The 72089-nt window shown below is 35.3% G+C and overlaps 1 protein-coding gene across 1 annotated transcript; it reads left to right on the top strand.

The window, feature by feature from the left end:
* Positions 1-42374: 42374 nt before the first annotated feature.
* LOC145662153 (uncharacterized) lies at positions 42375-46398 on the top strand. Its single transcript, XM_081727490.1, has 2 exons — positions 42375-43663; positions 43998-46398. The coding sequence occupies exon 2, from the start codon at positions 44122-44124 to the stop codon at positions 44908-44910; it is 789 nt and encodes a 262-aa protein (XP_081583616.1). The 5' UTR covers positions 42375-43663; positions 43998-44121; the 3' UTR covers positions 44911-46398.
* The last annotated feature ends 25691 nt before the right edge of the window (positions 46399-72089 follow it).

The raw sequence follows: 72089 nt of genomic DNA, 5'->3' as shown, positions 1-72089 counted from the left end.
ATTATTTTATTAAAATTGTGTTATGTATAATTGGGATGTGTATTGTTAGAGTGACATTTATTATATTTTTATCTTGTAACCTGGTTGTCTCATAAACTATTGTAGGTGCTTATGTCATCATCTGTGAGAGTTCAAACTAAGTAACCTCCTCTCCTGCCTGATACCTTCACTTCTACTGTACTGTTTTTGAGACTTGACTTCCCTTTTTTGGTTGGTGTATATTGCTTTTTCATGGTAGGCGATTTGTGGCTGCTTTATTTTTTCTGCGTATGTCGGCTTTGTGATATGGATTTTCGCTGTTGTCGTGGTCAATACAGTGACTGTTTTGGAAAACATTTTTCTATTGCTAATTGTATGGCTTCCCATAATCGGTTACGACAAGTCTCCGGCATGGAAATGGTGAGTATTGTATTGATCCAGGTTATTATCTGGCTTGTAGGTGCTTCTATTGCATTTTTATTAGTGTTTCTGTTGTTTAATTTTCCTCTGATTGGTTTCTGCTATTGGTTTTATTTATGTGATTTCGTGATCCTTGAAAGGACTGGTTTCTCCTGGTGTGATAGTATGGTCTTCTATTAATATGCCGGAGATTCTCTTTTGTGTATTTGTCTTCGATATTTTTGGACAAATGCTGCTACCTGTTCTGCGTGTGTTGTCTTTAAAGGTGCTTTTATTGATTCGATTTTGGCAGGGTCGTATGCATATCACCACAGCGGAAACAAGCATTATGCTGTTCACTGGTTACGTCGATGCCCGTACTGGTAACAATCCCGATAGGGCATCAGCAGTAGTGGCGATACCTGACCCCCGGTAGCTGAAAAATCGCCTTTTTTCCAGGGTCTCCTGAGATCAAGGACTCAATTTTCCAGTGTCTCACGATACGCTATGACCCACGCACCGTCCCCCCATGATCTTTTACGACCTCCATTTTAGGGGTGTATTTGTTCCCTTTTATGAGCACATTTTAGGGGGTGTATTCGTTCTCTTTTATGAGCACATGTTAGGGGTGTACTCGTTCCCTTTTATGAGCATATTTTCCAACCCCTATTTTAACAGCAGAAATTACATAAGACTACGAACACATAGCAGAGCAGATAATACAAAAGACTACGTAACATAGCAGGGATGTATTCGTTTCCTTTTATGAGCATATTTTCCAACCCCTATTTGAACATAGCAGAGAATACGAACACATAGCAGAGCAGATAATACATAAGACTACGTAACATAGTAGGGGTTTATTCGTTCTCTTTTATGATCATTTTTTCAACCCCAGACAATGAATACCTATGTAACATAGCAAAGGGGGTGTGAACACACAACTATTTAACATAGCAGGGGTGTACTCGTTTCCTTTTATGAGCATTTTTAGGGGTGGACTCGTTCCCTTTTATGATCACTTTTTCAACCCCTATTTGAACATAGCAGATAATACATAATACTAGCAGGGATGTATTCATTCTCTTTTATGAGCACTTTTTAGGGGGTGTACTCGTTCTCTTTTATGAGCATATTTTCCAACCCCTATTTTAACATAGCAGAAATTACATAAGACTACGAACACATAGCAGAGCAGATAATACATAAGACTACGTAACACAGCAAGGATGTATTCGTTTCCTTCTATGAGCATATTTTCCAACCCCTATTTGAATATAGCAGAGAATACGAACACATAGTAGAGCAGATAATACATAAGACTACGTAACACAGCAGGGGTGTATTAATTCCCTTTTATCAGCATTTTTTTCAACATAGCAGACAATGAATACCTATGTAACATAGCAAAGGGGGTGTACATAAGACTACGAACACACAACTGTATTCGTTCCACCCCTATTTAAACATAGCAGAACTAGTAAAAGAGTATGGCTTATTTTCCAACCCCTATTTTAACATAGCAGAGCAGAGAATACATAAGACTACGAAACATAGCAGGGGTGTATTCATTCCCTTTTATGATCACTTTTTCAACCCCTATTTTTAACTATAAACATAGCAGACAATGAATACCTATGTCACATAGCAAAGGGGGTATGAACACACAACTATTTAACATAGCACTGATTACATAAAAACATTCGTTCCAAACCCCTAATTTACCATAGCGGAAATGACACAAGCATGTCCCTAAACTACTGACCATCGAGAACAGAGGTCAAACTCAAAAACGGGGCCACATTTAGTAATAGGTCATCAAAGACCACATGTCCAAAAGTGTTGACCATCGAGGTCAAAGGTCAAACTCGTAAACGAAGCCACATATTGAGATGCTGTTTCCACATTTAGTAATTGGTCATCAACTACTTCAAGTTCCAAAAATAATGACCATCGAGGTCAAAGGTCAAAATACTTAAAACCTAATAACTCGAAAACGGAGCTACATATTGAGATGCTGTTTCCACATTTAGTAATTGGTCATCAATTACTACAAGTTCCAAAATAATGACCATCGAGGTCAAAGGTCAAAATACTTAAAACCTAATAACTCAAAAACGGAGCCACATATTGAGATGGTTTCCACATTTAGTAATTGGTCATCAACTACAAGTTCCAAAAATAATGACCATCGAGGTCAAAGGTCAAAATACTTAAAACCTAATAACTCAGAAACGGATCCACATATTGAGATGGTGTTTCCACATTTAGTAATTGGTCATCAACTACTACAAGTTCCAAAATAATGATCATCGACGTCAAAGGTCAAAATACTTAAAACCTAATAACTCGAAAATGGATCCACATATTGAGGTGGTGTTTCCACATTTAGTAATTGGTCATCAACTAGTACAAGTTCCAAAATAATGACCATCGAGGTCAAAGGTCAAAATACTTAAAACCTAATAACTCGAAAATGGATCCACATATTGAGGTGCTGTTTCCAAATCTAGTAATTGGTCATCAACTACTACAAGTTCCAAAATAATGACCATCAAGGTCAAAGGTCAAAATACTTAAAACCTAATAACTCGAAAATGGGTCCACATATTGAGGTGCTGTTTCCAAATCTAGTAATAGGTCATCAACTAGTACATGTTAAAAAATACTCACTATCTAGGTCAAAGGTCAAATATTTAAGCCTTAACTTGTAAACAGCGCGTCGGATAAATTTGTGTGACCTATTCAGTTTTGTACCAAGCAGAAAAAAGTGAAGAATGAATAAATTTGAGTGGCTTATTTGCTATTGTGCTAACGAGAAAGAAACCAGATATAAAATTCTCAGCTAGTTAAAATGGCATATAATCTTGTACGATTTAAACAAAAGAGATAAATTTGAGTGACCTATTCAAAATTGTACCAACGAGGAATGCCATTTTAACTAACTTAGATTTTGTACTACTCAAATAAACGAAGGAATAAATTTGTACTAACCTAAGAAAAGCGAAAAAGGACCATTTTAACTAACTCAGACTTTTATACCATTTTGTACTACTCCAATAAACGAAGGAATAAATTTGAATGAAGTATTCAGTTTTGTACCAACTAGAAAGAAAGACCGAAGGAGGACCATGTTAACCATTTAAATAAACATAGGAATAAATTTGTACACCGAAGAAAAGCAAAGAAATAACATTTTAATGCCATTCAAATGAACGAAGGAATACATTTGGATAGAGTATTTAGTTTTGTACCAACCAGAAAAAAGAAGTGAAGAATAAATAAAATTTGGGAGGTCTTTTCTTTTGTACCAACTGGAAAAGTGAAGAAGAGCCACTTCAACTATCTTAGAATTTTATATCATTATGTACTGTTTAAACAAACGAAAATGACAATTTTAACTAGCTCAGAATTTATGTGCCTTTTCTACTACTCAAATAAACAAAAAAACAAATTTGAATGTTCTGTTTTTGTATCAAACCAGAAAAAAACCTAAGAAGGACCATTTTAACAAGTTCATAATTTCTGTACTTTTTCGTGCTATTCAAGTGAAGGAAAGAAATAATTTGTGTCCTCAAAAATGAAAGTTCAATTTAACTAGCTGAGTATTTAAATATACGAAGAAATAAATTTGAGTGACCTATTCAATTTTGTACCAACGAGAAGTGCCATATTTAACTGGCTCAGAATTATATAACTTTTTGTACTATTTAAACAAAAAAGGAATAAATTTGTACTAACCAGAAAAAGCGAAGAACTCAAAATTTTATATCATTTTGTAATACTCAAATAAACGATGGAGTATTCACTTTTAGCAAGCAGATAAAAGAAAGAACTAACATTTTGTACTAATCAAATAAGCGAAGGAATAAATTTGGGTGGCCTATTTAGTTTTGTACCAACCAGAGAAAAACAGAAGAAGGTCCATTCTTTAACTAGCTGAAACAAACGAAAGAATAAATTTGAATTGCTTAAGCAAAGAAGGTCAACGGTAACTAGCTCAGCAATTTGTACCTTTTTGTGCTATTAAAATAAACGAAGGGTTAAATTTGAGTGACCTATTCAATTTTGTACCAAGTAGAAAAAATTGAAGAATGAATAAATTTTGTTTGCCTCTTTACTAAATAAACAAAGGAATAAATTTCTAGTAACCAGAAAGGACCATATTAACTGGCTCAGAAGTTCCAATACCATTTTGTATTATTTAAACAAACGAAGGGATAACTTTTTAATTTTGTAGCAAGAAAAAAGCGAAGGGCCATATTTTATATCATTTTGTACGAACCAGAAAAAAGTGAAGAATGAATAAAATTTGAGTGAACTATTTCCTTATGTACCAACTGGAAAAAGTGAAGGGTCATTATAGCTTTTGTATTATTCAAATAAACGAAGGATTGAAGGTCTATTTTAACTAACTCAGCATTTTATACCTTTTTGTGCTATTCAAATAATCAAGGGAATAAATTTGAATCAGAAGAAAAGGAAAGAAGGGCCATTTTAACTAGCTCAGCATTTTAAACCTTTTTATGCCATTTAAATACGGGTGTCCTATTTCCTTTTGTACCAGCGTGAAGGATCATTTTTAACTCTCTTAGAATTTTATATCTTTTTTTGTAATCTTTAATCAAACGAGAGGTTAAATTTGTACCAAACAGAAAAAAGCTACACAAGTAAACAAAGGAATCAATTTGTACTAACCAGAAAAAGCGAAGAAATGCCATTTTTAACTAGCTCAGAATTTCTAGACCATGTTGTACTATTTAAACAAACGAAGGGATAAATTTGAGTGGTTATTCAATTTTTGTAGCAACAAGGACCATTTTAACTAACTCAGAGTTTTATATAAACTTTGTAATACTCAAATAAACGAAGAAATATATTTGGATGGAGTATTAAGTTTTGTGCCAAGCAGAAAAAAGGAAAGAATTAACCAAGTAAACAAAGGAATAAATTTGTACTGACCAGAAAAGGCGAAGAAGGATCATTTTAACTAAATAAGCATTTTATACCTTTTTGTGCTATTCAAATAATCGAAGGAATAAATTTGAGTGGTCTATTATACTTTTGTACCAATCAGAAGAAAAACAAAGAAGGTTCATTTTAACTAGCTCAGCATTTTATACCCTTTTGTGCCATTTAAAATCCTAAGGTGCTCACGGAACAATTTTTATAGAGGGGCGACTCTAAAGTCCAAAGTTTCCCGATCACTAACAACATATTTGAATGTAAGATTTAACCAACCAGAACTGCCATTGGTTACAGACGAGAGTTGCGTCATAATTCAATGTTAACTTAATTGTGTAGAACAGACTCCGTAGCAATTAGCGTTCTAAAGAAAACTGATGAATGACAACGAATCATTGCAATTAATAAAAAAAGAAGACACAGCATGCTTGGCCATTTTGGTGATAGAGGAAAAGGCAGAAGAGATCAAATCAAAGTAAAAATCAGCTCACCAAGGAAAAGAACAGTTTTCAAAGTTCAATGTTGCACACCATCTATAGAAAAGTGCTGAATTATTCAACTCAGAAACTATAATTCTTTCTGTTCCTGCAGATGTTTAAGCTTCTCAATATTGATGCACTTTAAATAAAATAAAAAAGGAACGTTATGAAAAAGTTACCTAACATTTGTACTGTTAATGTAGTGAGGGTCCTGAGGTACAGTGTATTGAGCGCAAATCTGTTTCTTATATAGCATAGGGCACCGTGGATGGCAAACGGCTATTGACATTATTTTTAGTGTAATTTCAAAGCTCCTTATATAGTGCATTTTTTACGTGATGGCGAAGACAATCTACTTTAAAGTTACCCTTTCTCTGTGTGACAAAAATATACAAAAGAGTACAAAATCTAGTAGCACAAAAAATAGAACACTCAAATGTATTCCTTCGTTTAATTTACAAAAATATATTTCTGACCACTTTATAATGATTATACCTGAAATGTTAATTAGGTTGTCACCGCGAGCAGGTGCTGTCTTTGACTATTAACAAGCGTCATTGTATCAGTAACCAACAATTTCAATAAGATTACAAGTTACGTCCTTGTGATTACAAAAATAAAACTATGCATGCCCTGCTTTATAATAAAATTAAGGTATTTCAGCTTCATTTACATAATTGACAGTTTGATTTTTATGAATAAAATGAATGATTTTTAATTCATAGTTCGTGATTTGATCACAGTAGTTTCCACGCAAAACTTCAGATTTTTTAAATCATTTCCTTGCCCAACCTTAAGGAAGTCAGTTTTTTTATGGCCAAAGGTAGGCAACGAGCACGCCACAAGCTGCATTTTAGTCTAGGCATCGGGGTTTAAAAATTGAGTTCTAAGGGCAAATCATGTAACAATTTGGTATCCGATATTTTTTGAGTATATACCCATCTCTGATCACAAAAATGCCGGATGCCAGAAAAAACACCTCATGGGAGGGGAGGCGGAGGGGGGGAAAGTCGAAATTTTAGCCGTTTCTATTATTCACCATATCTCCGTAACCATTTGAGCTAGAGCATCCAAACTTTATTCATTTTGTTTGTCTATCTTCTACAATTTAATTCTAGTGCATTTTTGAGCTAAATATAATGGTTATCTTGTTATTTTCATTTTTACTTAGTATTGCTTCCGCGTGACGTCAGTTTTTTAGCCACAGATTCTTTACAAGATCGAATTCGGAAAAATGTTTCCTCTAAAAGTTTTTTTTTTAAATTTTATGCTTTTTCAAAAAATGTATACTTATATTAGTGTAGGACTACTAGTGCCTGAGTTATACGCGACTTGATTCAGTCGTGTGCGAAAGTGATCACGGCACGATCCAAGCAATACCTTCCCACAAACGGTAGATATAGCAGCTGATGATTAATATATATATAATCTTTCTTGTCTGCCTGCCCTTAATCTTTGTGATTAAGTCTGTCTACTAAAAATATCCATTTTTAATATTAATTGAAGGGCTTTCCGGAAAATAGCCCTTGTCAAAACACAAAATTTCTCCGAAGAATGAAAAAGGGAACTTTCTCTAGTACGCAGTATGAGAAACTCTGCAAATCTATTTCTTTATACGTGTCTCTGATACCTTCTAAAACATGCAGAAACATACAGCTTTTTATACATTTTTCTGAAATAATCTTGTTTCGACAAAGGCTGTTTTTGCTACAGGTCCTTCGATTTATGTACTACAATGGTACTGAGCGAAATAGAGCAGGAACCAGATTTCAAAATTGCCTTTAAGCCCACTGTTCCCAAATGGGAACAATTTATTTTTTTATCCCATTTTGTTAGTGGATTAGTTGTTATGGATTTATTTCGTATTTTACAATAAGGACATGGTACCCGTCCAACTGCTACCACTAAAATCTTCAAAATATATTAAATGAGGTCAGAATCAATAAATTTAAAAACAATTACGAAAATCTGAAACAAAAATAAGTTGGACTTAAATGGGTTAAGAAAGAATCATGACCAATTTGCCATCCACGTTTTTTAATATTACCACATTTCCTTCTTAATACTTACTGTAACGGTAAGAAAAAAAGATATGCCTAACACATTTTATAAATGATCAGTTTTTAAACTGTTAAATTTTATTTACAGACGAAACATTTGCCTATTAAGATTGTATACAGTTGCTATAACACAATAAATCTATAATATGAAACGTAATAGAAGGAAAGCATACTTAAGAAATCTATTACAAGATAACAAATTATTTGATTTCTAGAATTAGTTCTCAATAATGATATATCACTCTTATATAAAGGTACCCATGAAAGTTCTGTTGCCTTTTCACCCATCACTTTCGAACATCGGTATGTCACCTAAGACGTACATGAAGGATCAAAAATAGCCCCCATCAACATCGACGACCTAGCAACGTTCAAGAAGGCTATGGATTCCATCCCGGTAGAACTTGGTAGGCCGTGAAGCGAAGAGGGTATCAAGTGCATTTTGCAAGGCCGTGAAACGAAGAAGGTATCAAGTACATTTTGCATCTGTACTAGGGATTTGAACTGACGTCCTCTAAGGTGATTGTCCAATGAATGGAACAGGTAAATAAGCGGACGGCGCAATGTCCGGGGAGTAGGCGGATGCAATAGTGTTTCCCATCCAGATCGTAGAATGGTGTCCCGGGTCATCCTAGCCATGTGGTTCTTAGCGTTGTCCTGTAACAGTAGGACCCTTTTGTGATTCAGAGTGCTGGCTCCAGAGTTCTGAATTTTTCTTGAACATGGCTCAACTGCTGACAGTATACAGTCGCATTGATGCTGTGACCAGCTGGTAGCAGTTTCCGATGCACGATGCCGAGAGAAGTCCACGAAACACACAGGAGGACTTTCTTCTGGTGCAGTTAGTCTAGCAGCTAGGAGAGTCCTGTTGGGAGTTTGAGAGCCAGAAGGTTTGTTTGTTTTACCGAGTTCTACTATCTTTAGTGTTCTAAAAAAAATTGGTCACATGTTCTGAATCATGGTCATTATTGCGCAATGGCCGCCATCTTGAATATTCCTTTCGTATTCACTACATTTTTCTTAAATACATCTAGCTCAAGCTGTAATTGTCACAAAGTTATCAGTTATACCTCGTTCGATTTGCAATAGTATAGGCTTTTAGGTGACGTTATTCACTTGTCAGTAATACACACAAGAGGGAAGTAAATGAGGGAAATTTTGAAAATTTCCCTCAAAATTTTCCCTTTTACCGATTTTTTGCTATTGTTATATGGCAACGCTGGGTTCTAGGCGAGAAAGAAAAATTACATACATTTCCTGTAATGTGATAAATATATGCCGAAAGTTTTGTCTTGATTGATTCACTAGCAGAGGAGCAATAAAATATTTTCTATTTTATGATTTTGGTCGCTCTAACAATCTTTGGATTTAATGAAAGTACTTTTGTCACATAGAAAGACCTCCAGCTCAGACTGTAATTGCCGCAGAGGTACAAATAATATTTCGTTTTATAATTTGTCTGATTAGAGTAATAAATGGTGTGGATTAATCTAACATATGTACCATTATAACTTATGACAAGGAAGTATAAGGGAAATAAATATAAAATTCACACGAAATATTTTCCTTTAATGATGTGGAAACACTAAAAGATAGAAGTGGAACTACTAGAAATTCACTAAACATTAATACCCAATATTTAATTCACAAGTGAAGACATAGATTTTTTAAAAATCGTAAGATTTCATGTTTCGTAATTAAGAAATGTGTTCCAAATTTGATAACAAGTGATATTTTCAAACAGCAATTTATTATTCTTCTTACATAACAATCCACAAATGTCTGATAAACTGACACTTTCATCCCACATTTACACATATATTCTTCACTTTACATTTACAGAATGGACAAAACGGTACTTGTTTCACTCTGGAAGGACAAACATTAACTTTTGCACATGTCTTGCACATACAAGGAGAGACAAATTCAGGAGGTCTGAAATATCCAGTCGTTATTATTGGCTTAGGATATCCTGCTTCTTCTATGTAACCATACTCTAGTGGATTCAGTGGTTGGGCTTCATCCAGCACAGTCATCCATATGTAGCACCGAAGATATGCACGTTGTACATGAAAGACTATCGTTGATGATGGTGGACATAGTTGAGAAAAGTTGATAGCTTTTGCTTTGTGGTATTGTTCAAATCGTACCATATCACAGTTTGTTTTTGATGAACCAAGTACTTTTGCGATAAAAAGTTCGGCATTTTGTATCATTCCTTCATCCAAGGGAGCAACCCCAAAATTGTTCAACAGGATTCCTGATGTCATTGCTGTTTTAAGTGCCATAAGTTTTGTCCCAACCTTACTTGTTGTATCGCAACCACTTAAACTGTGAACAGCAGGAAGAACATATAAAAGTGTGTCGTCCATGTTCTCCGTCATTTTGTGAAGTGGTATGTACCTCATAGATGGTCGTGTGTCTTTGACAACCCACAGTTCTTTCAGTCCATATTTTGCATAACTCTGTTTGAAATGATATAGTGCGGAAATCATAACATCTGTATCTACTGAGGCAATCATAACTCTTTCAATGGAATCAGTTTCGACCACGTGTTGGATGTGTTTCATAATTCTATTATCAGCTTCCTCACATTCACAGTAAAGATCTGGAACCAAACTAACAGATCCTTCGGTTAATTTCAGGCATAGCTTTGGGTTATGTTTGTGACCTCCTCCCAAATACAAAGATTTTATAGAATTTCCTTGATCGACAATCCACTCAATGAAGAGTTCTTGCAAACGTGCTTTGTTCTGGCTTGAAGCCCAAAAAGAATCCATGTTGACAGGAAGGGGTGCATTTGGGTTACTAGGAATCACATCAATAGGATCAACATTTTTTTGTCGCCTCAGTCGCTCCCAGTTTTTGATACTTTTATCTTGATACAAGTCAAACACTATGTTAGTGCGCAAACAACCTTCGGAGAGTTTTAAAAATATTTTCCACAAATAGTCAAAGTAGTCTCCAAACGTATTACACATAAGTCGTTTGACATAGACTTTTCGCGCGTACACCATAAAGTCAATCACCATTGCTGCTCTCGTTTCCTGCGTTGGTAGATGACTAACTACATCATTCTTATTTTAAAATGTTTTTCAAGTTCTTTGCTGAGTTGTGCTTTATCTGCTTTCTTTAAGAACCCATCATCTGTTAGATAATACGATGTAGATGTAAACTCGTATTTTAGTACTGTCTCAATATCGAAATTTCTTGAACATGCTATTTCTATGAACCAAATAACATTATTTGTTTCTTAAAGTGCCGTCTCGGTTGCAGACATGTGTTTCTTTGCCTTTGGAAATTGTTTATGTATGGGATCTAGAATACCTTTGGATTTGTCAATAAGCCTTTCTTGAACGAAGTTTTTGTAGCTAGTATCTCCTTTACCTTGTATAGAGAGTAAGTACGCAGCTATTACTTGATCAATTTTTGTTCCACTTATAATGTTAGAAATTTCACAACTATCAACTTTCGAAAATGGATTTCCTCTCTCAAGCACAAGAGTTATCATCTCTGAAATATTTTGCTGCTCTTGAATTGTTAAAAACTTCGAAAACTCATGATGAAGAGCATATTCATCGTCTTCATTAAGGCCACAAAACCGTCTCAAAAAGTATGTTATATTTTCTTTCTCATGTTTGATAAGATCGTGTTTTGTCACGGCTTCTTTTCGTCTGGTTACTCCGATTATGCGTCCAGATCCCTTGGCTGGCTTATTGTAGTGTTGCTCTAGTGCTTGATCCAATGCAACGCTGCTAAGTCTATTGTTACTATGTTGAACTGTGAAATGACCGTTCTTAAACTCATTATAGATCAGAGGATGTTCTTGTTCTAGTTTTAGCAATCGTGGTAATATAGAGTACACCACCGTGCATAATTTGTTCTGTCAAATGAGAAGAAAAGTGGCAAACACTCTCTCAGGCTCAACACATGCAAGTCCCAGTTATTTTCTCTGTCTGCTCGAATTAAGTCTCGGAGAAGAGGAGCAAGTGTGGAGACAAACTGATCCCAATAAGCAAACATTTCACTTTTTTGTACTCCACTTTCTCTAAATTTCTCAAAAAGTCCAGGTTTTCGATAGCACATTTAGTTTCTTTAGATAAACTTTGTTCTTCATACACTGATAACTGTATGTGTTTTACTATTGAGAACAATTTGGAGTATTTAGTTATGTTAATCTGTTCCATGAACGCCTTCCACTCCAGTTTTTCCATTACTTCACAAAGCATTCCTATTCCTCTAACTCCCCTGCTATAGTGGTTTCCTTTTAAAGCGCTTTCAGCAGTGTGTGGACCCATGGTTTCAGTCTGAACAATAATTTCCAAAGCTCCACTGCTCTTGAGGTATAGACCAATACATGCAAGCACGACTTTATGAAGATGAAATCCTCCAATGCCAAGAAATATGTTGGAAAACTTTTCGGATAGAAGAAGCTGAATTTCTTAAGCTATATGATATACGCCTTTGTCACACCACAGTGAACTCTCTTCGACATTTAACTGGTGCAAGATATCTTGGAAATTACACATTGTTGTATAAATAGAGTCATACTGAGTTGCAGGATAGGTAGTATTGGAGTATATCCCGTAATGGTCCTGTGAGATGGATGTTCAGACAGTGCACTCATAAAAGCGTTTCTAGAGGGAATCTCAACTTCCTGAGGGAAATCAAATTGAGGTACGTTGAATTTTTTAAGAAATCTTGAAAGAAACCATATGAGATCTAAATTTCTGCCTGGCTGTTTTATTTCATTTGCTGTAATTATGTCATTGCTAGGAACGAAAGTACTGATGATACTGCACCTTGTTTTTGGCTTTGTGTAGTACAATAGTTTTTGGGCATCTATATCTTTAGTTCGAGTTCGTGAAGTGATATCAATGCCAAATATTCCCAGATATCTCTCTGGACTATCAGGTTCTTATAACGAGACGTTAAGCTTATCACTCAGATGATGGTCTTGAAACAAGACAAGTACTGTGTCGTGTGTTCCATGCATTCCTGAAAATGTAGTTTCTTCTCTGTCGAAATTGTCCATAGCACCTCGAACAGGAATGTTGGGTTTTATTGATGGAGGTATGGGAACACGGTGTCCTTTAGCCCTAATAATAGTCCTGTTTGCTAGCATTTGATCTTGACGTAGTACATCATCATAACTGCGTAGTACATCACTTTGAGATATAAACCGTATTTAAGCTATCTTTCGTAAATTTTGGACTTCGGTCAATGTGTTATATTCTATAGATTAAGGGTAACAACCAGTACTTTATAAGGAAGAAAATCTGGAATCACTTACCTTTAAATCATTAATCTTCGCTTTACTGAAGGCTTTGACGTTAACCTCGACTTTTGGTCATAGTCAAGACTCCAACAATGCTGCCAATCTACGCACCAAGAAATTTCCTCTTGTATTTACTGTGCTACAGAGAAAAATAGAAACTTTTAAGCGTATTTTCCACTTTTTTGATCCTTCCCATACACACTTCTGGCAAGCCACCTAAAGGCCTATATCATTAAAAGTAGACCTTGATATTATTTGTATCTCTGCGGCAATTACAGTCTGAGCTGGAGGTGTGACAAAAGTACTTTCATTAAATCCAAAGATTGTTAGAGCGACCAAAATCATAAAATAGAAAATATTTTATTGCTCCTCTGTTAGTGAATCAATCAAGACAAAACTTTCGGCATATATTTATCACATTACAGGAAATGTATGTAATTTTTCTTTCTCGCCTAGAACCCAGCGTTGCCATATAACAATAGCAAAAAATCGGTAAAAGGGAAAATTTTGAGGGAAATTTTCAAAATTTCCCTCATTTACTTCCCTCTTGTGTATATTACTGACAAGTGAATAACGTCACCTAAAAGCCTATACTATTGCGAATCGAACGAGGTATAACTGATAACTTTGTGACAATTACAGCTTGAGCTAGATGTATTTAAGAAAAATGTAGTGAATACGAAAGGAATATTCAAGATGGCGGCCATTGCGCAATAATGACCATGATTCAGAACATGTGACCAATTTTTTTTAGAACACTAAAGATAGTAGAACTCGGTAAAACAAACAAACCTTCTGGCTCTCAAACTCCCAACAGGACTTTCCTAGCTGCTGGATTAAGTGCTTGTTTCGTCTGTTTTGGAACCGGTTCTTGGGATGCTAACCAATGATGACGGCACCGTGGAGCTTCGTACGGGACACACTTCTCATCACATGTCAATAACCTGTACAGAAATGGCTCCTTCCTCCGAGACACAGCAAAGAAACATAGGTTTCTGCTCGCGTTGCCTTCTGACGCGGAGTCAAATCATGTGGGACATATCGATCCAACTTGTAGTGCTTCCCAAGTTGTTGGAGGTGCTGCCGAATGGTTTCTCAACTCACACTGAATTGTAGTCCCAGTTCCCCAATGTCTGGCTACTGTTCGCCTCAATTGCTGCCTGAAGATCTTCATTTTGTACATGTATTGATCTTCCGCCAAGTATGCGTCTTCGAGTGTTTCGTCACCGTCTTTAAACTTGTTATATCACCGCTGCACTGTCTGCGTAGTCATGACACCCTCACCAAAGTCCTGGCATATCTTCGGCCCACTGCAGCGGCGTTTGATCCCAGTTTGAACTTGTACAGCATACACACCCTTATGACGCTCTGTGGAGATCTCATGTTCACTCTGTCCTTACGCAAGTTCACGGTGTAACTGAACTGCCACAACCAGATAGTATGTTGGATATACCCACACCAACAACTGACCTTCGCCCTATTTCTATTCGCATTCAACTGACGGTGTGAGGGCCAATTGAACACAGACATCCACGAAAAACGACAGAACTTTCTTGGTTACCTTTATATTTCAAAAAAAGATAAAGAAATTTGTGATGTCTTTAATGCGACATTCAACCTTCTTCATCATTCTGTTCATTAAGTGATGTTGAATTTTTATACTCGCTCGGACAACTACACATTGGAGTGCACAAGAAACCGCGATTCTTACATTTTCATTTCAAACTTACACACTCAAGTTTCTGACAGTTACACATGGTAATCTTTAAACAAGCTTTGGGAATATCTTTGAGTTTTTTGAAAACTGGCTTCAGAATTTGGTCATCCAAGTACCATCCGGAATCTTCTGGCCTTGGTAGATCAAACTCACACCAATCAGCATTTCCCAAATTGCTGTTTGGTAATGGTATCTCTTTATACGTAGTTTCAAAGCATCACTAGTTGGAGGTAATTTCTCCAGGCTGCATTTTCCCAAAAGTAGGAGCCTAGCTTCATCACAGATCTACGCATTAATCTTGAGGCGCTTTGTGAAAAACAGTTTTGCTGATTCAATAGCACTTGCTGATAAAGGAATCTGTCCTAAGGAAAATAAAAGGTCACAGTTTTCTGACATGAGTAAGTAGAAGTTCTTGATCTTTGATGTTCCAACTGGATATGACGGTATATTGCATCCAAGTGGAGCGTGATAAGCCATTACTTCTTTTCTCATTCTCAGATAACGGGTGACAAAGGTGGTGGACTGGAATAAACCTTCTTGTTTTTGAAATCCGCCATCATGTGCAATTCTTTACAAGAAATTCTGTCATAATGGTGTATCAACAGCAGGAATACATAGGTCTCTCTACTCATCACAACAATTCTTTTTGAATTGTAATTCACAGCACGAAGTATCATTCTAGAATCTGATTCTTCATGCTTCACTTCAAGATTTTGAACATCGATCTCGAAGTTTGACTTAACAGTCTTCTGATCTTTAAGACTACCGGAAACAACAACAAAGAGTTCTGAAGGTGATAATTCCAGCAATGCATCATCTACTTACGGTCTACTTACTCAGAGAACTGTGAGCTTTTATTTTCCCTAGGACAGATTAGTTTATCAGTAAACGCTATTGAATCTGCAGAACTGTTTTTCACAAAGCTCCTCAAGGTTAATGTGAAGATCTGTGATAGAGCTAGGCTCCCACTTTTAGGAAAATGCAGCCCGGAGAGATTACCTCCAACTAGTGATGCTCTGAAACAACATATAAGGAGATCCCATTACCAAACAGCAATTTGGGAAAACGCTGATAGGTGTGAGATCGATCTACCAAGGCTAGAAGATTCTGAATGGTACTTGGAGGACCAAATTCTGAGACCAGTTCTGAAAACACTTGAAGATATTTCCAAACCTTGTTTAGAGGTTACCATGTGTAACTGTCAGAAACTTGAGTGTCTAAATTTGAAACGCAAATGTAAGAATCGCGGATTCTTGTGAACTCCGATGTCTAGTTGTGCGAGCGAGTATAAAAATTCAATATCAGTTAATGGACCGAGAGATGAAGACTGAATGATGCATTAAAGACATCACAATTTTTTTTTATCTTTTTAGGATATAAGAGTGGCATTATTCAGAACTAATTCTAGAAATAAAATAATTTGTTATCTTGAGTTGAGGTTTCTCAAGCATATGGTTTCCTTCTATTACGTTTCTTATTATAGATTTATTGTATTATAGCAACTGTACATAATCTTAATAATAGGCAAGTGCTTCTTCTGTAAATAAAATTTAACAGTTTAAAAACTGATCATTTATAAAACGTGTAAGGCATTTTAGTTTTTGCTTTTTTCTTACCGTTACAGTAAGTATTGAGAGGGAAAAGTATCAGAGACACTATAAAGAAACAGATTTGCAGAGTTTCTCATTCTGTATACTAGAGAAAGCTATCTTTTCATTCTTCGGAGAAATTTTGTTTTGGCAAGGGCTATTTTTCGAAAAGCCCTTCAATTGATATTAAAAATTGATATTTTTAGTTAGATTATAGACATACTTAATCACCAGGATTATATACTTGCAAGCAGACAAGATTTTATATATATAAATCATCAGCTGCCAATATCTACGGTTTGTGGAAAGGTAACGCTTGGGCTATTCCGTGTCAGGTTCGCACACGACTGAATCAAGTCGCGTATAACTCAGGCACTAGTAGTCCTACACTAATATAAGTATACATTTTTTGAAAGAGCATAAAATGACAAAAAAAAAACTCTTAGAGAAAACATTTTTCCGAATTCGATCTTGTAAAGAATCTGTGGCTAAAAACTGACGTCACGTGCAACCAACACTAAGTAAAAATAAAAATAACAAGAAACCCATTATATTTAGCTCAAAATGCACTAGAGTTACATTGTAAAAGATAATTAGACATACAAAATGAAAAAAAAAAAAACGTTTGGATGCTTTAGCTCCAATGGTTACGGAAATATGAATAATAGAAACGGCTAAAATTTCGGCGTTCTCCCCTCCTCCTCCCCTCCCGTGAGTTTTTTTTTCTGGCATTCGGCATTTTTGTGATCAGTGATAGGTATATATTCAAGAAAATATCGGATACCAAGTTGTTACATGATTTGCCGTTAAACTCGAAAAGGAGAGCACTTTTGTCAAGTTGATGCCTAGACTATTTTATTAAACATCGATAATAAATTCATTTTAAGGTAGAATGCATTGTTTTTAATGGATATTTGAAGTAAAAGGTATGCTTTTTAAAGTATTGCTTGCTGTTGTTAGTCAGTCAATATTCTAATCAAAAGTCATATTTAAAAACACGAATCAATCGTTTTATCTTTATCGAACTTTTTTAAAGTCCATATATTTGCTGCTTTTATTGTTGATTTGTACTGCGTTTAAAAGTTTCCAAGAGTGTAAAGCAACAAACGAATGTAATACAATATGTGATAGACCCAATATTGTTAACAACGCGAATGAAATGAGGCAAAAAAGTGAATCAATTAATACTATTGAATCCGAATTAAAAGCTGGACCTGGAGACAAAAATAAGTGTTCTTCACAAGTTTTCCTGTTACTACCTGACAAATCTGCTGCTGCTTTTCGAACAGAGATCTCAGACAGGTCAGCACCTATGATAGCGGCTGCAGCTTTTCAGGATGCCAGCCAGCGTTGTCATTTCGATAGACGTCACTTACATAGTAGATAAATCGAAAATTTGTCGGGAGAAGGAAAACACTAGCGTGTGATTTAATGAAAGACTGTGGTATGAAATACGGACTTCGTGGCCTTTATTTCGGTATTCGAAAAGGAGAAAAATGGATACAAATTCTACAGAAGAGAGATACAAGAAGAGACTATACGTTAGAGGAAATACCCGGCTCAAAATATCTTGGACATGTTCCGCTTTCAGGACATAAAGACAAAATAGCGAAAGCGACTCTCCATTTTCTTGAACAAAGTGGAACAAACACTTTACAACTATTTTCATTGGGACGCGATGGAACTAATAAGAATACGGGTAGATTTAGCGAAGTAATATCAAACATGGAGAAAAAGTTAGGAAAGAAGTTACTGTGTACTGTGTGCTATTTGATATAAATAACTAACTTCTTCGCCATCTAGTTAAACACTTCAATGAGGCATCTACCTGTTCAAGGACATTATATAGTATGATTGGAGGAGAATTGACTGTCTGTGAAGAATTACATGTAGTTTCTTCCCAACAGATTGAAGTCCAATGGGTCGAAACAATAACTGATTTCAACGACTTAAACATTGACCAGCAATACTTACTAGACATTTGTCCAGCTGTTTCTAGTGGCATATGTTCGCCGCACCTACCAAAGAAAATCTCTGGACTAATTGTACACTCTCTTTGATTAATAATTTCGTCAAGATAAATATATCTTTTCTTAAGTGCTTTTGCACTAAAAGAAGCGTTACGTTGGCAGGTTCAGTACATGGTTCAAATCTACACCCTTGTACGCTTCGAAACGAAGTTACACCATCGTGCTTCGACGGATCACGTTATTTATGGAAAATCGTTGATTTGACCCAATTTCTCCCAGAAGACATGAAATAAGTTTTCCATTCGGCGGTACATGTTAATTGGTATTTCTCTCATCCTAAAAACCTATTTTTGTCCACGATAACGGACAAAAGCAGTGACATTAAGACATCGGGATAAAGGTGTATCAAGAAATACCGAGAATAGACAAGAGGAATACGGGAGTTCATCATCCCCGAAATCAACTCTATATCATTCAATTACTACGACAAGCTTTTTGGCAGTTGATAAAGCACAAACTCAACTATTCATATAGTGAAGAACTTGTTCTGATATAATTCTCATTAGCCCAATAACATCTCTGCCCTTTCCTTTCTTTAATCGAAGTTGATCTTCCTCCAAGATCTCTTTTATCTTTCTTTCCAGCCGCCTATTTAGTATGCACACAGTAATCTTTCCAGTGTGGGGAATAAGACTAATGATTCTGTATTCGCTGCACTTCTTTGCTTGCTTTTTCTTGGGTAATGCAACCATTGTAACATAAAAAATTTCTGGCCATTCTCACACAGGTAGATCTTGCTAATAAATGATGTCAGTACTTGTATTCCATTGTTTCCTAATACCTTGTGCAAATCTGCTTGTATGTTGTCTCCAATGGCCATTCCTCCTTCGTATGTCTTTGATGACTTGTAAAACTTCATTTTTCAATATAGGCTGGGTCCCTTTTCTTCATCATTCATTTCTTCCTCTGCTTCGATCGCAATATCTTTGGGCGTTTCTTCTTCTGATCATACAGATTTCTTATGTATTCCTCCCATGTTCAAAGGATTTTTTGAAGGTCAACGATTACGACTTTGTTGACCTTTGAATCCAAATGTGCGTATACTTTTGTTAACTTTCCCTCCTAATTTTTGTGCTGTCTGATATATTATATCATATCTGCCGCACTGTTGAAGTTCCAATATTTCTTCTCATATCTGTGCCATGTGCTTTCCTTTGGCTTTATCCGTCTCTCTTCTTAATTCATTATTTAGCCTTCCCTGTTCTTTGATGTCCGTGGTTTTGACCCTTCTGTGTTCTTCCATCTTCTTAAGCATCACTTCAGTTTCCGTGTTTTTCTCGATGCTCTTTCCATCCTGCCAATGTTATTGTAGAGTGTATGTAGCAGAATTTATTTAACTTTTTCTCAACTATTTTCTACATTGCCTACCATATCGCCCATTGCACTGAATATTTCTTCAATATCTTCTTTCACATCACTGTCTATACTTCTTAGTTGTTCTAACTTCCATTTTCAGTTTCTCCTCCCATTTTTTGATTGACTTTACCCAGGTTCACACTTTCGCTACTAGGAGATTGTGATTCGAATCAATGTCCGCTCCCGGTAGTGTCTTAACGTCTCGTTTACTATTCCTGTAACGTTGCTTGACAAGAACATAATCGATTTGGTAGCGTTTCTTATTTTCTGGACTTTCCTACTTGTACAGCTTGGTTTTTCTTTTCTTAAACCATATATTCTCACAACCATATCATGTTGCCTACAGTTGATACACATTTGGCCCCATGTGTTTCTTCTACCTCGTCCAAATCGTCCCCCCACCTTATTTGCAACTCTTTCTCTACTATGGGGTTGATGTATTGCATTACTATGGCGTTGATTTACCTTTTTGCTCCTGATGCAACATATCACAAATCTCATCATATATTACTTTTACTTCATTGTCATCATGGTGGCTGTTGGCATATACACTTGTGTTGTCACAAGATCCACTGGAATTGCACTTAGCTTTACAAACATCAAGCGGTCACTGTAGCATTCTACTTCGGTTACACTTCTTGCAGCTTCATTCTTCAATGCTATCACGATACAATTCTCAGTCTTAACGCCACCCAAATAGAATATTATGTGATTTCCCGATATTATCTCCCCTTTGACCATCTCACTTAACTCAGGCCTACAAACATTTACTTACCAAATATAAATTCCCGTTAAAGACTAGAATGAAACACGTATTGTAATGCTATTTGTTTAATTACGAATTTAAAATATGTGGATATATGAGTACTTAAAGGCGGAAGGATTAACAGTGAAATGGGGACATCAGCACGCGTATCTACCTGTAGCCCAGTCAAAATAGGTTTTGTGTCGGAATAAATTCCCGGAGAGCTGATTTTTTTCCTGTTGATAGACTATGATGACACATGTAATTTCCCAAAAGTCCCCGGTTCTCCCCCTTGTGCTTTCCCCCCAGACCACCTTAAAGGTGAATTTGCCGTCTCTCAGAAAATTAGCCATAACTCCGAAACCAGTGGAGCAAATGCTTTGCAATTTTTTAATTTTCTTTGTTTAATGTTAAGCTACAAAAAAGATGTCTAATTTTTCTCGAGAAATGTATAGTTTCGTGGCAATTGTGTCTTAAAGAGAAAACAACAGATTTTTGGCGGGAAAAGTTCCCTTTAATTTTTTTCTACGAGGTAAAGTTAAAAAAATGTTTCAAATGAAAGTTTTAGATCGAAGTCTAAGCTTTAAAACGAGGTATATATTGTCACGGTACGTAAAGCCAGAGCTGAGTAATGTAGCTTTGAACGTCATAAGAATATGCTTTAAGCCTCATAGGAATAAGATCAGAAAATGCGTTTTGGTTCGGGGGGACTATTCCCTACCCTCATATTGGGCTTTCCATTATCCACCACCTATGAACCCGCCGTGTACCAGACTGGCAACAACCGGCAGATTTCTTATATTATGAGTTTATTTTAATTTCTATACTTTTAAATAAATTCATAACAAGAACAGCATCACGGACCACCCACCCACCACTATAACCTAAGAATACTATGTGCAATGTTTTCTAATATTCATTTTAAAATGAAGCCAGATTATTCGTGTAATTGATCTTCAAAATCTTCATTGTATTGATGTACATTATTGCATGATAACCAATTACAGTGCTCACACATAGCTGAACAGGTAAAGTTAGATATTCTGCAGCGACAATAATCTCCACACGCTGCCTTGCAAGAGCATGAAATTATTGCTAGGAGGTCATCAGGAGCAAAAGGTTTCATACTTAGTATTGGTCTTAAGACTCTTCTTTTTCCATCACTTTCTTTGATATATTCATGTTTCCAACCCCAATCAGTAGGGTTAAGTTTGTTCCCTAACCACAATTGCACCTGTAAGTACACTCTGAAGAGGTGCTGACGACACGCTTCTGAGGTTGGTGGTAATTTAGCTAAATCAAAGTTTGACTTTAAAGAAATCTTTGCAGTTAGTCTTGTAAATCTTAAAAAAAAAAAAAAAAAAAAAAAAAACGAGCTTTGTTTAAAGTTGAATATTTACTTAGCCCGTACATTGAAAGAACAAACTTTTCTCCATTCTCGACAAGAGTATCTTTTGATGCATCTTGTTGCAGGAAACATTCTGCCTCACATTTTACCTCTGTTTTTTTTTTAATTAATTCAACTGCATGCCCAATTCCAAAAAATGACGAAGTTGTATCACAGCCAGAAATAGCATGGACAAAAAGGAGAAGTTTGTCTATATTTTTGTTGGATCTTTTCAATTTATCGATATCAAAAGAAGCCCTTGACGGGTTCTTTCCTCCAACATCTTTTCGAAAGAAAATGGGTCTCTTCTCTGGTGCTAATGCAACTAGCAATATTAAAATGTCCGTGTCATTTCTAACAACAATCACTCTGGAAAAGGTATCAAGTTTGTTAATTCCAGTCCTTCTCTGGTGCTAATGCAACTAGCAATATTAAAATGTCCGTGTCATTTCTAACAACAATCACTCTGGAAAAGGTATCAAGTTTGTCAATTCCAGTCCTTACAATTTCAGTATCAGCATCTTCTTCAGCTATAACTGCTGCTAATCCAACCTTTTCCAACTCTTTACATGTGCGTTCAATCAATTTCTTTTTGTTCTTTCTGTTAGAAAGTTTTTTTTTTTTTGCGACACATTTATTATTTTCGTCGAACTGTATTTCGCATGAGGAATATTTCAGTGTCCTCCTTTGGTGTTCTTCATCTTTCGTAGTCGCCTCTTCTGGATAACCATCGAACACCACCGTACAATTATTTCCATACTTGGACAGTACAAATGAGCAATAGTTCCTAACAATATCTCCATATGTAGCATCCTTAGGCCATGAAACATAATGAAGAAGGCCATGAAACATAACAACTCCATCGATAACTATCCCAGCATCTTCTAAGCATGGTTGCTCAACGATTCCTTCTGAAAATGTTTAACTATAGACGATTTAGTTCCTTTCCGAAGATAAGTATAATCAAAAATCGATGGAGGTACAGAAGACAATTCATTTTCCAAATACATTTTCAGTTTATTGGGGCTGTCACATATACATAAAATTCTACTAAAAAGCTATTGTGGGTTTATGTTCACTTTTAATGATCGAACCGATACAGACTTATGACGCTTGAGTAATCACTAGGGTTAGGATTTTATTGCACTATAAATGTGGGGAAAATGCAAAATAAAAAATGCAGTTATGCACTAAAAATCTTTAAAAATGCACTATAATTTGAAAAAAATGCTTTCACAGAGAAACATCCGTTACCATTTATTATTGTATTACCTATATATATATATATACGTGGTTCTACTCTGTTGTGTTTTTCTCAAAAGAGGCACGTAACACTGAGTTGCAATAAACAACAAAAATCATATGAAGTTTTTCGAACTGGAATGCATGGCGCTTGTCTGCAAATAACGATTTGTACATTGAAAAGGTTCTCTCAGTTTCTACAGAAACCACCGGAGCATATTCGAAATAGACCATATCACTTATTCCTAGATCACTTTCTAATTTGGACAGTACAAATTTTGTGCCTGAAAGAATGTCCACTATCGCACACAAAACATGGTAACCTGAGTTTTTTTTTCAATACATCTGTCATTTTTCTTGACACTACCAGTCCTACTTCCTCAGGAACATAATGCGCTCACAGCATTTTTGATTGAGTCAGTTGAAGTTGCCAACTTGTTTCCAGATTTCTCTAAAGAAGTAATCACACCTGGTAGAAATCCAAAATTAGATTGAATGTACACAGCTTACCTTGAATTTCAGGATTGGCCAGTATCTCTTGTGCAGTTCGAATCGCGGAAGCTTCGGAGGGGTCGAAAGAGTCTATCGTTTTCTTCGCAGCTTCGAAGTTTAGTATTTACAGGCTTCTAGCCACGTTCCCCACCTGGTAAAAACAGGGCTAGGTGGTAGAGGGAGTTCAGGATGCTCAAACTTAAGAGCAGCTACACGTGATGGGGCCTTACTGAACACTTTCTTTACATTTCCTATGAGTTTATCACCATCAGGAAACTGCACACGTATCTCTTCAGCCACTCTGTGGCAACCATGCTCGAGGCACGTAATGTGAATCATTTTCGAATATAGCGCCTGCAGTGACTTCGCTGCTTTTACCATATACCGTGCAGCATCGGTTACAAAGAGCAGCACGTTTTCGTAAAGGACGCCATTAGGCCATAAGAGATGCATTGATTTATCAAATAACTTACTGATCGTGGAATAATTGACCTTTTCCAGAACTTCGCAATTCAAAAGAAATGTTTTACCCGGCTTATCTTCCTGCATCACTCCAACAACAACATTCAACATTTCGTTCCTCTGAATCACACGTTTCATCCATGGACACCCATATTTTCTTTCCGTCCACTTCTTGTCTAATACACTGCATTGTTTTCTCGTAAAGTTTGTTCACGTAATTCTTCCTTAATGTCGAAGAATCGGGGAGGGGTTTACAAGTGTATTTTTCCAAAAAGGCACGCAATCACGTTGTCCACTTTGTTCAACGGAATGTCAGCACAAATAAATGCTTCGCACAGATCTTCGAAAAAAACAGAATGATTTTGGATGTACCATATTGCGGGAGAAGTTGTTGCGCGGCGTTTGACTCTCGTTTCGCACGTAACTTAAGTCCCCGTGTGTGGTTGTCCCTTGAAACATGCTGTTCAACGGTAAATTTTCTTTCGACTGAAAGTGCCGTATCACACACCTTGCAGTAGAGAACACTTCCATCTGTTTTAAATATTTTTTCACCTCCAAATTCACTCACAAATCGTTTAAGTTTGGTAGCAGTACTCTCTTTTATCTTCGGCATTTTAACCAGATAAACTGCAAAATTAGGCGTCTACCAACAGCTCACCAAAACAGTGAATGCCAAGGTCACTGAACTCTCGCTCCTTCGCTTCATGTGACTAATTGCCAGAGATTGCAGTCTGCGGACATTGGCCACGCCTACTCTAACAAATCTTCGAACTAGAATCGTGTAGAGCAATTTTTCTTGCATTTTATTTTGTGTAGGTGGAAGCATTCTGCTTCAATTTATTGTTTTTATAAGAAAAATGAGAATTAAAAGTAAGAATAAATACTAAATATGCATGTAAAATGCCAAAAAAAACTGTAAAAATGCACTTATATACAGAAATGGGCAAAAAATGCAAAAAAATGCACAAACAAGTTTGTCTTAAATTACTTCTTTTTCATAAAACAGGATTTATAACATAACGAGCAATGTTTATACTAATCCAGAAAAAAGTTGCAAAATCATCAAGATCCTAACCCTAGTAATCACCATGTCTTTTATTTTCAATTTTAGCTCTCCAAAACTCTTACCTTTCATTTTTTCCATAGCTGCCAAACCCACTTCATAAGCTTTATCACTGTTAACACTATCATTTGACACAAAGCCGGAATGTAAAAACACGAGATGCCCTGAAAACTTGGTAAAAGGGTTGTGCTGTCTCAGCCAAAATGTAAATTTTTCAATATCCTTATTATCTCTTTCTTTCCTTGATTCTCGCAGTCCAACATGCTGTTCAGTAAAATTTAAGGCTGTTCCTGCAAATTTATCTAAGGCTTCTTGTATCTTTAAACAGTACGGTGTTCCATGAATCCATTTTGTCAAAGTACTATCTGTTATTCCTCTTCCATGCGTCCGACCTCCCACCGCTTTCATTGGACGCATTAGGCATGTTCTATTATCATGTCTGTCCAAGTTCCTGACCAATATTTCCCATTCCTGCGAATGGTAAAATAACCTTGTTTAGTAAATAAATCGTATTCTTCTTTTGATAGTTTAGATTCGAGTTCCAACATTTGCTGAGCATATAAATGCACCGATGTAGCATAGGGCAAGTGGCCTGCAGCATGGAAGTATGGAACCATGTCTACTACTGTACTCAAGTGCATGTTCCAGCTGCCAGTTCTTTCTGCAAATATAAATTTCAACATAAGATCTATGCACTTAATTAGATTTAGCCAAAGCTTTGCTGTCCTGCTAGATTTTTTATCTCTTCAAAATTTGTTTCAATGTTTAAAACAGTTTCTGTAACTTCATCATCCAGGTTAATTGGCTCAAAATCCAGTTCCTTGTCAATAAGCTGCTGACATATGTCTTCTATTTCTTGCAGTCCTCTTCAATCTTTGGATATTCTTCTCTCATTACCGTAATGAGAGACGCTTCAGTTAAACAATAAGCTTTTATTCCTCTAGAATATGCATGCCCACTTAACATGTGATTAACAGTTGCCGAACCATAAACAGTTTCCCATAGATTTTGTAAGCTACTTCCTTCCATTATGCGGCCCACTGATCCCATATAAGACATTAAAAGGTGAAATCCACCTAACCTAAGAATAACCTTTGATAAGTCACTATTAGGATCTGACCTTTCTATGATTTCTGTTGCTTTCAGATACAATGGTTGGTCAAAAGTAGCAATGCAAGATTGATTTCTTTTTCTACATCGATCTGCAGCAAAAGATAAAGCAGAATAGATGGTAGACATATTATTTAGGTCTAAGTTTATAAATGGTACTGCCATAACACATGTAGATTCAGAAGAATGCTTGGTGCTGCAAATAATATTCATAAGCCCATTCCAGCCAGGTTGCTTCTTTATACCTCCCATCCAAATTAAGTTTATCGGGTAAAAAATTGTACATAACTTCTGTGCTCTTACTAAGATTTTTGAGCTCACTGTAATCTTCTACGAAAATACTAGATAAGGGTTTTGTTTTATTAGGATAAGCCATGATACGTATTCCAGTAGTGTTTTGATTGAATGATCCTGATAGAACTCTTTTAACTCTTATTTTGGTATCAACACATGTCTCAGGAGTTATACACTGAACACCACCCATAGAATGGAAGGTATTCAAACCATCCAAAGTCCTTACATTTACATCTGCGTTGTCAAAAGCAAACTGGATGAACCCTTCAGTCCCGGTATTAGGTGTTCCAGCATTTATCAGAGAAGATAAATACAGAGTTGTTTCGTAATAAGCGGCATATAGCCCTAGTGATGACAACAAATTGATAAGATATTTAGAGCCGAAAAGGCGATGAAGAATTAGAGATAATCCTGTTTGAATCGGAGAAACAAAAGATCTTGGCCGGACGCTTGCGATCATGACATGATTGATAACAGTTGCTTTCCTCTTCACTTTTTCCGATTCTAACACATTCTTTTTACTCGTAACTCTGTCCATAAATAATTTAAGGGACTGTGGTACGACGATTTCTTCATTAGTGAGGTCTTTAATATCGGGATATGTATTTGAATCATAAGCCATTTTTTGAATATCCTCTTTTATAATATCGGCAGCTGCCTGTACAATTCTTATTCTTTCAGCGTTTTGATCGGAGTCTCGATCCTTATACCACTTGTCAATTATTTTGTGAACTGTCTCGGATAAGCAACACACATTCTCTTTCTACCAGAAATATTTGAAATAAGAATTTGAAACCGGAATTTGAATAAATTACTACTGACGCAATACATAAACAAAATAATTTCAGGCAGTAGCACAGCTATCTGTTGTAGTGCAGATGTACTATTTCCTAGGATTACACCAGCACTGAGGCTCGCTGACGCGGTGGAGCACATTTTTGTTATTTTTTTCGTTATGTGTCAAATAAATACTATCATAATATACCTCGTTTTAAAGCTTAGACTTCGATCTAAAACTTTCATTTGAAACATTTTTTTAACTTTACCTCGTAGAAAAAAATTAAAGGGAACTTTTCCCGCCAAAAAACTGTTGTTTTCTCTTTAAGACACAATTGCCACGAAACTATACATTTCTCGAGAAAAATGAAAGACATCTTTTTTGTAGCTTAACATTAGACAAAGAAAATTTAAAAATTGCGAAGCATTTGCTCCACTGGTTTCGAAGCTATGGCTAATTTTTCTGAGAGACGGCAAATTCACCTTTAAGGGGGCTGGGGGGAAAGCACAAGGGGGAGAACCGGGGACTTTTGGGAAATTACATGTGTCATCACAGTCTATCAACAGGAAAAAAAAATCAGCTCTCCGGGAATTACTTCCGACATCTAGGTTATTTTTACCTTTATTGACTGGGCTATTGGGTTTAATAATCTCAGCAGGATTTCAGATGGGTCTATTCCGATCTTTGTGACTCACTGAAATTAGTAATTGTGAACCTCATCTTCATTTTAGCTTCTTTATGGACACGGCAGGATTATTCAAGCGCGAGGAATATTTTAACTTCGATCGTTATTGCTGGAATTATGATGCACAGATACAATTAAGACGTCCATAGAATAAACTACAAACAAATCAATATGCCGCTCTCAAATTTGTGGTGGGGACACTGCGGCTCAGTTGTTCAATTCTGGCGCGAGGAGTTTCTGGTTCGATTCCAGGTTATGTGAGTTTGTGGTGACAACATTATGTCCATGGACTCTCTTGGAGTTCATCCGTTTCATCTCACATTATCATTCCACCAATTATTCCACAATCAATCACTTTCATTAACAATCTGTCTTCATTAATCTGAAGATCATAAGCAATGACTCAAAGTTTTAAAGCATGTAGTAGACTTCTTGTAATACTTTTTTTTTTTTTTTTGTTACTCGGTGTTAGCTATTCGGATCGCTGTCCTCCACCTGTCCAGTCACTAACAAAATGGACATTTTCATTTTACACATTATTTGTGAATATCCTCTGAAAACAGTCGGAATATTTTAATTTGGTTTACTTCATTGTAGGAGAACGTCATTCTTTACATACTACTAAAGGTTGGATTGCAATCAGTCAAAACGTTCAAGTTTTGCATGAAAGAACATGTAGAATATGAATATCAATTTTCGCTGGTGACTGTGCAAATAATAAGAATTATACAACATTTATATACATAAAAACGTGGTTTAGATATATAATAGAACCATTCTCTCAGAAGAAGCTTAATTTTGATATTTGTTATTAAAGTATGGTGCAATAAGTATTATTCACTGATATGTGTATAGATTGATATATACGTATGGGAATTGAGATTAAAAATAACTTGCATTTTTCGGATGACTAATAAACAGTTTTAGGTCGGTGCGAATGAAATGTCCACTTTCACGTGTGGTGGGAAACACCTTAGTAAGACAACTCAGAGATGCACTAAGGTTACACATCTAACTTTACAATCTTTGTACACGTAGAGCAAACAGGCCAGGATACTCAGATAGTCAGGAGGCAGAGAGTTGTTGAACAGGTCATGCGAAAGTGCAGCATGGAGAACACGAAATTGCGAGTGAATTTTTCTTTACTACTTCAAACTGGAACACAGCGCAGCAAGTCGAAAAATAAACCATTAACAATTCATTTGGATAAGGAATAACGAATAAACGCAACATTCGCCATTGGTTTGTCAATTTTCATTCTGATGTCAAATAGCATTGCAAGACGTGGGTGCCGACAAACACCATATTCGGATGAGCTTTCCGATAACATCGTAGAAGTGGATCTTGGGAAAAGTGTTCGTGCCATTGCAGACGATTTAGACATAGACATATACCAAAGTCGGAAGGCAGTTCCGTGAAATTGTAAGGTGAAAACAATGCCACATAAGTTGTAGCCGGGCAACGAGAATCGCTTCTGCAAATGTGAGTTCCCTGAGTGTAAGGAATGACCGGGAAAATTTCCTACACCGGATTGTCACTTCGGACGAAAAATAGATCTTCTGTGACAAAGGTTGGATAGTGATCAACGTCCTAAACATCTCTACCCACAAACTTATTCGCAAGAATCCAGCTATGGTGAATAGACATTGTGTCACCATGCTGCACGACAATGTTCTCCACTTGTCACACAAAGGACGGCGAGAGCTCTTCATGAGTTGCAGTATAAAACCCTTCTCATCCACCGCATTCCTCTGATATCCCTTTTACTAACCAACACCTCTTTCGACATCTGGATTGCTTCTTGCGAGGGAAGACCGTCCTTTATTATGGGCAGTGCAACGTGCGATTAAGGACTTCCAGATACCTTTTTTTTTCTTCTTCGAGGAATCCATCGTTGACTGAGCGATGACAGAAATACTTGGTTAATAGGCAACTGTTTTGATTAACCAGACGTTGTAGTTTTTATTGTTTTTTTAACCTTCGAAAATGACGCACCAAGGATAGACATATCATTCGCACCAACATAATTTACTGATGGATATACGGAGATAAATTTTTCTTTGCGTGTAATTCCTAATTACAGAAAAGAAAGAATGTAAAAACCATTCTTTATTCTAAGGAAAATATGCAACAAATAAAAATGGTCAAATTATGGTTTATTAATACTATGGGGATATATATAGGCAACAAATGTAGCTTATTACTTGAGGTTAAAATCGGTCAAGGATAAGAAGTTATTCAGAAACTTAAGATAGATAACTTCTACTATGCACGGCACTATTAGAAATGGCAGTGGCGGCTCGTGAGACAATTAGGTCATTAATCGAGTTTTCTTTGCTTAACTTGTAATAAGGCCGCCACGTTTTCGTAAGCCGAGAGCGGAACATGCTTCATATCGTGCAAATCGCCAATTTCTCATACTCAAATTTGTACACGGAACAATTTATTAAGAATTGTGTAATAGAAAGAAAGACATATTGCAACAAAAATTTAAACCAAAACAGACGAAACAGAAAACTCATAACTTCAACTTGCTGGCGGTTAGTTGAACGGAAGTTATGAACTATTACGGAGATTTTAGTGGATATAATATTAGCCGTAGAGCTCTATCGATATCTCGATAGTTATAGGTACACATCGTGGGGCGATATTTACAAATGTCACTAATAATTTCTGTCACATATTCTATTTAGGATAATTCGGCATCCTGCCATTTAATGCATTTTTCTTAGGGGTAATTCGGGACGCTGAAAATGTTCTTAAAATTCGGAAAGTGTCGCCTAATTGGAACAGGTGGTGACCCTAGCTTATTGTTTCGATATGACATCCTTCACCATCCTCCACTTACTGATTAATGTTAATATGTACAAAGTTGCATTGAACGTCCTAAAGTAATCTGAAAATTTTAAAAATAGTTTCCCATTATTTTCGTACATTTTTCTACAAACGAGTAACTGAAAACTGCATATCCCATCATCAAATTTTGGTTTAATCACAGTTGGTTTACTAAACTCATGAAAGAGCTAAATTCCGTACTACAATTTTGATCAAAATCAGATTGTTGTCGTACATAATTTTTGAAACTTCAATATCAAAATAGATTTTTCTTCTAAAGTTTCACCGCCCCCTAAAAGCTGGTACACGGTGCACGTGGCCCGAACATAATTGCTTGTAATCCTTACAAATATATAAATGAATGTTAGGGTGTTTGTCTGTCATTGTATTTTCGCATAGAAGTCACCTAGAGCTGCAAATTTAAACAAATATTTTGGATAAACATTCGTCTTCTCATGCGAAGCCTGACGACACTTTTGCTAAATAGTAATAATGTTCATTAATTACAACTCTATTCAGATCAATCATAAATATTGCAATATACAGAGTGACCCAAAAGTAGGTATACAGTTCTGTATGTTTTATGTATGTAAGTCTGTATACCTACTTTTGAGCCACTCTGTATGTATATTCAACTAAACAGTGACGAAAACGGTTTTAATATTCAATCTTCTGAATAACAGAAGTACCGGTATGTGTTTCCCAATTTTCTCCATACGTATTAGTTAAAAGACTGGACAATGAACGTTTACATGAAGTATAATTCGAAATATTTAATTATAATGTATGTAAAATGTCCTCCTTCTACATCTTTCAGTGGGCTGTCTGTGTGAATTTCATTTAATTGGAATAACATAGAAGCATAACTTACTATGTACTGACTCAGTGGTACACATTCTCCGAACTGCTTGAAATGTAATATTTTTCTTCGCGAATTTAATATTTTTCTTCACTTTCCCGAAAAATGCAGTGATAGCCTGTTCCCCTTCTTCCTCTTTTTTTCTTTTTCTTTAACACAATGGGCTTTATGCAGAGTCGTTTTGACGTGTGATTAGTGCCATATTAAAGAGTTCGGCTAACATAGGTTTCTTGCAGTAATCAGGCCTTTAGTATGACTAATCATACGTTAAAACGACTCTGCATAAGGCCTAATCAGTCTATGTATGCTTCTGCCTTCCGTCACAATTTTGTTCTTTCAATCAAAAGCGAATGCATTCTTTACTGACTAGTGAGAATTAACTAGTTGAATTGTTATTCATGCTAAGTTACCCTTTACAGGCTTTCTTTAAAGCATCGTTTCGGTAAAACTAACGTTCGATTGTGTTGTTTTCAACGAAAAATTATGTGCTCCTCACCCCAAAAAATACATCATGAGCACTAAAATTCCTCACCCTTGTACTAATCTTATAATTATCTTGCCTTGCTTTATAAACTTCCCTTATTTTTAGCCAAATTCTTAATTGGCACTTTTTTTTTACCTTCTTTATACAGACACTGTATAAACATATATCTATAATTGCCTATTTACAGTATTTTATATTATAATTCACTTTTTGCGAAGTTTTGACAAAATGGGACCTGATTTGGTGCTTTTTTTATGTGAAAAATAATGCCTACAGGTATATAGAATAAGTCTCTAATCTGATTTGATCAAGACGAAGCAGCTTAGTCACGCAAGGTATAGATAGGATTTTGCATATACATATATAAATCTTTGATTAGTTCATACTCGATAACATAACTCTACTTCCAGGCAGTAGATCTGGTTTTGTTTGATTCAAACTGAATACTATTATCATTGCTTCCGCTAAAAAGAAACTAGTCAAAATGTTTGCTCATAGTACTAAAGCTTACATCATTGCAGTTAACAAACATTCCCGCTCTTACTAACACCTGCCAACCAACAGTTGGTTTGTAGGCCATCTGGCGAGTATGAACAGCGTATGAATACTCTCTGCATGCTTTGGATCTTAATTTTTTCCTGCTATACTTGATGTACTAACAAACACCTGCTCTGGACTAACGTTATTTGGTGAACTTTGTATGCACTTGTGATTTTCGTGTGGTCAAGTTAATCGTATTTAAGTAAATACTTATGTTAATTAGTAACACTCTATAATTAAATAATTAACTATATTATTACGGCTTAGAATTTTTAAATCACTTTTATTACGCACGGTTGAAAGCGTTGAGGTATTTTGAATAAATGCAAAATTATTACTGACCTGGAAAATATAAGAGAATCATGAAATTCAGTAGAATATGTAATCAGTTTATAGGTGAAAGTACGTAAGCCTTCATAATTGACATTATTATTTCACTAATTACCTTTCACTTAGATTGTACACTTTGCATCATATTTCGTGCTTTGAGCTAAAAGCCCCATTCATAATCAAATTTCATCTCTGTGTGTCCGACAATGCAGATGAAATATGTAATAATAATAATAATAATAATAATAATAATAATAATTTAATTTCCTCTTTTGCAACTGCTTCGAGATAGAGTTTCCAAAGTCAGAAATATAAGTGAGTAATATATGAATCAAAAGCACGTACCAAATGCTATACCTTCGTGTCAAACTTGTCCTTCAAAGATCAACTCACATCTTCAGCTTTAGCAATTCCAATCTGAATCTCCCATTTTCGTCCCATTCTTTAATCAATCAATTTGTCACTTTATCCCTTAAAAGTTAAACTCACCAACATAAGGTATATTTGTTTATTTTTAATTGTGAGTTCAAGTGTTGAAATACATTTCTTCGAATTAAGCAGTTCGATTTTATCCCCTTTTTACTCCATCCCTTGAGAAAAATAGTGAATGGAATTAAATTTGTAGATCAAACACGCATTTGTTTACTTTAAAGCAGTTCATATGCCGAATTTCACATCTTTAACTCAGCGACTCATCATTTTGAATATTACTTTTTTTTTTTTTTTTTGATAATTAAGGGAAGGGGTCAGACTACTAAATATTTTACAAAAGCTAATAATTTTTTTCTTTTGCCCGTTTTTCGTAAGTGGAAAGAGATAATGAAATGTAACTTACCACAATAATAGATGATCTATTATTGTGGTAAGTTACATTTCATTATCTATTTTCACTTAAGAAAAACGGGAAAATAAAAATGGTTAGCTTTTGAAAGATATTTATAATCTGTTTCACGTAAACTGATAGGAAAAAGAAGTTTTTCTCCCCACCACGCTCAAGTGCAAGTGAATGTTGGTGTTCCGTCTTCCGCCATCAGCCCCCGCACACGAAAGTATAGAGTATACCTAAATATGTCCAAATAATAAATTACAACTTTCATAATAATACTGCGTATTTTAAAACACTTAATTACATTTGCCTGTATTCGTGAAGTAAGTAACATGTGTTATTATAATGAAAATTTTATTGAACAGTTGTATTGTTTATTTTCCTTCTTGTTGGCATTCGGGCCTGTGACAATGTTGGAATGGCAAGGGATGGCAGGGTTGGTAATTGAATGGGTATTTACTTATTAATACAATAATTTCATAACATAAAATCGAAAACCGAAAATGAAATCTTTATAAGTTTTGCGTCCTACGATTATGCCGGCTAGGCTAAGGGATACAATGATGATGAGAAATGAATGAAACTATGGAATGAAACAAGTGGGAGGAAACGGGAGAACCCGAGAAGCCCACACGCACGGTGTAAAATCGAAAATCAAGTGCGATATGTATGGGTAAATTATCAGAGCGTTAAGATGAGAACAATAAAACATGAAATGCTAAAAAAAAAAAAACACTAGTTTCCTCTCTTATTAACAGATGTTCTTACATTAAAAAGAACAAGAAGAAAAAGAACTATATATGCACACACTGATAATAGTGTCCCAATAATAATTTTGTTTGCTGAACCTCTCTTGCAGAAGAGGGAAAAATGTTCTTTTACTGTCTTAGAAATATTATCGGTCTATATTAATAGGGATAATAATTTGCAGTAATTAACTTTCAGAGGAGAGATGGTTATGGCGTGCAGAATATAAAATGAAATGAAATCTTTGAGTTTTACGTCCCAGGGTTATGCCAGCTAGGCTAAAGGAGATGGTGATCATGAGAAATGAAAGAAATGGTGGAATGAAGAAAGTGAGAGGAAACGGGAGATCTCCGAGGAAACGCACGCACACGGTGTTTGTCCACTACAAAGTTCACCTAACGCGAGCTGGGATCGAACCAGGGACTCATCCATTACAGGTGAAAGCTCTAACACTGAGCCACAGCGGCCCCAGGCGTGCAGGATAAGGCGGATTTTCATGCCCGCGTTAGAACGGAAGCATCACATGTAGCGTATTCACCGTAAATTATTTTCGTTTTCATACATCCGTGCGTGTATTGCGCCAAATTACTACTCCCTAGCTAATGCGCATGCGTAAAATAGAAAGTTTGCGACTTCCGCCATGTTAGTCAGTGAATACAATAGTGTACGCGCGCTACCTCCGTCAGAATTGAACAAATTTCTACTCTGACGCGAGTGTAGCGCGCCATCTCCGATGCGTGATTTCATTGGCTGTTTAGCACAATCGCTCGCAACTCACGGAGGTAAAGGACACATGAAAATCCGCCTATAGTCTAATGTTGTAACAAGAGTGGAGTATTGTATAAGAAAGAAAGAGTAATACAATTATACAAAAAATAACAAACGTTTTGGCTTAAAGAGTTCAAAGGCTCATCGTAGCAAAAAACAAACATTTCCATTAGATTTTAACCTGTGAAAAGTCAATGTACCATGTTAGTTATCAACCATCATTCAAAGATAATGTATTGTCCGGAAGCTTTCTCTTTCGCCAAGCTAATAGTCTTCTTCTAGGCTCTTTGAATAGGACTTAATGATTTGGTGCGTATTTCCCATACAAGCAATGTGTCATGCTTATCTTATACGTATTAACTTTACTATTTCTATAACACTCGGTGACCTGTAGTTGTTGTGAAATAAAAAAAAAAAAAAAACTTTTATAGTGTTTTAATTCACCTGAATATATGTCTTTTTTCCTCCAAATATTTTTATCAGCATTTTATTTTCGAAACCCCACAGTTTCCGTTCTTGTATTCGTGTTAGGAATCAACTTCCACATTCATACAAAATTGGGGAAATTGAGCTCTTATTGATTTGAATGTTTTCGATATTTGTTAAGACAATAACATCTTTTACAGTAGGGTAAACTTTAGTACATATATAATATGCAATATTTTCCTACAAGACAAAACTTAAAAAACAGCTATTGTTTGTTACTCGGCGTTGATAGCTAAAAAGGAACAGTAGTGCTTTCTCAACATCAGGTGCGAGCGAATTGACGTACGGATTTAGAACGATTCTGTTTATTAGAAAAGCTTCCCTCCCTGTGAAGGTCAACGAATTGCTTTCCCCTTCTGCAGTGGTAAGTGATGGGAGGTAGGGGAGTTTCCTATCAGGTTGCCTGGAACAGACTTTAGTAATCTGCCCCCTTATGGTCTACATATTTAAAAAATGTTTCTTATCTCTTACATAAGTCATAAAAGTAAAGCAGTATCCAAATCTCAAGACTCTTAATACTGTTTAGAATTTCAAGATTCTGTTACGCGTTAATGAATGTCACTCTTATTGCATTATGTTTTAATATAAAACCTCAGAGTCGTACGTAAGTTTAATGATACATGTGACGGAAAATAATCACTTTATAAATATTTCACTTCACTTCCCTCCTCTTCACACACATGACTGCTTCGGAAAAGGTGTATGGCAATATTTATAAATTTCTCTAAATTATAGAAAGTTCTATATATTAATAATAATGTCAACAGTTCACAAAAAAATCTCTATAACAGGATATAACAAGTAGAATTTTATTTGCTTTCTGATGCTATTTTTCAGTAATAATTATAGGTGATGAAATTACTAAGTGTTCAAACTAACCATATAAGATGCTTTTAAAGTCCCACTGGATTTGAAAGCATTATGAAAACCCCAATTAGATAGTTGCATCAACATGAAATGATTGTAAAACATACTTATCTTCAAATTTTGGCCAAGATGCAGTTTTTTGATACTAGATATCCAACTAAGCTCCACTGTCATCCAGGGCCGGCGCTAGCAGTTTTGCCGCCCTGGGCGGTACTTTCACATGCCGCCCCTTTAACCCGCAACCTTACTTTGACAGAAAACATTCAAGTGTCACGAAAAAGTAGGATGCTCCGTTTAAAAACATGTATGAAATGGAAAAGTAAACAAAAAATTGAACTATCTCTCTCGAATGATTACGTAATATTTAAATGACCCCATATATAATACAATATTCAGTATGCTTGATTTCGCTGTATACCTGTGGTATACAGCAGTGCATACAGAAAATAAAATTTTTAAAAAAGTGCATTAGTCACAACTAAGAGTTTTAATTTTTAAACTTATTTTACATCAAAAGGTGTTTCCAATAGTGTTGATTGATTGAGTTGATTTTTAGTTTAGCGTCCCATTTGCCAGCGAGGCTATATGAGACGTGCACCTACTGATTAACGTGGAATCCGAACCACATGAGCTCCCGCCGGGAATCGAACCCGGGTCTCCCACGCCAAAGGTGTTTCCAATAGAGTATGGAGCATGAAAATAATAGTGAATCAGCTATTACGGCAAAACTAAGTGATTGGCCTAAGCCTTATGATGTACTAGAAAACAATAGTGATACATGAATTTAACATACGTTAATTGAAAGAAACTTTTCTTGCTTTGATATGAGCAAATTTCTGTATAACATTCGCGTAGTCCAATGTATCAGCCAATTCGTGTTCTATTGATATTATCGCTAGGCCACTCAAGCGTGTTTCAAACATTTAAGACGTAGATAGTTTTTAATAAGCTTAAGTTTCGAAAACCTTCTTTCTCTACTTGCCACGGTTACCGGTAAGGTTAACAAAATCCTAAGTGCAACACTAACATTGAGAGTAAAGTCGTGTTCCTTAATTAATTTTAAAGTTTCTATTGTTGAACTTTTACGCTTAACTATAGCGGATAACACTTTTAGTTCGTCTTTCAAATCACTGGGGTTAATATCTTTTGATTCTTCGTGAGTTTAAATGCCGGCAAGTCCAGTACCTTTTCAGACAAAAGTTCAGGTGACATATCTTTAAGATTACTTATATCGTAATGAATATCGAAATACTCGATGTGATGTTTAAGTTGCTCAAACTTTTCTCTTAAAGCAAACACAATCACGTCTAGAACTTTGTAATAAAAATCGCTCTTGTATCTTGTTTGTGGATCTTCAATAGCTTCATCCTCTGCCTCGTACTAAAATTGTCTCTTCCTCTTTCGACTTCGAGCTTGCACTGTATTATCTATCCGTGGGTCATCCATGTCTAATGTTGATGACAACCCCATCATATCAACTAAGTAAACTGATTGAAACTTTGCATCATTTCTGCTCTTCTCAAAGTATTCAGATATATTGTCAAGAAACCCCAACTGCATCCAACACACGAGAATCAGTGCTTTGGAGACTTTTCTTACTATGTTTATGTGGTGTAAAAAATCATACCAAATGACTAGTGAGTAAAGGAAAGGAAAGTTATGCAGCTGGTTTGCTATACACAGAGCATCGACGGCGACCATTCTATCTGCTCTATTGCTATTACTTATTTGAAGTAACGCATCATAAACTTTCCCTGTTTGATACGAGGAACTCGTGTCTGAATGGAGTCAGAGCATTAATTCGGCTCTCGCATCTTGTGGTGCTCAATGGTTTTAAAGTGAGACTGCTAATATGTTCCTTTAGTATGGCCCAATGTTGAACCGATGCAGAAAAAAAATCTAACTACTTTAGCTATACAAATATGGAACGGCGTACTGAAGTGTTGTGGCTGCATCATTAACGACAAGGTTTAGTGAATGACTATTGGAAAGAACATAGAAGACTCGGGAATTTATTTCTAAAATTTTCTTCTGAATACCTGAATGTTTGCTTTTCATATTGGAAACATTGTCATATCCTTGGCCCCTTATGTCTTCGACAGGAATGTTAATTTCCTTTATATGTTTAATTATTACTTCTGTCAGTCCTAGACTAGTGGTGTCTGTTACCGCTACGAAACCAAGAAAGTGTTCTCAAACTTTTACAGGACATTCTCCATTACTGTATGTAATTTGTACATGAACGATTATTGTCATTATTGCCAGAAATATCTGGCGTACAGCCTAGTATTATACTATTATATTTTGCAACTCTCAACAAAGACAGCATTTTACTTTTTATTTGTTCACTAAGAATCTGAATGATTCCAGTTTGGACATCTTTTCCTAAGTAATGGTGGTATTTATTTGGTCCTCCCATGGGTCTCAAGTGGGAGTGTACCTTCTGCATACTTGGACTGGAGCGTTAGAACATTGTTGAATAGAAAAACATATAAAATATACCTTGATAATCTTGTCCACCCTACCTGAAAATCTTATCTATGTTGCTGCAAGGGAAATATTGAAGATATCTGTTTAATAATTGAAAATGAGGAAAAATGCTCTGAATTTCCTGAGTGAGTATTTTCCTAAATGTGAGTGAAGCAAATTCAATTATATTCTCAGATGAACACAGTTTTACTTTTCCATGTCGGCCAATTATGAAGCATTATATTTTGATAGTATTCTTTTCCTTTTCAATTTTTGCCGCCCATTAGACTTGCCGCCCTGGGCGGTGGCACGGCTCGACCCCCCCTCGCGCCGGCCCTGGTGTCATCCAAACATTTTTGCAATTGTTTCTAGGATCCCAAAAGTTGTGTTGATGATCTCCATTTTAAATGTCCTGGACAATCATACGATTTTCTCTTTTAGATCTTTATATATACACACAACCGCCTCCTCTGATTGATCTACTTCCATGCTAGAAGCAAGTAGTGCTACGGGTTTTATCACCAACTCTTGTAATTTCTTAAACATAAACTAAAGAACATGAAGAAATTCTTAAGTCACTTTTTAATGCTACTGTCCCAAAGCTCTCTTTCAGATCTTTAGAAACTCTCTACGCACTTCATCACATGATCTTAATTTAGCAAATTACACGATACCTATGACCAGCGGCACAAAGCTGTCTTCAACACTGGGAGGGGACAAGTAAGACTTTTTTTAACCGACGTTCAAAGTATTCATGAAGCAGTCTTGGGAAATAACGTAACGGAACTAACGCGTTACTTGTAACGCGTTACTTTTCAAGTAACGTTTCCTAGTAACGCGTTACATTTTTCCCAAAGTAACTGTAACGGTAACGCGTTACAAATTTTTAAGTAACGTAACTAGTTTGCGTTACTTTTTTCGCGTTACTCTTCGGACAGGTAACCATAATAAATTATATTTTTTCGGAAACAAGTGTTTCTTTCCTGTAAGTGAATTTCTCAAAATGGAACAATGGAGCATGAAGTACGTATGTCAATAACTGACAGTCACCGACACACATAAAAACAGATAAGATCATTGTGCCACTTGCTGTTTTTGGAAGATGAGGACAACCTCAGGGAAACCATGTGTACTGATTGCAAGCATCTGGAAGATTTTGTCATAGATGTTGACAGCTCCAAATCAGTATATTCAGTGAGTGAACTACGAATGCAATGACACCGGTAGTCTATTTTACTTTTATTGTTTTTTTTTTTTTTTTTTAAGTTGGAGAACGAAAATTTTTTACCGTTCGAATGTTTGAAAGAACATTCTTAAGGTGAGGATGATGGTGGACAGAATTTAAAAGTAAAGTGTCTGAAGTACCCCGGCGGGAAGTGTTTACCGGTATAAGCAACTAGGGTGCCATAATTAACGATAATGGAGTTAATATGAATAAACTGTTCTGATGAGCAGACCTACTTTATCACTAGAAAATAGTTTGTTGATGGTATGTAATATTGGAGTTCTTTCAGATCAGTTCGCGTATCCTAGAGTCTCGTTGATTATATAGTTTGGAACAACTAACTTTGAAAAGCATGTATCGATTTTAGAGTTACTGGCAAATGTTGATTTATACCCAGTTCACGTGTTATCATTTTATTAGTTGTAGTGTAATGCTTCTCTATATTCTGTATTTTTCATTTTACATAACAACTAACTAACTAACTCTATGGCCTATGGAACCCGGAGGTTCAATGCCGCGTTCACAATAGCTCTCTACTGACTTCTATCCGTAGCTAACTGCATCCAGTTTCTATTTTGTATTCCAATCTCAGCGAGATCCATCTTAATATTGTCACCCCATCTGCGCCTAGGTCTTCCTAATGGTCGTTTTCCGATGGGGCTTCCAGTCAAGACTTTGAAAGCGTTTCTACTTTCTTCCATTCAAGCTACATGACCTGCCCACCTAAGCCTACTACACTTGACGACCCTAACAATGTTGGGTAAACCGTATAAATTATGTAGTTCCTCGTTATGAAGTTTCCGCCATTCCCCATTCACATTCCTCTTGGGTCCGAATATTGTTCTCAAGATCCTGTTCTCAAATACTTTCAGTCTATGTTCTTCTCTCAGAGTAAGCGACCATGTTTCGCAACCGTACAGAACTTTACATAACAACATTGTTATTACTATATAATTAGTTTAACAGAATAATAATAAGCAACCATTTTTTGTAACGCATAGGGATGGGCACGAGTCGAGCTAAAACTCGACTCGACTCGACTCGAATTCAAATCGAGTTTCGAGTCGAGTCAAAGGTAATTTTCTCGAGTCGAGTTCCGAGCCGATTTAGTGCTTTTGACGTCGAGTTTGAGTCAAATCGAGTTTCATAAATGGCTCGTTTTAACTCTTTCGAAATCATGGCCTGATTACACTGGGAAGTGAAAGCCATGAGAAATGTAAGCAGTAATATTAATACTTTTAGTGTTGCTCACGAGAGGGGATACTCCTCATATCGTCTCGATAACTAGACCACAAGAGATTTTTATAACGAGCTCAGTTCGGCTTGGCTCAACTGAAGTAGATTGGGGGCATCTAGTACACTAACCTTGAATTTGCTTTGTGTACTTTTCTGACATGGTAGCACTTGGTAATGCACGTTTTAAAAAAATGGATACACCCTTTTTTCCCGCATATTAATGACACATAATGTATGCAGGTGCGGCCGGAGGTAACATGACACATAATAAATGGTTTCCGGTCAAAAGAAATGTTAATTGGACAAGCAGAATATAGAAAAAACCTTTTCGGAAATAAAATATGCAGATCACACACGTAGAACAAGGTAATTCATTAATATTCAGCACATGTAACGCGACAGCTGCTGCTGGAGAACATTCTAGAAATTTGGATCGTTGGTATGAGTGAAAGAAAGCACTAGAAGCTTCCAGATCTTTTTAATTTATTATTGTTGGAATAGGGGAAAGAACACACTCGAACCTTCTGGAAACATTGAAGGGTATAAAAAATACTGATGCATTTGCATGATGTGTATATTTAGAAAGAATACAGCAGGAACATCAAGTGTTAACTTTGCGAAGAAGATATTTTACTACTAGGAGAGATTGGAAGATTGGTAAGTAATAACGTTGTAGTTTTCTTGTATTATACTTGTTTACTTTTATATGGGAAAGGGACATATTGTAATTGTTGGGAGTATAAGGGGGACGGAACTGTTTGGTTTTATCGGGAATTAATTGCGGATTTTCCGGCATTGAAAATGATATGACTCGGTGTACTTTTATGGAATTATAATGTGACTAAGATATAGTATAATGTAATATGGAGGGTAGAGGGAATCATCATTAATGATTGCACCGGGAATCGAACCAGAGCTTTTCCACGTGAAAAGCCGTACGACAAACACTTTGCTTAGCAGATGTTGTTACTTATATGTAGCTATGAATTGTGTAAGACATAACAGGTATATAAAAATATATTGTACAGAAAGTTAGCAGAATGCGCCCCGGGACTCGAATTACTATTCTCCCACGTGGAGAACCGTACGACAAACATTTTGCTTGCAGTGCGAACTTGTTACTTATATATAGTTATGAATTGTGTAAGACATAACAGGTATATATGAATTATATTGTACAGGAAGTTAGCAGAATGCGCCCCCGGGAATCGAATGAGTATTCTCCCAGGTGGAGAACCGTACGCTAAATTTTATGCTTGCAGTGTGAACTTGTTACTTATATATAGCTATGAATTGTGTATGACATAACAGGTATATATAAATTATATTGTACAGAAAGTTACCAGAATGCGCCCCCGGGAATCGAACCAGAACTCTTCCACGTGAAAGCCGTACGACAAACATTTTGCTTAGCAGATGTTGTTACTTATATGTAGCTATGAATTGTGTAAGATATAACAGGTATATATAAATTATATTGTACAGAAAGTTAGCAGAATGCACCCCGGGAATCGAACCAGGGCTATCCTACGTGGAGAACCGCACGCTTGCTTGCACTGTAGACTTTTTTTTAGTTATAAATGCTATATTTTTACTGTGTATGAACAAACTTATATTGGATAGGTAGTTAACAGAATTTGCATTGCGAATCGAACCATGGCTCTCTTACATGCAAAGCCAATATGGTTGGGAACGTTATTGTTACGTTGAATATCATATTTGTAATTTGAAAAGTTGTAATACGGTAACTAATTGCATTTTTTCTTTTTGTTTTAGGTGCTGAAGCAAATAATAAAGTGATAGGAGCGAGAAAAAGCAGAGAGCACGAAAGGCGTGGATTTGAATTGAATTATCACTTAAACAGAGATAAATTAATATTCGGTAAGTATTATTATTATTATTATTATTATTATTATTATTATTATTATTATTATTATTATTATTATTATTATTATTATTGTAAACTTTTGTGTTTTATTTCATAAACGCTAGTGTAACAATGAGGATATATGGCGACAGAACGTTTAACGTTACCGCAGATTGAACTTAAGGGTTTTTCATGTTGAAAGCTAATGCAATAAAAAGAGACCCGAGATTGTTTGAACATATTACCCAGGACGAAATGTAGTAGTGAAGTTGAAAGGGAACTTATATTTTGTAATTGGAAGTCGTAATACATCAAATAACTAATTCTTAATTTCTTTTATTGTTTTAGGTGGTGAAGGAAATAAAAAATCTTAATAGAAACACTGGAGAACAAACCTTATTTTCCTGAATTGTTTGCTGTTGAAATATAGAGGTGCTTTTAGTGAAAAGGAGTTATAGATTGCTTTTAAAGCATGGATTCAATGAAACCGTTGGATCTTAGTACAAGAGGTGAAAGTGATCTCGCAGAATCATCATCTTTGCCGGGAACAGAGGTTTTATCCCAACCGCTGGTGATCCCGCACTTTCCGCCATTGGAAACAGAAGTTACCCCGGCCAACTTGGATGTATTACCGGGAACAGAATTTTCATCCCAACCGGTGGTGAGCCCGCAATCTCCGCCACTGGAAACAGAAGTTACCCCGGCCAACTTTGATGTATTGACGTTTTTATCGGGGACATCCCAACCGGTGGTGAGCCCACAATCTCCGCCACTGGAAACAGAAGTTTTTCCGTTACTTGATGTTGAAAACGAAATAGAAGAATATCCCCCTACACCTTCACCAACAGTGAGTAATTCCCCGGTGCAGAATTGGGAGTTGGAAGAATTTTTGAAGTTACCATGTGAGTGTACTGTGGAACGTACATCATTGGATTGTATAAAAGAGTGTATAATATATTGGAAACCAGACGATATTTGTATTTGTATTGCATGCGGTTTTTTGGAAGGTGGACAGTTAAAGCATGATTGTTTGATGTTGGATACGGAATGTCTTGAACGGAAAGCTATAGAAACCATAACAAAAGTTGAGGTTCGTAAAGAATTATTATCAATTTACAGAAAAAAGCATGGACATTTGTTTTTGATTACATGGAACTTTATTGAACGTTTCCGAGATCTTGTGTGTGACTTTGAATACAGGCCCACTCTATTAAAAATTTTACTAGAAAAAGATTTTGGGAAATATAGTGATATGGTGTAAAAAAATGTACAAAAGTACGATAAAAGTAAGCTTAGTGTGAGTAAAAGATTTTTATATTGAAGCAGAGTGTAGAATATATTGCCAATAACAATAAGACAAATATATATTTTTGCATTTATGTATTTTATTATAATGGAATATAAGTTTATGGAGTATATTTGGAAAATAATAGAACATACATCATGATGTTATATTAACGAATTATTTCTTGGAAAAGATTTATTTTGTATTGCCTTGAAACATATTATTAAACAGAGAATTCGAATAAAATATTATTTGATTGTAATATAAGACACAGAATGCATAGAACACTTTATTAAATGTAAGGGAAAAAATGTGTTTTACACATGCGCAGAAGCTTTTATTGTAGGTATATAAATAGATGTATCACACTTGAAAAAAGTATTTATGTGTTTTGTTTTTGCTGAAGAGCAGACAAATGAGTAACATGGAGACTGTTTATGTTTCACCTAGAGAAAAAGAAATTCAGCGTGAAAACGAAAAACCTATACTGTTAATTCACCCGTCTGACCCCGATTTGCCAGATGAATTACGTGATAAAGTGAGAATCATATATCCATCACAAGAAATAGAAGAAGTGTATTATTTTAGACGCTATAATAGATATAATGATGAAATACTCCCGGAAAGTGATGATGATGACAGTGTTTTAAATATTAACTGTTTTGAACTGGAAGCTAATGACTGTGAGTGTACTAGTGAAACTATTAGTGATACATGTGTTATACAATTATTTAATGAGTACACACCAAATTCTGTATTATTATGTAAAGCATGTGTTGAACATAATGAAAATGAAAAAGATCACAACTGTTTGCTGCAGTATGATTACGAATTATTACAAAAGGTGTGGACGATCTTAATTAAACGTGAAATGAGAGAGAAAATCTATAAACTTTATTTAAAGAAACATTTTAAAGGTTATAATATTAAGAACACTTATACTTTGGAGAAAAAATTTAATCTGGTATATGAATACATTACAGAGTGTGATTGTTATATCAAAGAAATAGTAGAAATGTTTTTAGAGAAAGATAAACAATTATTTAATTCTGTAAATGAACACTGAGACACTGTAGCATATGCATTTGATTGTGTATGAATAGAAGAACATATTTAACCTCATATATATATATTAGGGCTAAATACTTTGATGTAAGTTGAGAAATTACAAATTGTTACAGAGAATTGAACTGTTATCTATATTATTTTATAATTGGATCAATTTGTAGTATTGTAATATTAAGAATTTAATAGATTACAAACATTGGACTAACACATGTAAATAATAGCTAGAGCTAAAATACTGAATTACTGGCAACTGAATTGTCAGTGAGAGTAATGTATTTTAAAGAAATAAACTGATATTAGAAAAAATAATCTTAGTTGTTTGTATGCTATATGAAGAAACTAGTGTTTAAGAAGAATATGGTAGGAAACTGAAACTATTTAATACTTTATTTTAGATTTTTTAGAGACATTACCAACGTAAGTAAATGATGAACTATTGTCGATTGAACGGGAATCACTGAGGTTGATACCTTGTGTTTAGTTTATGATATGAAGACTTTAACATTCTTGTTTACACAGTTACTTTTAAATGAATACTACATATAATCTTGTATGCAGAATGGATTGAATTAAGGGCATATTTACGCGAGGGATTCATTGGATGCGGACCACATTTAAAACTTTATAACCCAACAAACATTTCAACACTTTCTTAAGAGAATTATGGTTGCAGTAGGAGAGAAATGTGTGATATACTGTAGAAAACTCGATGTTACAGTACCCTTGTACTCTTTATGTCTTATAAAAAGAAGTTAGTGTACTCTTTTGCTGAGAATATAGATGACAATATTGTAAAATTACGTGTCGTTTTATTGCAACTAGAATAATGTTACTTCAATAATGCTTAAACGCAGTCACTGTTAGTGCAGAATCCGCCCTCCAACAATTTTCAGGATGTGCAGACCCTTACTTGGTATATGGTGTTAAAAAGAATAAACATTGTACGGTAACCTCTTGAAACTTGTAGACCCACAGTGAAGTATAGTCGGATATGGGGGAGGGCACGGTGACTCAGTGGTAGAAGAGATTTTGATGTTTGTGATTTAAAAACCGAGCAAGTGAACTTTGTGGTGGACAACATTTCTTTTCTCCTGGTACTTCCATTTCCTACATTTATTTATTGGCTTAAATAGCTTATCCGATCTTTCTTTCTTGTAATAGAATCGTTGCAAGGCTATGATCATACCTTATAATTATTATTAAATAATCCTTATTGAAGGTTTAATTTACTTCATGATTTCTTTGGAACAATAAACATTTTTTGCTTGAGATGGATTGTTTTTTCAGGGAGGAAATGTTAGAATCATGAGAACTTGCTTACATGCTGTGTGCCAAACATAATAAGCCCTTGGCGGGCTAAGATCGAACCATGGACCCATCACGCGCCAGAGGTGAACGATTTGAAGGCGATGAAGAATATTTTATAATCCCACAGTAGTATTAATAATTGTTTGAGATTCTTAGTATACTATGTGATACACAGGTTACACGAATTTTATTTTGTTTTTTGAACTAATGTTTAAGAGGACCAGAAGGATAGATTTCAAGAACCACCTATGGTTCAAGGATTACAGTTTTAATTTTACAGCTTTATACACATGCATTCAAAATTATATGGCCATTAGATGGTTGTATAAGATTCTTGTTGGAGTTGATTTGATTTGAGTTTAACGTCTCTTTTCATCAGCGAAGCTATATGAGACGTGGACCTACTGATTAACGTGGAATCCGAACCACATGAGCTCCCGCCGGGAATCGAACCTGGGTAGACTTTTGTTGGAATAAATGTTTTCGCTGGAACCTTTTTTAAAATTTAATGTAAAACTTTAAACATAATGAAGAAAATAAGAACAAACTGAGGTGAAATAAACGTGAAAACTCTCACCGTGCAAAAGAATTAAGGAAAACAGCCTCTGTTTTCAAGCTGAGACTATCCATGGTTGAGATTGACCACCAAATATAACGATTATTTTTCTCAGATGATGAGTTTGTATGCTTATGCCAGTAGCTAAAACTGGAAAAGTGAACCAGGTAGTGTTTGCAAAATGTATCTCCTCACGTTCAAGTCTATCAATTCGCTGACGACACAGCATTTCTAACAACGGCTCGTACTATCCAACGTATCAACAGACTAATGCAGCCAACCATCAACACATTTGTCCACTGGTGTGACTTAATCTCAGAACATGTGCAATTGTGATGGACAAAAATTCCATGGGTAGTAGGGCTGGTGGACAACAACAGCTTCACGAAACATCTGTTGGTTTTAAAATTAACGATACATGAACTTTCAAAAGACGAAATGTTTCTTTATCTGGACTGTTAATACTTTTTTGAAATTTCATCGGAACAAGCATTCAACTTAAACTAAAATAAACGAACGAACTATCTAGTTGCATTATAGGAGGGCGATACAGGTGTGGATGAAAAGTTTATGTATTGATTTTTGAATACGAGTTGTGTGCGAGTAATTCAATTTTATTTAACTTTTAATATTAGAGATTATTTTATACGACCATTTAATATTTTATTATTTCTTATACATATTCGCTTTCATCATTTGTCCATTGTAATGTTAGTAGAAAAAATGTTTTATTTAACAACATGAGCACGAAAACCTACAAGAAAAATATTAGACAACATTCATAATTATCACTGTACGGAATACTTCTTTAAATGGAAACAGTTTGATCCATTGGTAGAGTGCACCCATCCGGCACGAAGATCCCTAGTTCAATCCCAAGACCGTGACAATTTGTGATGGACAACACCCTGTGGATATTCTCGGGGTTCTCCATTTCCTACCACTTTCTTCATATTCAACATTTTTACAATCATTAACCATTCAACGTTGCCTACTTGTAAAATGTCTCGAGTAGATGAGTATATAAGACTCATGCCAGAACAAAATGTTTTCTCTTTGCTTTCAAGCCAGAAAAAAAGCAGAGACTCATATCTACTTGCCAGAATGAGTGTTTTCGCTTTGCTCTCAAGCCAGAAAAGAAGAAACTCGTATCCACGAAGTGAAATTTCTCGAGTTGCTACTTGCCAAATTTCACAAGTTTCGTGGATACGAGTTTCTTCTTCTCTCGGTTCGGCTCGATAGTAAATGAGCTATGAGCCGAGCTGCTCGAGTCGTTGACAATTCTAAACCCGGGCCGAGCAGTTTTGAACGTATGTGGTCAGCGCTTTATAACTTTTAACAATGTTTTGCTCGAGCCCGAATATTTCGTGTTTATACACAGTTTTGTTATACTAAGTAAATAAATAAATAATAGTAATAATAGTAAGTTGTAGTAGTATCATTGATAATAATTATATTGTCTATATAGGATACTTGAAGAGAGTACTTGAAACTACACACAGTATTTGGCTCGACTCGACTCGAAACTCGACCCAAATTCGAGTCAGCTTGGAGGAAATTTTTTGAGCCGAGTTCTCGAGTCGAGCTCAAAGATGTCTGTTTCGAGTCGAGTCGAGTTTCAAACAAAACTTGCTCGAACTCGAGTAACGCAGTATGGCATTTTAGTCAGTGTTACATTATATGAAAATTTTCATATAGCTGTCAAGTAAGAATTTGTTCTTGTATCTACATAAAGAGATTCAGAACGTGCAATAATAATAATAATAATAATAATAATAATAATAATAATAATAATAATAATAATAATAATAATAATAATAATAATAATAATAATAATAATAATAATTATTATTATTATTATTATTATTATTATTATTATTATTATTATTATTATTATTATTATTATTATCGTGGTAGTAGTAGTAGTACCGAAAATTGAAGTAATACAATTTTTTTTTCAGATATTCAAACTTTTGCACCAAAAAGTAACGCGTTACTAACGCGTTACTTTCGAGGTAGGGTAACAGTTACTTTTGGGGGGCAGGTAACGCGTTAGTAACGCGTTACATTTTAAGGGAAAGTAAAGTAACTTGTAACGCGTTACATTTTTACAAGTAACTTACCCAACACAGTCATGAAGTTAAAAAACAATGCTGTGGAGGATCAGAGCAGAGTTGTCTTCAACATTGGGAGGCCGGCAGATTTGAGGCTTATTCTGGGGGAACATCAATTTCATCTCACTTTCCTTTGTGGCAATCGGACACAAATCATGACATTTCCCCCAAAAAACACATTTCAAATCGGATTATTGGGGGGAGGAGCAGTCTCCCAGGTCCAAGATTGGAGGGGACGTCCCCCTCATCACCCCGGGATTTGCGCCAGTGCCTATGACTACTGCTGAACCTTTACAATTTTATAATAAATTGGCTACTCTTTGTTACACTATTGTCAAATCCAAAATGTTGAGTTCTAACTCTCACCTTGCAAGTTATTTCATGTAGATGCGACTCTCCGTTTGGAGCCCGTGAATTAACTAACTCAAAACCCGGAGGTTAAATGCCGCGTGCTAACTGGATCCAGTTTCTACTTTGTATTTCTATTTCTGCGAGATCTATCTTAATATTGTTCTCCCATCTGCACCTAGGTCTTCCTAATGATCATTTTCCGATTGAATTTCCAGTTAAAATTTTGAAAGCGTTGCTACTTTCTTTCAGTCTGGCACATGAGCTGCCCACTTGAGCCTCCTAGACTTGATCCTAATCTTAACAGTGTTTACTAAACGGTATAAATTGGGCAGTTCATCATTATGAAGTTTCCGCCATTTCCCATTCCCGTTCCTCTTGGAACCGAATATTCGTCTTAGGATTTTATTTTCAAATACTTTCAGTCTGCGTTCTTCTCCTACAGTAAACGATCATGTTTCGCAACTATACAGCACACCAGAAATTATTATTGTTTTATATATGGTATTTTAAACTTCAAGTTCATCGGTAGAATTCGCGAAGACAAAAGATTTTTAACTGAATAATAATACGAATTCCCTGTTTTCAGTCGACATTCAATTTCTTTGTGGATATAACTTGGTCTGTTTATATTGATCCTAGATATTTGAAAGTATCCACTTTGTCGAAAGTGTTATTTGATATTTGGACGTATCAGTAACTTGCAGTATGACGATTCCGGCACATTTCCATGTATTTAGTTTTCTTTCCATTTACTTTTAAACCTATGTACCTGCAAGCGTTTAATAAAATTTCTGCATTTCTTGCTATTATCAAGTAAACCAAGAGAAGATAATTTTTGTCAGGTTATTAGAATAACACAGTCTATTCTCCTGTCATCCCCTATCAGATTTAAATAATCTGAATACCCCACAACTTGGTGAATAGTATTCAGCCTATTCAGCTCTAGGTCCTGGTTGCTATGTTTGATTTTCTTTATAACGTATTCCAGAACAAAGTTAAATAATAATGGTGACAACACATCTTTTTGTATCAGGCCATTCTCGACATGAAAGTCCATGGACAAGTTTTGGAATCCATTACACTATTTGGACTTTCAAAACGTAAATACAATGAAACCCCAATGATAAGAAGATAATAGTAAACACTAATTTATTACCGAACGAGTTCGTTTTATGTCCAGATATTTACACCTTTAGATTGAAATTTGATGTTTAATTGTCCAAGTATTTTGAAATGATTACCATGTTGCGTCAGATTTAATTTTGTTCAAAAGAAATTATGCCCTCTCAGCATGATTTGGAACATCTAAGACACAGAAATAAGTGATTTACATTAACTTCAACAACTACATTTCCTAATCGCCATATAAATAAGTTCCGCAATTCGGTTTTATATCCGGTATCAAGACAATCCAGTCAGGATTGTAATCCAACTCTCGAAGATCTTATTTTATAACTATCCTTCCTTGTTTTTCCTGATGTATCATTTTTGGTTATAAGATAACAATCTCCTTCTCAAGAACTCCCAACTAAAACCCTATATACCACATAACTCATCTCATGCAGGCGATGTGTTCCGTGTATTGGCATATTCGGACACATTCCCTGTATTAGACACGTGTAAGATTCGGTTACACGTGTAAGATTCGTGTAAAGTCCGACATACTATGAAGCTTTATATTGTGCAACTTTCAATAAGGATCCAGTATTGAAACCTATCGCTCTTGGTTAAGACTGAGGGAAATAAAACCAATTTTTAGGACGATCAATCCATACATTTAAAAAAAAATCTCGCTACCTCTGACCGTTTTGCTTTGATATCGATCAATAGGCAGACGAACAGAGACATTCTAAAAGATTTCCAGTGCTTATGCTATGCATAGCAAAGTTTGGAATTCTAGTATTGGGCCTATCTGGTGGGCTAATGCTCTACCATTGGTATTCTTAAATTTGGAGCAACAACGTATACTTAATCTATTCATCCATTGCTTTCAGAATTTATAATCACTCTGTAGAAGCAAAAATAACATGTAATGTGTGGCTTAGATTTTTTGATTCGTAAGAGAATGAGTCATTAAAACAGCTATAAATTATAATTTCCTTTGCTGAGCCATCAGGAAGTGCAATATAACAGAAGCAAGATTCAGCAGTTGCCTTTGTCCCCTTCTTTTGCGTAAGGGGATGAATAATATTTTTGTTAATAGACTTCCTTCAGAAAAATTACCCAAGGACAAATTACCTATTGCTTCTTTCTCTCTTCACAATGATTAAATTAGATACGTATATCTTTGAAATAAATATATTTAAGAATATGCATTTAATATAGAATAATTATATATGTAGAGTTACGCAAATCAATAAATATATAAATAAATAAAAAAAAATAACGAACAAAATTATAACAGGTGTTTTCGAAAAATTTCGTCCTAAGGAAATCATCCATCAAGAGAATTTTCACAATGAAACTAATAAAGATAGTAAGTATTTATTTATGAAGTACGAACAAAAATCGTCCGAATTATTTTTCGAGAAAATCATCCAAAAAGAACTTACCCAAGAGCAAAGTGTTCCTTGTGCATTTTCTGCATTTTCTATATGACAATGGGCGCCCGAAGGGAATGGCAGAGTGGGGCCCGAGCCCACACTGACTCACAAAAATGTATTAAATTTCACAAGATTTTCTTAATACAAATCAGGGGTAAAAGTGGATCTGAAAAGGTAGGGGGTCGCATGACGTCACGCCGTCCCCTGCGTCTATTTTTGCCCATTATAATTTTTAGAAAGTGGGAGACACCACGGATATTTTCTGGAAGAGGGGAACGGAATCCCCCGCGTTTCCCCTCACTTTTATCCCTGATACAAATAAAAATACCAAACGTAATACAGCAACCAGGGATTTGAGCCCCCAGAAAATTTTCTTCGGGCGCCTATGTATATGACTTATGCCATATTGTACATTTTCCAATAACAGATTTCCTTATGAAATATTAGCAAATGTGTCTTAAGTTTTTTTGGTTTAAAAAAAAGTAAAAAAGAAAATTGTCTTCGTTTTGCACATTTCAATTTAATACGTTAGTTTCTACATCCGATCTTGGTTGGATGTGAATTGTCTAAGTTACCATATTTGACTAAAGTCATATCATACTATAGTACGCGTCACTTGAACTGACGTATGATCTTCAGCGCTGCTCTCACGTCGACCAACCCGGTTGCAGCGACGTTGCCAGCGCAATAAAGTGGAAAATGCTTCGGCCGGAACTACAGTAATCGAGAGTTGTAGAAGATATTTTTCTGAGAATATTGGTGAAACAACCATGTTTCTAGCTCATTTTTTTTCGTATTTTACACCTGTTTTTATTTTCCTGTGATTTCTTCTTGTAATTATTGCTTCATGAAGAAAGTTCATTTTAGCAATGGCAATTAGCTCTAAAAAGATTAATTTTATATATCTCCTCTAATTTTAAACTTCCGTTGTGCAAAGCACTAGATCACTTCCGTGATTTTATTAGATTTTTCTAGCGGAATTTTGAATTAACGGCGAGGAGTGTGTGTGTGTATGTGTGAAAGTAGTATACTATTGCTAAAATAGTGATAAACCACCCATTGAGGACGATCGGAGAAATGCCTGGGGGGCAGTGTTGCCAACCAATTTTTCGAAAAATCAGGAAACTTCTTATCCAAAATCCAGGAGATACAACTTACTATCTAATGATGTTAATTAGGATTATTATTATTATTATTATTATTATTATTATTATTATTATTATTATTATTATTATTATTTTTTACAAGGCAAACAGTGAACCCATCAATGATTATACTTACCAACAAAAGGCTAATCATCTTTATCTGCGTACATGCTAATATTGACTCTGCTGGTCAGAGAGAGATTCACAGGAAATCCTAGCATGAATTGTTAAAAGTGAGCCTTTTTGTGTGTAGCAATCCTTGTAGAGTTTGGGTGTCAAGCCTGTCTGTTCCATCTTCATCAACTTTACGGTTGAAAACACTTTTTCTACAGTGACACTTGAGGAAGGCAGAGCATAGAAGACATAACAAATGTGGATAAATTCGGAAACGTTAACCAGTTAGACTATCTTCTTATTTCTTTTTTTTACTAACAAGCATCAGGGGAGGGAGGACAGGGAGGTTCAATTGCCCTCCCTGAGTTGGAGATTTATATTGATTTTATCAATAGTGAATCAACGAAAAGTACAAAATTTTACTTATATCAAAGGGTGTTATCCTCCTAAGCAAAATATGACATGACACTTCTGACAAGTATCCAAAAATCTTGAACAGAAACCTAATTCAAATCTGTATTTCGCAATAACCGCCTTCTGTGTCTACTTGTTGCAATTTACTCTATTCTATAACATTAGGAAAGTCAGCTAGAGAGGAGCAATTTATTGCGCCAGTTTCTTTACCTCATTTGATGGGCTAATCATCTCTAAATGTTTTATAGCGGGATCATGAAGCGTAAATCTGTCTCGAGTTGAGTTGAGTTTAACATCCCGTTCAACAGCGAGGCTATATGAGATGTGGACCTACTGATTAACGTGGAATCCGAACCACATTAGTTCCCACCGGGAATCGAACTCGGGCATTCTACGCCAAAGTCGTGTACGCTAACCGCTTAGCCACGGAGGAGCTCATATCTATCTCGAATTTGCTGTACTGCTTCAATATATAATTCAATTCACCTGAGTTTAAAATCTTGCAGTCCATAATTTGGAAGATTTCTTGATGCCATGAATAGGGAAACTTTTGGTGCAAAGTACATTTCATCTGTAGATAAGAACTACTTTTGGTTTCTAAAGTCTATATTTTGAAAGAGCCTTTGGGTGATGCGGAAAACCAGGAGTATTTAACATGTTTTAAAGAAAAATCAGTAGACCACGAGATAACTTGAAAAACCAGGAGATCTCCTGGAAAATCAGGAGACCTGGCAACGCTGCTGGGGGGTGATTTCCCCTGGGCAACCATCTGAAATCATCACTGGTTATTAGCCAGCTATTTGGTCTTTGTCCTCTACGTGCTTCTTGTGCCAGGAGTAATCGTTTTTAATTTTAAAGAGCAGAAAAGGGAAAAACCCTTTCTGTCACTCCAGTGATGTAGAGAGACCAATACTAAATCTGATGCCAAAACTTTTTTTTCTTTTCGATCTTATGTTCTTACCTGCTTGGTCAAATCCGATGGGCTGAACTCCAAAAACACTCCACTCCACTTACACTCCAAAAACAAAATTTCACAAACGAATTTCGGGGAACTGGATATAAATTTATGAGATTTTATGAACACATACTGTATTGTATGGAACATATTCATTCATTATATTATAAAAGCTCTCTCCCCCATGCAGTGTCATTAGCGTTTGCTTTTATATTTGTTGTTTGCTTGTGCAAAGTGCGAAACGGTCCATTATAGTGGTTTGAAATTTAAAGTGTATATATATATTCTTATTTCGGGCAACTGTGGCTCAGTGACAGAGCTCTCTTACCTTTGGTGTAAGGGGTGCCTGGTTCGATCCCAGCTCTTAAAGTGAGCTTCGTGGAGGATAAATACCATTTGGGTGGATTTTCTCGATGTTTTCTCGTTTCTCCCACTTTCATCATTCCATCTTTCATTATATATTTGTCTTCCTTAGACTGGGTGAATAATTGTGGGACGTTAAATTAAAAACTACATAACTAATTCAACGTAGCGCGGTTATGATATAGCTAATAAATAAAAAATAATGAATATGGAAGAAGTAATACTATTAAGATAATGAGAGGAAATGGAAAATTCCCGATAAATCTACAAACACGTTTCCATCACAAACCTGTAAGGGTCCTAATCGAATCGAAGATTCTTATCATTAGAGGTGAGTGCCTCATCACTGGACCACCGTGCATTCCGTATGTATATTTTATAAATTTGTGGTTAACATGTAACTGTTTTCTTATTGCGAGACTTTGTTCGTCTCGGGATTTAAAAAAAAAAAAAAATGGTAGGGTATTGTCCTTCGGTTTGCAGGATCCTAAGTTTGATCTTCAGATGGCTGTAAATGGGGTTATAAACGACACTACTTAGCCAACTAATATCAAGTATTTGTATATTCATTTGCTTATCATGTGAATAAAAAGCTGAATATTCCAACCAAACGAAAAAAATGAAATGAAATCTTTGAAATTTACGTCCCACGGTTATGTCGGTTAGGCTAAAGGAGACGGTGATGATGAGTAATGAATGAAATGGTGGAATGAAGAAAGTGGGAGGAAACGGGAGAACCCCGAGAAAACCCACACACACGGTGTTTGTCCACCACAAAGTTCACTTGGCGGGGGCTGGGATTGAACCCGGAACCCCAAGCACCAGAGGTGAACGCTCCACCACTGAGCCACCGCGGCCCCTCCAACCAAACGAAATATAGTATTCATACGTCATTTGTAACAGAAAATAATATTATTAATAAGATATATACATTAATTAATGATCCTATTCGTGTCAAAGTTTTGCATTGTTATAACATACTGGATGTTGTTAGTGAGACGTGTACATATGATACATGCAATATACGCCCTCTGGAAGCTCACTTTCTCACCGGAGGTTTGGCAACAGCACACTGCGGACCCATTGGCTGACGCCATACGCCAGTTTGACTGATGCGGACTATAGATCAACATTGAAAGGTATGATTTTTTCCCCCAATATGTAGAATAGGAATAAAACCAATTTCATTTCAGAGAAGTCTTAATTATGAGTGACTGGAATAGTATTTAAAAATGAGTACCCTCAGCACTTAAATATTTTGTGTAACTGCTGATCGTGAATGTGTTGAGAGGAATTGAAAGGAGTTTGAAAGGAAGATAGGAGGCAAGAAAATATCGAATTAGATACTATGAATAATCTATTTTATTTTAATAACAGTATTAACATCATCAATGGGAACATTTATAATATTTTCCACTTCTATTACCTCATATAAAAGAAAAATAAATATAAAACGAAGATTTCATTTACCGGCAAGTGCCAAACTGGTATGCTAACTGACGTTCCATATAATCAATATGAAACAGCTATTGATTATATGAAACCGCTATTTCAGTTGCTACCTTAGTTGATTTAGATTAGTGTGCCCAAGATACGAGAGTCGAAACAAGAAGTTCCTTTTCAAATTCAAGAGGAGACGAGAAACATAACAATTCTCGAGGATCTTCTCGAAGCTCGTGGCCAACACTAATTTACCCGAATGTTAGATCTCAAACACGACTTTAGTATTACATCATTCATTATATAAAAACTGTAAGTTGATAAACTGATTGTACGAACACAATAAAGAGCATTAATCAACAACATTTAAACATATAAGTTATATCGACTTAATAACCCTTGAATCACCCGACTGATCTCGATCAGATTTCCAACATAGATGAGGTTCGGGCCTGGAATGTTTTATTTTATCATTTCACTTTGATGGTGCAACTCCGGGATGGTGATATATATATATATATATATATATATATATATATATATATATATATATATATATATATATATATATATATATATATATATATATATATATATATTAGGGCGTCCCTTATTTTGAGTAATTTCGTGTTGCGAAATTCACTCCCCCCAAATATATTCTAAATATATTCTATTTGACCCTAAACACGCATTAGTGAAACATTAGCTCTCTACGAGAACGTTAACCCGTGCCGACTTGACGACAAAATCATGAAATTTACGTTTCCACCTTATAATATAATTTAGAATTTCCAACCGTGATAACAGAGAAACTAAAAGAGACAGAGAAACCAAACTTTGCACGAAGCAACTAGAGAAAGGACGACATCTCTCCGTGTATTAACAACATCACCGGATGAACAGTGTTGCCAACCCAAGAGAAAGTTATGTTTTTGTAAATTGAATGACCTAAATTGGATATCATCATTGGAAGCAATAATAAAAATAAAGACAAAAGTGATGGTAAACGTAGATCAGTGTTGCAAACTTTTCGGGAAATAATGTGAAACATGTGCTGAATGCAAGCATGCATGTGCTATATGCACAGTTAGCGCATATAGGAAGTGAGGTACTATCGTTTTGTACACCTTAAATTAAATAGTAATAAGGACTGTTTACGCTGACTCTACATCTAGAAGGGTTCGCGGAACAGTATTGCCGTTCACTTAGCGGGGGCTGGGATCGAACTCGGAACCCCAAGCACCAGAGGTGAATGCTCTACCACTGAGCCACTGCGGCCCCCATCAACAGAAGAAAAAAGTTGAGTTTGGAAAACCTACAATAACTCGGAAAAGGCCACTAGTGCTGTATGGTTTAAAATCTGTAATGCTAGGAGGTAGAGCATAAGGAGTAGTACCATGGTTATGTGAGATCGATAAGCCACGTATTGACAGATATATTCGTTATCTTCTTAAAGCTGAGAAGTAAGATTCGAAAAGATGGCAACGCTGCACAGCGGCGGTTTTTTTACTCTTGACGTCATCATCGTTATCAGTGATCTCGAAAACCCACGGGTACATAAACCCATGCAAATTGCACACTGTTTTCATATGTTAACCAGGTTGTTAGGATTCGAACCTACTGTGCAGCGTTGCCATCTTTTACGAATCTTACTTGTAAGCTTTAACAAGATAACGAATATCTCGGTCAGTACGTGACTTATCGACCTCACATAACCACGGTACTATTCTTCATGCTCTACGGCCTTGCATTATAGGTTTTAAACCACACAGCACTAGTGACCTATTCTGAGTTATTGTACCTTTTCCAAACTCAACTTTTCTCTTCCGTTGATGGGGGCCGCGGTGGCTCAGTGGTAGAGCGTTCATCTCTGGTGCTTGGGGTTCCGGGTTCGATCCCAGCCCCCGCCAAGTGAACTTTTTGGTGGACAAACACCGTGCGCGTGGGTTTTCTCGGGGTTCTCCAGTTTCCTCCCACTTTCTTCATTCCACCATTTCATTCATTTCTCATAATCATCGTCTCCTTTAGCCTAACAGGCACAACCATGGATGTAAAACTCAAAGATTTCATTTCATTTTCTTCCGTTGATGGCAACACTGTTCCGCGAACCCTTCTAGATCTAGAGTCAGAGTAAATAGTTCTTATTACTATTTAATTTAAGGTGTACAAAACGTTAATACCTCACTTCCTATATGCGCTAACTGTGCATATAGCACACGCATGCTTGCATTCAGCACTTGTTTCACGTTATTTCTCGAAAAGTTTGCAACACTGATATACGTTTACCATCTCTTTTGTATTTATTTTCATTGTTGCTTTCAATGATGATATCCAATTTAGGTCATTCAATTAAAAAAAAAACATAAGTTTCTCTTGGGTTGGCAACACTGTTCATCCGGTGATGATGTTAATACACGGACAGATGTCATCCTTTCTCTAGTTGCCTCATGCAAAGTTTCATTTGTCTGTCTCTTTTAGTTTCTCTGTTATCACGGTTGGAAATTCTAAATTATAAGGTGGAAACGTAAATTTCATGACTGTCGTCAAGTCGGCACGGGTTAACGTTCTCGTAGAGAGCTAATATTTCACTAATGCGTGTTTAGGGTCACATAGAATATATTTGGGGGGAGTGCGTTTCGCAACACGAAATTACCCAAAATAAGGGAAACCCTACTATATATGATAAAAAATGACCGATATTAGTGTCGAATTCATAGTGAATCGGGGTCGCTCTGAGATGAACAGTGACACTACCGATGCCGTTGAAATCCAAATTCAGCCTCACAACTTGGGGGAGAAGAAGGAGATATATAAAACTTATCGAAAATGACCGATATCAAAGAGCGCTTCAGTAATAGTAAAAGGTGACTGAATAACGGAACATATTACTATTTTTTTCTTATTTTAACTCAGTGAAGCGGGTAATTGACGCTAATCTAATAATAAATATTGTTTCAATGTTATATTACACTCTTCGTGGACTTTTCGTGACGCGAAAGGATTCCGATAACTTCCGGATGAAATTAAGAAAAAAAATCAGGGCATAAGGTTTTACATACATTTAAAACAAACGAGACGAGACAAAAGTGCTTTCCGAGAATCGAGATGAGACTTCTACAAAATTTAAGAGACGAAACGAAAAAATCTTACATTTCCTCTCATGGGTAATACTAATTTAGATGTTAATCTAAAACGCACACAATGTTATCCTACCGGTTGTTCACATAAGACCAGGAGACTTTAGTTTCCAGAATCGTTTGCAAGTGTCAGGAGTTTCGCAGATCAAAGGAGTCATAAATGTACACGGTGAATATCTCTTTCAAAAAATTATTCTCGGGGCCCCTGATGTAATATTAGAATCCTTTATATATCAAAAGCAAAATAATATATCTTCTTTTTTTTTAAAAAAACGACCTTACAAAGATACAATATGGGTACCCTTGTGACACGGCAGATATCTAGTTGATAGTCAATTTCCTCCATACTCGAATCAAATATCTCTTGTAACGACAGCAAAGGCTTTTGTGATCCGCTCTCGCAACTCCGTGAGATCTCAAGGCAGTGATAGGACAAAGACACGGTCTTTGACAAAACCCATAAAATGAAATCGCATGATGTCATTCTGGAGATCTCGGTGGCCATCTCAACAACGCTTAATCATCAAGACCAATGCGACTTATCCAATGTTGTGGGAAATGTTTGATTAGACAGTTTCTCACGTCATTGTGGAAGTGGGATGGAGGTCCATTCTGTTGGAAAACGGAATGTCGGAAGTCCTCTTCAAGTTGTGGTAGCAACCTCATCTAAAACTAGAGATGCAAGGGCTCGAAAAAAAAAACCGACTGTTTTGGGGAAAAAAACCCTCGGTTTTTTCTGCTTCCCTTTTTTGCTTGGGAAATTTTGGGCTTTTTTCAAAATTCTGCTTTAAATTGATAGAGTAGACTTTGTTTCGCTTCTCTATAACACAAAAACTCATTTAATTAGTGGTTGATGCCGATAATAATATAAAACCTCGAAAATAAACCATGAATTTTGAAAGGATATTTCAAACAATTTAAATTTTAACATATTTGCATTATGAATTCCAAAGGATTAACCAATGTATATAATAAGAATTTTTTAATCTCTTATATACAAAAGTAAGCAGGGTTGGCTAGAACCATGATTGTTTTTGAAAAAGCCAAAAACCCTTTTTTGGGGGAGGGGTTAAACCAGGTTTCTTTAAACCGGGTTTTTGGGTTTAAGTATTTTGCTGTATGTATTTATATTATATATTGACAGAAAGAAGTTTGTTTCGCCTTGGTGTTATTATGCAACAACAGGGTTATGCTGGAAGGGGTCACATAAGCTTAAAGAAATCCGGTCAGTAAATTTCTTAAATTGGGAAACTTCCGCCTTAGCCATCGGGAAAATCCCGCCATTATTTTAAATGCAAAATAATAATGGAAAAATCCTGTCATTGCTTTGCATGTAAAATTTAAGGTCAATGTATCATAATCAGTACGCTAAAACTGAGGTATTAAATTACAAATTTAGTATGTAGATATCATTGAAAGTCCAATCCAAGCTAATGTTAGAAGCTACGTAGGCAGTCGATAAATTTTGCCAATTTCTATCAATATATTTAAACAACCATGGCTCCTTTATAAAACAGCAGGCATTCAGGCAAGCAGAAATATACAATTTGGTTTCGTTTCGTATATTTAGGCTTAACATCCTTACGTAATACCGAGGTTATCAAGGAGAAGACTTGAGCTTAAAGTGACATCCGAACCGGTACTTGGTTTGTTCGACCAAGAATTGAACATAAGACATAATTTGATTAAAAGGCGAAAAGGAGATAAAACTAATGCAGATAGTTTGATATTTGGAAATGTCCCCATAAAGTTCACACAATTCACATTTTTCGTTCTTTTTTTTTTTTTGGTTTGGACCATTTTTTTAAAAACCAACTGGTGTAAACCAGCCAATCCTGAAAGTAAATACTTCTTTTTTTTTTAAATAACACAAATATCTAACAAAATTGTATGTAGTATTTTTACTTCAAAATGTTCCACACTTTTTTTTTGAAACAAAATAAAATTAAAATAAAACACAAGAGAAATACTTACATTTATATGCTACGCTTAAAGGTCGCATATCTAGAGCTTTGTTTTGGGTGGTTTTGTATATTCTTGAAATTCTACAGTCAAGTTTTATATAACGACCATCATGGTTTACTCAATCCTCAAGGTTTCTGAATTTTTAACAAGAGGAATTCAACATATGCAGGGTATGAGGCAAGAACATGGTAACCCACAATTTTACTATTTTAAGAAATTAGAGGTTTTCTGGTGCACAATTCATTTTCAAAGTCGGAAAGATGATTTTTCACGTAAGACTATACATGAAGGATTAAACGAAGCGGTATGCGTTGCTCTCTATCTGGTGCTGCATAACTCAGCATTGTTGGTTACCATGTTCTTACCTCACACCCTTCATATCTTTACGGAACCCCCACCTCCCGAAAAAAAACTACAGAATATATTTAAGTTAAGCCAAACACAACTGCACAACAAACATGACTGACTGAACGAAATATCTATTAGTTATGCCTTTACTCACAAACTTTAAGCTTCCCTCAAATAAAAATTAGGACTTTTTAGAAAAACTAAATATTAGAAAGAAAAACCTTTCCTAAAATACGGTACTTTCCTAAATCCGCCACTGATTCTCAGTGTAAAATGATCTTCAAGGTTGTATTCGGAAAATTATTCCTAAATCATTGCACAGCTACAGTATAACAGAAATGTGGAAGTATGGTTGGACGAATATATTGAAAAACGTACGCTTTGACGGATATATAGAAAAACATAAGTTTAACTTTTACGCTAGAAGCTAGATTACTAAGCTCTTAGAAATGAAACACGGATGACACACTGAAATGATCCAGAAAAAAAAAAAATGTTGATAACTCAAAAGTTAAAATAAAGTTAAATAACCTCTAAAATTGCCCTCAAATACTACATTCTTTCTGTTTGCTTTAATTCGTAAAACGTGCTCCATCCATCTTGATGGTGAATTCCAGAGCGAAATATGGCATTTAGGTCATGGAAATCTTATCTAACTATAAAGAATACCATAAAAAAGCTATGTAGATAGAAAAATCATGAAAATGAAAAAAGGCAAATTTCCAAAATTCTCGTTTTTTCCCCAAAAAAGCCGGCTTTTTATGTTAAAGAACCATCAATTCAATAAAGCCGGCTTTTTTGCATCTCTATCTAAAACACGTCAAGATGCGAGTGTCCCGTTACAGTTCTTTCTATAAGACAAAAGGTTCTTAAAGCTTCGTTCTGCACATAGCAGCAAAGACATTCAACTTTGGAAAAAATCTCTGATTTGCCGAGGATATTCTGAACCTCAGATTCGAACATTACGCCTGTTGACATTGAAGGTCGCCTCATCACTAGAGATGCAAGGGCTCGGAAAAAAACCGGCTTTTTTGGAAAAAAACTCGGTTTTTTCTGCTTTGCTTTTTTGCTTGGGAAATTTTGGGTTTTTTTCAAAATTCTGCTTTAAATCGATAAAGCAGACTTTGTTTCGCTTCTCTATAACACAGAAAGTCATTTAATTAGTGGTTGATGCCGATAATAATATAAAACCTCGAAAGTAAACCATGACTTTCGAAAAGATATTTTAAACAATTTTATTAATACTTCAACATTTTTACATTATGAATTCCAAAGGATTAACCAATGTATATAATAAATACATTTTAACCTCCTATATACAAAAGTAAGCAGAGTTGGCAAGAACTATGGTTGTTTCTGAAAATGCCAAAAACCCGTTTTGGGGGGGCAGTTTAAACCAGGCTTTTTTGGGGTTTAAACCAGCCTTTTTGATTTAGATATTTTGCTTTGTGTATTTGTATTACATATTCACAGAAATAAGTTTGTTTCGCCTTGGTGTTATTATTCAACAACGGGGTTATGCTGGAAGAGGTCCCATAAGCTTAAACAAGTCCGGTCAGTAAATTTCTTAAATTGAGAAACTCCCGTCCTAGCCATCGGGAAAATCCCGTCATTCTTTTAAATGTAAAACAATAACGGGAAAATCCTGTAAAATTTAATTTGCATGTAAAATTTAAAGGTCAACGTATTATAATCAGTACGCTAAAACTGAGTGACACACAATCATAGTCAACGTCTTCCGAATAAAATCAGAAAAATAAACACTGCTGAACAAGACTGCACTTATTTAATATAAAAACACATTTACACGTGACGTTTCGATCTTCTATCCAAGATCCTCATCAGACGTGAGTGTACGTCTGATGAGGATCTTGGATAGAAGATCGAAACGTCACGTGTAAATGTGTTTTTATATTAAATAAGTGCAGTCTTGTTCAGCAGTGTGTTAATGTTTCTAAAACTGAGGTATTAAATTACAAATGTAGTATGTAGGTATCATTGAAAGTCCAATCCAAGCTAATGTTGGAAGCTAAGTAGACAATCGATAAATTTTACCAATTTTAATCAATATATTTAAGCAACCTTCGCTTCTTTATAAAACAACAGGCATGCAGAAATATATAATTTGGTTTCGTTTTGTATGTTTAGGCTTAACATCCTTACGTAATACCGAGGTTATCAAGGAGAAGACTTTCGCTTAAAGTGACATCTGAAAGAGTACTTGGTTTACACATGAAAGAAGGGTTGTGGTTCGACCAACAATTGAACATGGGACACCTTTAAAAGGTGAAAAGGAAATAAGACTAATGCAGATGGTTTGGCATGTGAAACGTCACTATGAAGTTCACACGATTCGCATTTTTGTTCTTTTATTTTTTTTAGTTTAAACCAGTTATTTTTTAAAAAAAAAACAGCTGGTGTAAACGAGCCAACCCTAAGAATAAAAACTTCTTTCAAAAAATACACAAATAACTAGCAAAATTGTATGTAGTATTTTTACTTCAAAATATTCCATACCCTCTTTTTGAAACAAAATAAAATTAAAATAAAACATAAGAGAAATACTTAGATTTGTATGATACAATTAAAGGCTGCACATGGTTCTGTATATTCTTGAAATTCTACAGTCAAGTTTTTTATAACCACCATCAAGGGCGCCCATCAGGGGGGTTAAGGGGGCGCTTGCCCCCCCTAGAGGAAAATGTACTTCAGAATATTGAAAATCCAATAGGATTTTTACATTAGTTACAGCAAAATTTGAAACTATTTTTGAAACGTCGCTTATACTTCCTCTTCTTGGAAACCATAACATGGGCGCCCTTGACCACCATCACGGTTTACTCAGTCCTCAAGTTTTCTGAATTTTTAACAAGAGGGATTCAACATATCATTACCGAACAAAAAAAAAAAAAAAAAAAAAAAAAAGACTACGGAATATATTTAAGTTAAGCTAAATACAACTGCACAACAAACGTGACTGAGTGGTTGGCTTTTGCGCTTCTATCGGGAAGTCCGGGATTCAACCCAGCATTCGACCATTCTGACAAAGCCTTCCTTCATTCCATCTGAGAATGTAGAAATAGTGCGTGTACTGGCCGACTAGGAGTGTAGGAGTTGGCCGACTTCCTTTCTTATTGTTTTTAAATCGTTATTATTACTAATTACCAGCAGTGACGGTTTTGCGAAGGTTAGAGGATCGGTCTTTCGGACTGAAGCCTGTTCTCCAAAGTTGTGGAATGTCTAAAACGAACGAAATATCTATTAGTTATGCCTTTACTCATAAACTTTAAGCTCCCGTCAAATAAAAATTACGAATGTTTAGAAAAACTAAACATTAGTAGTAAGAAAACCCCTCCCAAAACACTTTTTTAAATTCGCCACTGATTCTCAGTATAAAATGATCTTCAAGGTTGTATCCGGAAGATTATTGCTAAACATATAAACGAAACGAAATATTAGTTATGCCTGTACTCATAAACTTCAAGCACCTCCCAAATAAAATTAGGACTTTTTAGAAAACGAAACAATCAGAGAAACCCCTCCCAAAGTACTTTTCTAAATCCGCTATTGATTATTTGTATAAATTGGTATTCAAGGTTGTATCTGGAAAATTATTGCTAAATCATTGCACAACTACAGTATAACAGAAATGTGCAAATACGGTTTGACGGACATATTGAAAAACGTATGCTTTGACGGATATATAGAAAAACGTAAGTTTAAGTTTCCTGCTACAAGCTGGAGTACTAAGCTCTTAGAAATGAAACACGGATGACAAACTAAAATGATCTAGAGAAGGAAAAAAATGTCGATAACTCAAAAGTTAAAATAAAGTTAAATAACCTGTAAAATTGTCCTCAAATATTACATTCTTCATGTTAGCTTTAATTCGTAAAATATGTGCTCCATCCATCTTGATGGTGAATTACAGAGCTAAATATGGCATTCAGGTCGTGGAAATCTTATCTAACTATAGAATATACTATAAGAAAGCTAAGTAGTCGTATTGGGATATGTAACCTTCGTGTGTGGCCCTAGAACAATGGATTGCAGACAATTACCTATTGTATTCGTAATAGTGAAGCACCAGCGGGGCGCCGGGAGACAATGGGTAGTGAGTATAGTTGTATAGAAATACACTATTGTTGAAATGACATATGATGACAGGTAATGGTTGTTGTACTATTGTATGTATAGTAGTGACACAAAAGAGAATAATAAAAGATGTCAAAGTTGAAAAGATAAATGATTTTAAAAAACTTTGGAAAACTTGTTGAACAAAGGGTAGTTTGTTATAAAGAATAATAAAAGAGAAACCTGGCAGGTGTATGTATAAAATAATAAAAGAGAAACCTTGCAGCTGTATGCGTTAAAGAATAATAATTTAGGTGCTGAACAATAGCGGATTGTTATAAAAAGAGTTTTTAACCCGGCGGCGGCGGAAACGCGGACGCGGCACGGGAAGGCGCGGGGGCGCGAACGGAAAATACACGCGTGCGCGGGCGCGAGCGCGTGACGTCATTTGAAATTTTTATTTAAATATTGGTTTTAAAAAATAGGCATGTATAGTTTTGTTAGCGATGGAGAACCGTCAGTTTGTAGAAGACGTTGATGTGAAGCATAAGTTAGACGGTGAGAATGAATATCCAGATTCTCCAGATTGTACATTTGATGAAAATGAATTAGAAAGATATGAAAACGATAATATAAAAGTTTATGCAAGTGATAGTGAGGCGGGAATAGATAATGAAGTGTATGAATTTTCGCAAGATAACTCAGATTTTGAGGCGGAATCAAATGACGAAGTGGTATCAAATGTGGATACGCCGCCATGTTCACCTGATTTATCAGAATTAAGTTGGAACTGTGAATGTGGTGTTAACTATGTGGATGTGAATTGTGTAAGAGATTGCATATTGAAATGGAAACCAAATGACTATTTAATATGCTATGCATGTTATTGGCATGATACATGCGAATGGTCTCATGAATGTTTTTATTGTAATGACGACGTTTTAGACATTCGTGTTTGGTCTGTGTTAGTGAATCCGCGTGTACAGGAGGAATTATTTGACATTTATGCAGAAACACATACAGTTATTACACCATTAACAAGAGATTATTTTAATATTACATTTGGTGAACTATCAGTGGATGTGAATGTACGAAAAGAACTTTTAAGTATTTTTCTTGAAAAAGACAGATCGAACGACTATAGTGAAGTGTGTTAAGAAAACGTACTGTACATAATGTATTTTGAAAATAATTTTTGTGTATCATGTAGTGAAGAACATATTAGTGAAGTTTGTGTTTTAAAAACTATAAGTGCATACTTACGCTTTAATAATAATATTTCTTGTGAACAATGTTTGATGCATCTTGAACATCAATGTTTATTTCATCATGATATTGGAACTTTTGCTGTAGGATATTTATCCAACGATATAACTCTTATTGATTTATTTGAAGTGTTTGAAGAACACCATAGTGAAATTTCAAGTATAAACTTTACACGCAAAGTGCGTGATTGTTTAAAGAACACCGAATTTGTTGGACAAATTATACCATTTTTCTTAGATCGTAAACATAAAATTTCACCATGTGTTAATGAATACATTATTGACATACAAGGTTTTAAGATTTCAAATAATGAATTTATTATACGTGAATTTTGTTTAACTGCGTGTGATGATACAGTAAATTTGCATTGTTTAATAAAATCACCAGTAGAATACAATGTACTTCCATTAGGTTGTCAAAAACAAATTGAATGGTTAACATTAAACTTACATGGATTAACTTGGAATGATAAATGCGGTTATACTGTATCACACATACGTAACCTTATATATCAACTTTGTAAACAAGATGCAACCTTTTATTGTAAAGGTGCAGAAAAAACACTTTGGATTAAAAATATTTTTGCACTAGCTAATGTTATTGATTTGGAAAGTAAACAGTGTCCACCATTAAACACAATGCAAGCAAACGTATTTAATGATTATTGTGCTTTTCATGAACAAAATATTAAACTTGATAAAAAATCAGGATGTGCATTTCGTAATGCACAACAGTTATGTTATTGGTGGAAGTTTCAACGTACTATAACATTAACTAATGCATTTGCAAAGTTGTAAAAAGGATATATGATATGTTCTTGTAAATAAAAATACAAGATTTTAAATTGTAAATAAAAAATTTTTATTAAACTAATCTACTTGTTTTTTCTTTTTCATTATATTGGATACATGATTGAATACAATTTTATCATTTTGTTTAAGATTATTTGTTTTGAACAAATTTAAACATTCGTTAAAGCTTTTCTTTCGTACAATATGATGCAGAAAGTACAACACAAATTGTCCACACAAGATTGAATTATCATCTTGATATGCGGAACTATTTGTAAAATATATTTTACAATTTTTATTTAAAAAAGTTTTTATTTCTTTTGGAAATGGTAATGCTAGGCTATCGAAATAGTATCCTCTTTGATTTTCATCAATGAATACACACACCCAATGTGTTCCACTTGAAGATGAATTGCTTAAATTTATAATAAGTCCAGCCGGTGGTTGCACAGTTTTTGGTATTCTATCAATAGGATAAATGCCATGTACATTTGCACCAGTAACTTTATCACGAAGTAACACTTTTATTAAATCATCCGTGTACATAACTTTTGTTTTTTAAATTCACATCACTTCACTTCACTTTACATCACTTTATACGCGTATATGTTGGAAGACCTAGTGGAGTATATGGAATATTTTCATAAAACGAAATAACATGTTTAAAATATTCATGACAGATTTTTTTATAACTTTTCCAATAACGATGAATGGTGCTAACGCATAAAAAATACTTTTGACAAACTTCATAGTATGATACCTTGTTATGAGCTCTTTGAATAATCAAGCACAAATATTACAATATACAATGTTTAACACACTTTGTACCAGTAGGACACATGTAATTCATATGCTTAGAAGTGAACAGTTATACTTCTTTTATTAAAATGATACTTTTAAAAAGTATTATCAGTATATATATTTCTATCTTTATCAATTTGAATTAAAGAATCAAACTGAGCGTAAACAATACATGTTATAGGCTCAGTTAAATTTTCAGAAAAGGAAACTTTAACATTTACAGGCGCATCACGCACAAGGTCCCAAGTGCAGTCATCTAATGTTGCTGTAGGTGATAGAATAAATGCATAAAGAGTATAGCCGTGTGGATATTCTTCAGGAGTAATAGTATGTGCATCATCTTTATAATATAAACCAGTACCGGAAAACAGAGAATGGTAACTTAGAAGGTACAAATTGTTTTTAAAATCGGGGGTGAGGGGACTGGGAGGAAAAGATTTTGATCCAACTTGTAGCTGCAGTTTGTTAACGTTAAAGTGTTGAAAATGAAATGGATTTAGTTCAGATTTTCCATTAAATGCCGAATTGGAAACAAACCCGATAACAACACCTTTAGGTACGTTACCCAGAAAAATATTATCAAGATTGTATGAATTAACGTTTGCAGGAATAGTATACGATCTTGTTTGTACTCTTGTAAGGGGATATTTTGCTGTTTCATGATTCATATTAGTATTGATTTCCATTGCCAAATGAGGTGCAACATCAATGCGACGTATATGTAGAGTAACATCTTCAAGTTTTACTTTATAAGAAGTATTTACAGGAGATAATAAACAAAAAGCATCTTTACTACGATGTAATTTTATACGAAGACCTACTTTATTTACAAGTGCTCTTGGTAATCCAGCAATATCTGTATACAGACGACCATACATTTCAAACGATTTACTATTTTTAATATAATTAGCACGTTGTTGAAAACCTACATTAGCATTACCTATGGTATCAAATTGTTTAGCGGTATCTTTATACCACATACCTAATTTCAAATGTGTATCAGAAGCATCACGGGAATAATTTAATAATGTTTCAAGGTACGCACGATAAGGATAAAATCCTGATGAAGAAGTAATTAATTTATCATTTAATGAAATGTCAATTTGACTAAATAACGAATGTAGAAAATTATTTGTTGGTGCTACAACATCAGTGTCAGCTAATGGTGTATCATCAGGTTTTGTAATTTTACAACGTACGTAAAGATAAAGATATGCAGTATGAATAAATTCTCCTGTTTCACCGGGAATAAAAAATTCAATAGGTCCATCAGAACTTAATGTTGAAATTGGACGGTATTCAGCATTAAAGCAAGATTCAATTGCAGTTTGTGTCATTGGAGTACTAAATAAATCGAAATCATTGGTACAACATTCAACACTGTTTGAATTAAGTAGTGCCATTATGAAAATATATCTGTAACACGACTTATTTTTCTTTTTACTTTTCTTTTGCTTTTGCTTTTGTTTGTACGCTTACGTTTAGTTGGAGGTCCAAACCGAACAATTGCCGGAGCTTTACGCTTGCGTGGCCGTCTCTTACCACTTCCAGTTAATAACTGACCAACTTTGTTAACAGCTTTTGTCTTTAATGTTTCACCAGCTTCTTTTACACGTGCACGAACAGATTCTTTAAATGGTTTATCTTCTAATACATCACCCGCTACTTGTATTCCCGTTTGTAATGCTTGTCGACCTAAAGTTTTTGCACCCTGTTTAAGAAATGGTAATGCAAAACGAAATAATCCTTGAAAGAAACTACCTATACCATGTCCCCGTTGATATACAGGTCCTGAAAAGTATGGGATACCATGTCCGTAATGCCGTCTAAATTTCATGTTTAAAATATAATTAATTAATTACTTTTTATTAGGAGAGCGCTTAAAATGAAGTGTAACACTTAGTGTCCCAGAACGAAATGGCAAATTTCGTCCTGCATGGTCTTTTAATAGTATTTCAATACTGTTAAATGAAAACTTTGCAAGTGGTAGATAATGAATATCTTGAAATGTTAATGTTTTTACTTTACCGTATTTTACATTTGATGTTGTTGCAATACGTAATAAAGGTGCTTTTGTATCACCTAAAAACTGATATTGTATGATATCAGTATAAATAAAAATTTGATGAGGATATCCAATATCAACATATGGTTGTTTAAATCCACGTTTATACAAAACAAGATCTTTATGTTGACGAAGTCCTAATTGCATTGCTAATGTTGCTGATAATAAGGCATATTCAACACGATCACTACAATCTACTTGTACAATATTTGATATAGAAAATTTTATATCTTTTGATATTTTATTTAATTCATCAATGATATGATGTGCAGAGTGATAATATCCACTTACAATTTTACCTTTTTGTGCTTCTTCATTTTTTATTTTATACCACATA

The sequence above is a fragment of the Thermobia domestica genome, chromosome 10 (genome assembly GCF_964235325.1).
Source record: "Thermobia domestica chromosome 10, izTheDome1.hap1.1, whole genome shotgun sequence".
In the NCBI taxonomy this organism is placed as follows: Eukaryota; Metazoa; Arthropoda; class Insecta; order Zygentoma; family Lepismatidae; genus Thermobia; species Thermobia domestica.
This window is presented reverse-complemented; position numbering and strand designations above follow the sequence as displayed.

What these genes read in the sequence shown, in the direction of transcription:
- LOC145662153 (XM_081727490.1), top strand. Translation starts at nt 44,122, where the DNA reads ATGGATTCAATGAAACCGTTGGATCTTAGTACAAGAGGTGAAAGTGAT.